General features: G+C 28.4%; 1 protein-coding gene across 1 annotated transcript; it reads left to right on the top strand.

The window, feature by feature from the left end:
• The first annotated feature begins 15,270 nt into the window (after positions 1–15,270).
• Positions 15,271–35,830, top strand: LOC136086912 (uncharacterized). The gene is made up of 8 exons (XM_065809411.1): positions 15,271–15,628; positions 15,710–15,967; positions 31,881–32,190; positions 33,485–33,747; positions 34,270–34,342; positions 34,397–34,975; positions 35,257–35,472; positions 35,547–35,830. The coding sequence occupies exons 1-8, from the start codon at positions 15,401–15,403 to the stop codon at positions 35,696–35,698; spliced, it is 2,079 nt and encodes a 692-aa protein (XP_065665483.1). The 5' UTR covers positions 15,271–15,400; the 3' UTR covers positions 35,699–35,830.
• The last annotated feature ends 34,640 nt before the right edge of the window (positions 35,831–70,470 follow it).

Raw genomic sequence — 70,470 nt, 5'->3', positions numbered from 1 at the left:
TTATTTTTAGTATGAAACTATCAAAGAAACTAGTTAATTTAAATAAAAGCTTCTGCAAAGTAAAGCAAATGATGTCAGAAATTTACTGTTTTTGCCCGATATTATAGTGACCGATTAAAATAGTAAACATAAAAATCGGCTTCACTTGCAGTTTAGAAAGACCTGGAGGCATATTTTGAAACCCTATACAGGCTCAGAATGGGCAGAAATATCAGCAATCTGATTCGCTGATTTTAAAAGAGAGGCTAGTGCGCTTTTGATGAAAAATCAAATCAAAATCAAAACAAGCAAATAATTTTTAAAGTAAGCAACTAAGTTTATCAATACAATTCTTGTGTTATTAATTTCATTTTAGTTCTCTTCAGAGCATTTAAAAGGTATCAAAATCTATTTGTACAAGATAATTTTCATTTCATATGTTTCTTGTAAAATATAATGTCTTTGAGCTTAAAGCATAATCGAATACAAAGTTTATATGTAGTTAATATGCAGTTGTTTTACTTGACTACTTCTGAAGTACTTTTGCATACAAAGATTAAATGCAGTTTTACCAGACTACTGGTAAAGAACTTTATTTATAAACTGATTTATATGTTAATTATAAAGAGTTGAAGATTTTTTAAAAAAGACTTTTTAAAAGTTGTAAATTTGTACTGATTGCAAAACTAGCTTATATGCTCCATGTTAATATATGAACTCTAAGAAGATTTTGTTTTCATGTTTTGTTTCAACCTTGGTTTTGAGGAGACTAATATGTTTTTTTTATTACATAACTCTAATAAAACTTCGTTTTTAAACCATTTAACACTTTTTGAAGATTTAGAAAAACTTTGGCAGGCTACATTAACTTATATGTAAAAAATGACAATTGGATATGAATACTCTATTTGAAAATTTAACTAAAGAAGTAAAATTAAAATGTTTTTTCTACTGAACAGTAATTTTTTGTACAGTTACATATAAACACTGACATTAAAAGCAAGAATAAGTATTTAAGTCAAATAAGTTAACCAAATAAAAGTGGATTATGGCATCAAAAAAATGCAAGTGATTGTGGCATTTTTTGTTGTTGTTGTTGTAATAGTTGAAAAAAAAATGGTTTAAAAAAATCAAATTAAGTGGTAAAAATTCAACGTTTTAATGGAAAAAAAGTTATGAAGAAAAGACAATAAAATTTTTAGAAAAAACGAGCAAAGTCATTTGTCATGCTATGTGTTTTTACCAACTTGTTAATTACAAAGAGCTACCATGTAAGTTTTTGTAAAAAGAAAATTTTTACAGCTGTTTTGCAGAACTAGCTTACACCTTCTGTGTAATACTATGAACTCTGAAGATGTTACTTTTTAACCTAAATTTTAAGGCTGATTAAGAGTTCATCAAAATTTTTGACTTTAACTCTCATCATCCTTTAAACAATTTGTGAAAATTTAAAAAAAGTTTAGCAAGATATTTTAACTTATATTAAGTTTTATAATTGCACGACAATTAAATTTATTAAACTATTTGAAAATAGGACAACATTATTTTATAACAGGACGACAATTGGATATTAATAATCTATTTGAATTTTTAACAAAATAAGTAATATTTATTTGTTTTTCTACTGAAACAGTTCTTTTGTACAATTACATATAAGCTTTGATATTACAAGCTAGCAAAGAGTATCAAAATATTTTTATATATTTATACAAGAAGTATTCACAAAAATTCAAAAAATGCACACTTGATTTGTACCAAACTTATATATATATATATATATATATATATATATATATATATATATATATATATATATATATATATATATATATATATATATATATATATATATATATATATATATATATATATATATATATATATATATATATATATATATATATATATATATATATATATATATATATATATATATATATATATATATATATATATATATATATATATATATATATATATATATATATTCTCTTTGGCTTTGATAAGTAATTTTTGAATTTTCATTACATTTTTAAGTCAGATTTTCTGATTTTGCTTGTGAAGTTTTTTTTTCAAGATATAATGTATATTTATTTAGATTTAAATTATACATTAGGCTAGTTAAGTTATAGTTTTATATATATTAAGTTGTATAATAATATGTCAATAGATGAGATTATTAAAAATATCAACAATTTTTTTTTTTTTATACTACATTATAAAATTACCTTTTCTAATAAGCAGTAAGATAAAGCAAGAAGATAAATCATTTATACAAAGCTTAATCATGGAGTATTAAAACATAAAAAAGAGACACAAAGATATGTGTATATATTTGTGTATATATTTATATATATATATATATATATATATATATATATATATATATATATATATATATATATATATATATATATATACAGTGCTTCCAGAAAGTATTAGCGCACTCATATTTTTTTTACCTAAGGGAACTTCAAATGAGTGTTATTCGAAAACAATAAAAGAATCGTTTATCGTTACTAATGTTTTTATAATTTCATATTATGCTAAACCTTTTTTAAATAAAGTAACAACTTACAACAGACAATTGTTTAATAAACGCGTACATTTAAAAGTTTAAAAAAAGATTCTTAACAATTCTTCGCACAAAAAGTAAAAAAAGTAAAAATAATTAAAAAGTTTATTTAAAAAATTGTTATAATTTTTTTTTATTTAAAAACATTTATAATAAAAAATAAATACTTATGTAAATATAAAAAATGTGATTTGTTACTTTATTTAAATGCGATTCAATAATTTAAATACCTAAGTAAAGATCAAAGTTATTTAATTCAAACGGCTTTCAAAAAAGTTTGTCTTTTTTTTTTTCTTCTCAGTAAAAACTTAAATGATTCTAATATAAAGTTATTATAATATAAAGTTAAATTCTAATATAAATTCTAATATAAAGAGACCTTCGCTGTTTAAAGTCGTCGCTTATAAAATCATTTTTTTTTTTTTTAATTTTTACGTTTGTTTTACTTATAAAAAAAACCTTATATAATTAAATAATATAAATAAAAAATTATACAACTTTCAATGATACTTTAATTAAAATCATTAGCTACTTTATTTAAAAGCGTTTTGCTAATAAAAAACGTTAGTAAAGATAAACGTATCGAAATTATTTATTTTCGACGTAATTAAAAACTAATTATTTCAGCGCATTTGTTAAAAACCGTGGTTAAATCATCAAACAAAATATTATTTGCGTGGTCATATAAAGATTTGAAATCGCACGCCTTCCTGACCAAGCCTGATATATATATATATATATATATATATATATATATATATATATATATATATATATATATATATATATATATATATATATATATATATATATATATATAGTTTGTTGCATTTGGGAGTACGGAAGGAAAAAAATGATTCTTATGCCAACAAATACGTCACTTTTAATTACTTTTGACCTTCGTCCAACATTTGCGTGTTGTCAGAAAGTAAAAACCATTAATTTAATTACAAATAAATCGTTTTTTAAAAAATCCGCAAAAACGCAAATATAATTGAAACGCAAATTTAATTATTGTTAAAAACATTCTGAATATTTTTAACAATATAAACAATGTTTTTATTTTTATTTTTTTTAATAAAATAATTTTATTTTTATTTTTTTTACTGTAAATCATGCGCTGAGTGTTGCTACATCGACTATCTTATAGCCTGACTCGCAACAAAGTGCTGCTACATTGACTGACAAATAACCTGACTCGCAACGGAATGCTGCTATATTGACTGACAAATAGCTTGACTCGCAACCGAGTGCTGCTGCATCTACTATCTTTTAGCCTGACTCGCAAGGGAGTGCTGCTACATTGACTGAGGGTTTGGTTGGGGCAGGCAGTCAATCAATTAATAAAAAAAAAATATGGGAAAAAACTTTCTGACAACATATAAGAGTTCTATTTATATATATATATATATATATATATATATATATATATATATATATATATATATATATATATATATATATATATATATATATATATATGTATATATATATATATATATGTATATATATATATATATGTATATATATATGTATATATATACATATATATATATATATATATATATATATATATATATATATATATATACATATATATATATATATATATATATATATATATATATATATATATATATATATATATATATATATATATATATATATGTATATATATATATGTATAGTAAGCCACTACCAAAATATACTTTTTTTCTCAGATCATATTGGCTCACTTTGGGATTTGTTGTACATATTATTCTAAGACAATCCTGAAAATTTCAGACCAATTGGGTTAAGGGCAATTTTGGGAAATAGTTTTAAAGTATTTTCTTGTTTTCAATGAATTATTCATTTTTATAGCATTCTTAATATTATTATACTTTAGTACAAACTTTGATACAAATATTCTTTCCATTAGAATATTTGAATATTATGGATGAATATTTACCACTTAATCTTAAACACTGGGATAAAAACAGGGGGCTGAGGGGCAAGAGTCCCCCCCCCCCCCTTAAACTTTATATTTTTATTTAAATTTTGTTTCTGGCTGCCTTAGCCACCTTTTATTTCTGAAATTACCGCGTTCAACATGTTTTTTTGCACAAGGGTGATTTCAAAGTTAAAGGTTGAGAGAGATTTGTCATTTAAAAAAATTATTCTTGACAGTAGTCAAGTCAAGGATGCCTTTGGACTTAGGTATGTGAACCAAATTAAATTGAAAAAAAAACAACATTTTCTCAAGAAAAAGGTATAAAGTAATCAGTTTTAGATTAACTACATATATTTTCTGCTCTGCTTTGGTTTTTAGTTAGAATAAAAATGTCTCTTTACTTGACCATAAACTATCTTTGATGCCTCTGATACAAGCTTCACGGACCTTTCCACTGACTGTGAATTGTTGGGTAAATCTGTAAGAATAGGTTTTTTAGAAGTTTGCAAAGCATTCTCTAATTCAAATGATGAAATTAGGATAGAAGTTGGAGGTTCAACCTCAATTAAAGAAACATCAACTAAACTACTCCATGTATAAGCGTTAAAGTTAATAGGCATAATTAATTTTGCTTTGATTTTTGGTTTGACTTCAGGATTTACTTCTCTTGATTGCCTTATGTGCAAAACTTGCTTAATAGCTTGAGCCCTTATATGTTTTTCATCATCTTGCAGCATAGAATATAAAAAGTTTTCTTGAAGACAGCAATAAGAGTTTGCTTGAAGATTTTGAAAAACAATTTGTTGTATATTGTCTGCCTGATTTTTAACAAGCTCAATTGTCTTATGAAGAAGTCTAGGAGCATCTTTATAAAGACCAGACCTTTTATGGGCAAACCACATGGGGCAATATACTTGGACTATATACTTTGTAATTGTACACAACTCATCTGTAGGATTCTTTACAGTAATTAAAGCCATAAAGTTAAATACATTTAACTATTTTGGATTTATTGAAAGTAAAGGTTATTCTTTTAACTCCTAATTTGATATTTTCTTCATTGTGGCGTCCCATCATATTTCTTTTTCATTAATATTGCACTGATCGCAATAAAATCCAACATTACGGAGGATGACTAAATAAAGTGACCACGGGGCATCGTCCAATTTTTTATTATGTTTGATAATTCTTAATTATTAAATGCATCTATCAATTAATGTGATTTAATGAAGAATTTTATAGTGTCAAATATGACTATTATATGACTATTTTATATTGTCAAATATGTCCTATTATCAAATGTTCAACAAATATGAGCTGTGAACTTTTGATCACACAATATGCATAAAAACATGACATCATTTTGTGATTTTTTTATTTGATTATCAAATGTAATGAAATGAAGATATGATGTATATTCCTAAAATAAATAATGTAGTTGTTAGTATTTTAAATCGAAGAAAAAGTAATTTAAATACTCGTTCAATTCAGTTCACAACTTTTTTAACAGAGTTTCAGTTTCTTTAGTCAAAATCGTGCATTTTGTTTATTAAATTACACGAGTCCTTGGATAAATTTGCCAAAAGACTATTAGCCAAAAACTTTGATATTGGGTCTTTCTGGTTTGGAGGGATAGAATTATTGGAGTCTGAAGTATTATTTGAAGACCTTATGGCTGAAGATGTCAATGGCCTTGTTGCACTTATTGTTTGCATATTTTATTTTCACATTGTTTGCATAATAGATTTTATTGTTTTGGCAAAAGAAGAGAACAAAAACAATTTAAAAAATAAAATTACTCTGAGACATGATAAAAGAGGGGGAGGAGTTTTTTTCGCAATACTTTGTGACCAAGGGGATCTTAAATTTTTTTGTATGGCATAATATGTGAATATTCCCTTATCCTGTTCTACTTTCTATTTTTTATTATTTATAAATACAAGTAGTATATTATAGTCATAGTAAACATTTCTGTCTCGAAACCAGTTTCAACACTGAAATAACGAAGCACTTGGATCTTCCAGGGTTTATACATGTAAACACTGAGAGATCAAAGTGTTTTTTTTTTTTTATTCATAATGGGTTCATAATGTGTAAGTTATTGGACGAAACAAAAATGTCAAAATCTTATTTATAAATTTAAAATTAAAAAAAAAAGCTATTATTACATATGTTCTTAAATAAAGTGTTTGTCTTTTATTTAATATCACTTAATTGTTATATTAACTGATATTAAATAAAAGTCATTATCTCCATCATCTGCAATAGATCTTAAGCTTGTGTAAATTTCGTTTACGTTTACAAAAGTAAACGCATTGAGTTTGATCAAATGCGTTTGTTTGCGTATGAGTTTTTATTTTGAAACGCAAAACGCGTTTTTTTTTTGCGGTCCAATTATGTCTAAAATTAGGCAGGATAGACTAGTTATTTAATTTGATAAAGTTTATTATTAATAAACCTTTAAGAGTTTTAAAACTTTTAAAAAATAACATGATCTATTTAAAGACACTTATGTAGAGTAAACAATCAATGCTTGATCTTGCTTTAATAATGAAATTCTATAAATTTGTTTAGAAACATTAAAGGAATATAAATCAATATTTAAAACCAACCGGACGATTATGGACGGAGAAGGTTCGTTGCGTCAAGAGGTGTGCCAGTTTGCATGTACTTTTCCAATGACGGGATTAGATGATTTATAAAATATATTTTAAATACTAATTTTTATAAAATATAAAATCTTTCTTTATTAACATTCTATATGTCCGATGCGTGCACAGAATATCACAAATAAAATTAAAATGAATATGATTAACCTTTTAAAAAAAAGTGAATTCTAAGTTCTAATGTTGTCCTCTCATAACCTTTCTAATTTAGTGAGTTGGATACTATGTCTTTACATGTAATTCTGTGACCTGTGTTTGTTTAATATCCCAAGGAGTATTAAAAATTGGTTTATATGATTTAAAACCTATTACTTAAATTTCATATTATAAAATTTTTCTAATAGTTTTTCAATATTTAAAATATGAGATTTGCAAAATGAACATAACGCCAAATTTAAAGTGTGTCTTGGTATAACTTGCTTAACACGTAATGTTGAAAGTTGCACACTATGTTGAAGCTTTAAAAATTTTAAACTTGTTATTAAAAAATTATTACTCTTAGCGAGGTCATAGGTCTAACAAAAAAAAGTTCGTGTTTTTTGTTCCACCTATTGTTGCTAGATATCCGGCTTTTACGGAGGAGAACACATTAAAAATCTTTATCTTTATGGTTTCGGCTATATTCTCCAATGTAATAGCCGGACATCTGGCAAACCTAATTGCACCAAAGTCATACCAACAGCATTTGTTATTAAATTTGTTATTAATATTTAATGGAATATAATAAGAATTTTAAAAATATTAAATTTGTTATTAATATTTAATGGAATATAATAAGAATTGTAAAATATTAAATTTGTTATTAATATTTAATGGTATTTGTTAAAATTTCATTTCATTCAAGGAGAAATTATTTCAATATTCAAGGAGAAATTATTTGTTAAAATTTCATTTCATTCAAGGAGAAATCATTCAAGGAGAAATTAACGTCGGTTATTTTTAAGAGGTGGCTGCAATGTAAAATATAAATTTCGTATAATAACCCAATCATAACTTCACAAAATCTCTTTGTTTATAGTCAGCAGGTCGTTGAATTAATAGTCAGCATATAGCTAACTTAGTAGTCAGCAGGTAGTTAACTTGACCAATACTTGAAAAAAAAAGGTAGTTAACTTGACCAAAAAAATAATGAGCAATTTTTGGAAGAAAAAAAAATCTACTTGAAGATATACATGTTTTCGCACATTAAACTGGAGTCTTACCTCTCTTTTATTGTTCCCAATAAAATAAGTTAGCTATCCAGTATGATATAGTCGTTATTTATAAACAAAATAATATTAAATTATTAACGACATAAATTAATAAACAAAAAAAGTTAACAACGAAACATTAAATGATTTAGGAGAAAAAAAATTAAATAGGATTTGCTTTGTTTTGTAAAAACAGAAATTAATTGCAGCAGGCTCAAACAGGCACATTTTAGAAGTTCACCCTTATCTGAAGCAGCATTTACTACCCGTGGATTTTTCATGAAAATAGCCTTTAATTATTCAACCAAAAAAATCTGTTTTTGCAATTTATAAATCATTTTTTGTAATGTGTATATATTATATACACACATTGCAATGTGTGCACATATATACATATATATATGTATATATATATATATATATATATATATATATATATATATATATATATATATATATATATATATATATATATCATATATATCATATATATTAAAAAAAGGTAATAAAAATTGCTAATAAAAAAATAGACTCAAAAAATGTAATCATTTCTTAGTGTTAAAAAATTGACACAACACCAAAGATTTTCAATAATACAAATTTTTTCAACAAGATCGAATTCTTTTTGCTGTTGCTTTATTTTTAAAGTTGCTGTTTAAATAAATAAGTTTTGATTTGATTTTTATTTTACTTTCTTTAAAACAGAATCATAAAACAGCCAACTTTTCAAAACTTGGACTGGTCAATTAAATCAAGTTTAAACTAAAAAAAAATGATAAAAAGTAAATGTAACAAGGTACTTGAATCTATCGTTCTGCAACTGTGTATTTTGATGTATCATGTTTTTATGTATCATTTTGATGTATCATGAGGTAAACAAAGTGGAAAAGCTCAAAGATCGTTTATTTTTTGTATTGACTTGTTGAATTCGTTCAACACGTTGTTGACCAAAAATCTTTCACTATAAGAATGATTGGTTAAGCTATTGATGAAGTAGTACGATGGATAGTACGATGATAGATTTCTAAATTCCTTTGAATGTATTGAATAGTCAAAGAAATAAACAAATTTCTAATTACAATAATTCATAATATTAATTCATAGTTGTAATATTAATTCATAAAGCACATTTCATGATTTATGTTTTAGAGTTATTTTGTCTTGGAAGTGTTGCACGCGAGTGGTGCACTTAAAGTTTACAAGCATTTATCTCGGATTAGACTCAGGTGCATTAAGATATCCGTGCGTGAAACCTCCAAGAACAATTTTGGAAACCAACAAATGTCAAAAATTTTATAGACACTTGAGGTGATTAAATCCAACTCCAAAAGTTTTTTGAAATCTTTTAGTTTTTATTTAAAAAAATCTGCAACAAGTTCGGTTACAAAAGTTATGTAATTCTTCTTTTGCTAAATCTTCCTTATAAAACAAGTTCTATGTATTTTACCAATCATGAAGTTGCACTTGGTTCTAATTTCGGCAGGGAGATAATTTCGGCACCTGTATTTTAAAATTAAAATTCGGCATAACAACTTTACTCCAAAGGTGTGGCGCTCATTAGGTAATACAAAATTGATTTAAGTTTGTTTGACAAAAAGGTTCATTCAGTTAATATTTCTCAAAGTATATTTGCTGATTGGTTTAAAAGGTTATTGCCTAATTTTTAATTTTCGTTTAATATAAACTCAGAATTCTGTAATGAGAAGCTAATATTTTTCGGAGCGCCAGTAGATTGACTTAGTGAGTGCGAGGGGGCAGCTTGCCCCCTACACCCTATACTAAACCACCACAACTTATAAAAATTTATTATATCTAATTTTTTTTGCTTTCATTAAACTAAATTTAATGACCGCCTTAACTCTACCAAAAAACTAATAAGCTCGATATTAGTAACTTCATTTTGAAAGAAACGAATCTTGTCTTTGAATATTGTGTAATTATAGAACAAATATAGAAACAAAACTTGAGACGTTTTCCTGTTTTAAAATTTTTCTCAGATATTTTAAATTAAATTAAATTATATTTAGTGTGATTCTTGCTTATTATTAAAAATTCGATGTTTTTAAAATTTTTTGTAGTAATAGAATTATAGATAAAATTAAAGAAGTTTTAAAACACATTTTAAAGGGTTTGGAAATTTATTTTAATTGTTAAACTTTTGATGTATGTAACACTACTTTAAATACTCTACAAAACTTTTTAAATACATTTCATTTTTATTACAGCTTTTTACACTTACATATATACAAATGTGTCTGTAGAATTATAGTTATATGACAAACCTGTCTTTTTCCTGTCCTTGCCATTTTTTTTATGCATTAAAACATAAATTTTGTAAGTATATATGTACAAATAAAAAGTTTATTTGTAAAAATGATCTAATCCTATAAATAAAAATTTAAAAAATTTCAATATTGTTTAAAAAAAAAAAAACTTTATTTCAAATAGATTTCCACAAGATAGTTTTAACATTAAAAATACTTTAAATCATTACACTTAACTTTATAGACATTATACTATATATACTATATTAACATTGCACTTAAATTTATAAACAGTATACACGCACACACGCATAAATGTCATAAAAAAATTACAATTGTTTCAATAAAAAACAAATGTCATGAAATTTTACTATTGTATTAATAAAAAAAAAATTGTAATAATACTGTATAATGCTATAAATTGTAATCCTTGCTAAAGATATGCCAGTATAAAATAAAACAAATTTTTAAAAACAACAAGTTTTCCAAACGCAATTATTACCATATCAATTCTTGATATGTTTTTTGAACATCTTAAGACTTTTTGCGGATATGGTCTCGTTATCTAGATTGTTCCGCAGCGAGGTGGTTTTATATAACGTACAGCATGTATTATATACGGAGCCTTAAGGAGGTAGAATCAGATTTTTTCTAAAATGAAGTTTATACGTAAGATTTTTTATAGTGAAAAGATTCATCATAAATTCTGGATTTAGTCAATTAATGGATTTAAAAGTTTTATTCATAGGAAATTGCAAATTTCTTAGACGGAACATTGGACTGATTAAAATTTAATAATTCATCTAAAGAAAAATCAAATCTTTTATAAGCTCTGCTTAGAGCTTTTTTATGAACTCGATTAATGAGTTTGTGACTTTTTTTGAATAAAACATCCAAACTAGAGGACAATAGGAAAAGTTAGACAAAATCAGGGCCGACGACACGGGTTTCGAAGTTAAGGAGGGTGGGGGGGGTGGGGGGGGTGGGGGGGTGGGGGATGGGTAGATCACAGTTGTCAATTTCTATAACAAGTCCTCTATATCTGAAAATTTCTAAAAAAAAAGTTTAGAAAAAAGGTGTGTATGTGAGGGGGTTGGGGGGGGGGAATAGAGCTTGAGTGCCCCCTGGCCCCATCCTCCCTCCGATAAAAAATTTTTATACGTGAAAGAGCAAAACATTTACCATTAACTTTATTGCTTAACTGTTTAATGTGTTCCCCAAACTTTAAATCTTTATCATTTGTTATAACAAGTAGTACCTTATCGGAGGCAAAAAAAAAAGAAAGAAATTGGAACTTATCTTATTGGAAATTATCGTATAAATTTATCTTATCTGGATTAACAACCATAGAATGTAATTAAAACTAATTGATGGTATTGGTTGCTTCTTTTTGCAAACTAAAAATAATCCTCTCAATGTGATAATCACATTTACAAAAATTACAAAATTCCGTATCTTTAATGTATAAATCATTAATAAAGATATTAAACAAAATGGATTCAAAGGTTGACCCTTCAGGCACTCCAGATAACTTATCTACCCAGCTTGAGGCAGAAGACCCTAATCTTACCCTTTGTTTACAACCACAAATATAAGATAGCGAGAGATTTAGACTTTCTTTAGTAAAACTCTATGCATCTAATTTAGCAATTAATAAATCATGCGGGATAAAGTCGTACGCTGTTGAGAGCTCTATTATTATTAATCCAACAATATCTCCATTATTAATACATTCATATCACTTTAAGTAAACAAAAGAGTGCAAGCTAAGTACTATAACCGCTTCGAAAACCACACAAAATTTTATCAAATCTAGGCTCAATAAACATCATAGTTTGCGCATATAAAATAGTTTCAAAAACTTTAGAGAAGGGCTGGTAGTATACTCATTGGACGGTAATTCGACTTATCTGTTAGGTCGTTTTTCTTAAAACACGGTATAACATCAGCCAATATTAGAAATGACGTGAAATTGTTATCATTAATAGTGTTATTTATGGAATCTGTAAGGTTGTCCTAAAATTAAACAATATAAGATTTTAAAATTGAAGTTGGTACATCACCACTTGTATTTTTATTATTACTCATAGACCTTATAAATTTTGTAATATCAAGAGGTGTGATTTGATGGAGTTTGAAACTATGTGTACACATTCTAAACTCTTTCTTTACGTTTATTATACTGGGATGATCAATATAATTTTCGATAGGTGCATTAACTGGGTCTATAGACCAAGAAATGAAGACGAATTTATGAGGTCTGTATTACCAGATGGCATTGCAACGTTCATGAAATAGTTATTTAAAATATTAGCCAATAAAAAGTTATCAGGGACGATGTTACCGTTTTCAACTAAAGTGATACGTTAGAATTACCTGATATATCTGATAGGCAAGGTTTAGTTAACTTCCAGATAGATGTATCTGAAATAGAGAGTTTTAATTTTCCCAAAGTAAATTTTCTGTAGTTTACAGTTCAAATTTACCACCCTATTTCTTTGTTTTTTGTACGTTAACGCCGAAATATCAGATTTATTACGGAGCATTTTTTTACATAATGTAGAGCGGAGCATAATTGCTTTTCGTAAGTCTTTAATGTGCAATATAGATTCAGATCGAAAAATGTTATAGACATTTCAAGTGTCCAAAGAAGGTGAATTTAGAAATGTCATTGGAATTTTATAGAGCATTATGTATACAAGTTTAAAGTAAAATAAGATTGTTAAAAATATTAAAATTAGTTTCAAAATTAATGTAAATATTAAATTTAAATTAAGTAATGAAAATGTTGAACTTCATTATAATATAATGTTTTGAATTTTTAAAAGTAAAAAAAAACTGTCAAATAATTATCTATTATATACTTTTACTAGCCGTCAGAAAGTTTTCCTGTAAAATATTATTTTATTTTTGTTTTAAATCGAAGATAAAAGCAAGACGGTAATAAAGTTAAAACTTGAGAAAGAGTTTTAATTAAAACACTCCCTTCCCAAATGAACACCCTCATTCGATATGTGTACACTTACTGCACTTACTTTACAAAGGACGTTTTGTTGAGACATTTTATTTGTTTGCATATGTTTTTATTGGCACTTGACAAACTTCTAAATTTATAATACGTATTGTTTACAAATTGTTTACAAATAAAAAAACATTGTTTACAAATAAAACAAGGGAGTACGCTGCTACGCTGTTGAGTACACTCATAAAACAAGGGAGTATTTATACCGTAACATACAAATATTTAATCAATTCTTTTTGATATCCAAATACCATGTCGCATATATCAATTTTATTTGACCCACAGTATTTTAGGAAACAAATATGAAAATTATTTTGAAATTTTTAACTTCATTTGTTATTTTAATGATAAAAATATTAAACGAAAAAAAGAATTACATTGTTATAACAATGTAATTCATTTTATCGTTCAAAATATCTTTTGCAAATATTCGTGGTCTTCAAAGTAACTTTTAGTCGATTCTCACCCCTTGTTCAGTTGAATCTATAAACTATAAATAAAGTATAGAATATATTAATTAGATAGGCATCATATTGAATCAAAAAAAAAAAATTACTTTTTATATCGTTCTTGTTAGAGTACACATTATTATAACAAATCTATGCACAAACTTGTACTTGCTGTTTGTGTTATAAGAAAATAATATGATAAATAAACTGATGATATAGCTATTGCTATTTCAAATTTATCGGTTATTCAAATTTATCGGTTATTCATATTTATCGGTTATTTCACAATGCTTTCTATTTATTTATATATCTATTTAGTGGAATCGTTAAAAATAACGTTGCCCAACGAGAAAGTTTGATGCGAGTCTCTTACGTCATTTAATGATAGCCAGACTTGATTTATAGGATAGCGTTAGTGTAGGTCGTTTCTAGCTATAGTATAAACAGTACTTAGGTAGTAACCACATATGATCTGCATGTAGCTTTATTACTTTTATAACCTAAGTATTAGAATTACCCTACCATAACCAATGCAACAAATAATACCATACCCAAAGATGGTCCACATCTAAGCCATTCTATAAATCAATTGTGGCCATCACACTCGATTTATGGGATGACAAGTGAATAATGAATACACCTCACTTTTCTTGTAAACAATTACAATTTTTTCTAACTCGATCTTAAGTAAACAGTTGAATGTAACATTATAAAAAATTTGTTTAAGAAATTCTTTTATAGAATACTTTATGTTCTTAAAGTTTTACTTTGCACCCTACCATGCAAAGTAAAATTTCCTAACCACACGGTGCAAGATGAGAAACATAACTGTTTAAGTCATTTCATTTTATTTAAAAATAAATTTGTTTGCTTTTGTATATCTGAGAATTAAAGTTGTTCAGAATTAAATCTTCAATAATATTAAAAAAAACTGTTTATTAAATAATACTCTTGATTAGTAAACATATGTGTGTAATGACTCAAAAATTTATAAACAGTATATATATATATATAAAAAAAAACAGTATTAACAGTATTTGATTTTCTTTGCTATACGAACTGTCGCAGAACAAACAAAATTTTACATTTTGACATCCTGTCATTACAGATTTAAATAGCATGAAATAGCAAAAAATTATTTTATAAAACGTAAACAGCACAATAAATGATAATTTACAATACGTGTTAAAATAGTTATTTTTGCTTTTTTTATTTTGTTAAGGATTTCATATTTTGGTTTTGTCGCCCACATCTCAATATTATTTTCTACAAGCAGTCTCCGAATCTTTATTATTAAATTTGACTCTAAAACTTTATCGGAGATGTTGCTTAAAGGAACAGTTTTAGTTTTGCTTATCCACGAACTTGTTATTGCAATCGAAATACCGCTTGATTATAAATACAACGAATGTAGTCCCAAAAAGAATGAATGCGAGTTCTGGTTACAGATAAAAGAGAAACTAACAATGATATATAAGAAAGATTTAATTTATTCTTCTGGTGGTTCTTTATTTCTATATAACGAATCTCCTGGCCCGAACGCAACAAAAGTCTATAGTTATAGTTATAAATATATTATAAAGACATATTTATCAAAACCAAAGTCTAATGTTTTGATTTTTGTCATGTAGATACCCCTAGATGATGTGATTTCAGCAGATGGAGAAAACCGAATGGTAATTGTAATTAATGGTACACTACCGGGCCCACCAATTGTTGTTTATGAGCATCAAAATTTAATCATTCACGTTAAAAATATGCTACTAAGTGATGTTACCACCTTGCATTGGCACGGATTGCATCAAAAAGGAACCCCTTTTATGGATGGCGTAGGATGGATATCTCAATGTCCTATTTCTGCTGGCCAAACATTCACCTACAAATTCAAGGTAATAAGTAATAAATTTAATTGGTTTACTCGATCCTTTTTGTTTTTATTTTTTTTAAATATTTTGTTGTTATTACATTTTAAAAAAGCAAGCCGTTATACAATATAAAATACCAAAATATAACAAAAATTTATGAGACTGTTATTAAGAAATAAACGAACGCGACTCCTTAAAATTGCATATAATAAAATTTTTGTCGTAAAGCTTTTTTTAAATATCTTCAAGTTATTAACAAAAATATTTTAACAGAATTAAACATGATCATTAAAACACTACGAAAACACCAATAAAATTTTTTTTTTGTAAAGAAAACTTTGACTTGTTTACACAAGAGAAAAAAAAAATTACATTTTTTCAAAAAGAATTTCAACGTTTCAATAAATACCGTTTATTTTTAAGGAAAGAAGTTGAACTCCTTTATTAAAGATTTTAAAACGAAGTTTTAGGATAATTAAAAAGATTGAATACGATACGTTATATTAAAAACTTGAGAAAGACTTTTAACTGAAAGACTGCTTACCTAAAAAGTGTTCATAAAATAGCGTTTGTTATATACTAACACAAAAGCGTGCATTATTTATTGTAAAATCAAAGGAGCAATTTTTATTCTAAGCTCGTTGGGAATTGCTTTAATTGCGCTTAAATAATAAAAATTATTATTAAATATTTTTATTTAAGAGCCATCCATAAATGATGTCAGTAAAAAGTGAGGGAGAGGGGAAGGGTCCTGAAAATTGACAATCGAGAGGAGAGTATTCAGACCAAAATTATGTCAAGTTTTTATTTACTCTCTGTAAGCAGATTTAAAAAAAAAACAATAAAAAAATTAAATGTTATACCATAAAAACACTGATAGTAAACACGCATTTTTAATTATTTTTTGTGGGGGTTGGGGTGACATAAACTGACATAATTTTTTAGAGGGAATTTTAAAAAAGAGTTAAGAATGGGGAGATGGGGATCAAAAAACCAAGAAAAATTATTGACTATATTTATGAACGGCCCCATATGATTTGCTGTCAAAGAACTGAACAAGATTTTTTTGCTGAAAAGGGAATTTTTTAAAAATAGAATTAAATATAAAAAATTCGTTGGAAGTTTATTTTTTATGCTACTCTTAGTATGTGCAGTGCCGATTTAAGGAGAAGGCTGATAGGGTTGCAGCCCCAGTCCCTTTGGGGCTGCAACCCCATGCAAAACAGGCCCTCTGGCCTGGAAAAGCCAGAGGGCCTTCCAGAGGGCCTTATATTTTTTATATTAAGGAAACAGAGAGTTTTTTTTTTGCATGTTTCTCAGTTTTTTTTAAAACCAGTTTTTTTTAAAAAAGGCATTAGTATTGCATTTAACATAGAAAAATGTAAAAATACAAAATAACTGCTATAGGTATAGGATAAGGATCAATACAGTGTCATATTTGAAAATATGACAATGATGATCAATTTTTCAAACCAAAAATTGATATCACGTGTAAACAATACATTTTTTTGAGCACTAATTAAAATGAAGAAGAAAATGCTGTAAGTTTTGTCACTCGATTACGAAAACAAAGGGGTCATCCATAAATGATTTCAGAAAATATAGGGGGGGGGGGGGGGAGAGGGAGTGCTGGAAAGTTTGACACTAATTAACAATGGGGAGGGGGCGTTGAGACCAAAATGATGTCAATTTAAATTATTTTTTTAGTTTTAATGAGCAGATTTTAATGGTATTTACATCTACTAAATGGTATAGAAATTGTGTTTTGTTTGTGGGGAAATTATTATTAAATGCGGGGAATTTGATATTATATTTTATTAAATTATTTATAATATAATATTATAGATTAATATAATAAGTTTCCCAGAGACATTAAATAAATAACAACTACTAACGTAAAATAAAAATTACTATCGTTTTATTAGTATATTACCATTTGACTGCGAATCAAATTATGTTAGAAATATTAACTCTTAGTATATAAAACTCACAATCGTTATTCGCTCCCTAGCGGATTATAAAATGTGGTTCAAAGGAAACTCATAAAAGTAAACTCATAAGTTTGTCATTTTTTGAAATTAAATTGTCGTTATTTCAAATACGAAACTCTAATTGCTCTCTAGTTGATTGTAAAACGTGATGCAATCCAAACACATAAAGCCAATTGAAAATTCGAAACGCTAATTACTCCCTAGCGGGTTGAAGAAACTCTTTTAAAAAGTTTGCGCTAACGATGAGCAAAATTATTATTCTGATTGTGATGTGAACAATACTAATAAATCAATCTTAAAATATGAATAAAACTGCATTACTTAACTTATTGATGGTCTTGTATGGAAATGCTCATCCCGATAAAAAAGGCTAATATCCAGAAAGAAGTCCATAGTATATGGAATTCATTAAAAGAAGAGAAACTGGTGCATAAAGATATTGAATCAAGAGTAATGTATTTAATCAAATTATTTAATGAAAAGGCAATGAAGTTCAAGAGCAAGCAATTATCATTTTGGACCAATACTCCAAAACAGTCTGCCCCCACTCCACTTGAGTTTGACTAGAATTCCTCACAGTTTGTTGAGCCCATCAATGAGTGATCTGTCATTGATGATCAACAAAGTCCATTAACTTTGAGTTTGTTGACCACGAAAAATCAAAAAAATGCAAGGACAGTGGCTCAAGATCGACTCAATTCTTTGATTGCAGCTTTAAATTGTAAAGTTGCTGGACTGAAGACTAGAAAGAGAAGTGGATTCATTGCTGAACCTAAAGAAAAAGATTTAAAAAAGAAAAAGAAGGAACCAGCTCATCTATGAAAAGAACTGGCCAAAAAAAAGTATGATCTAGCTTAACAGAAGAAAACTTGAGAACTGAAAAAAGCTAGAATGGAGGAAATCTGCTTGGAGCATCCAGAAGTCAAAGAAAAACTAAAAATCAGAAAGAAACCTGGTCCAACGTCATTAGAAGTAGATCAATCTCTTCTTTTGAAGGCGATTATGGATATTGCTCTCCATGGTTCGTCCGCTGATGAAAGACGTCGGTCAAAGGTTTTTCGGATAATGATAGCTTATCTATGTTTGTTAATATTGTATTTGTTAGAATTTTACTTTTAATTAGTACTTGCACTATTGTAAATATCCTTGAAATGTTAATAAGTAATTTCAAGATTTGATTTGAATATAATTTACGAAATAAATCCCGTTTTCTATAAAAAAGTTAATTATATCCAAATATATTTCTTTATTATTTAGAGCATTAAAACTTTCGACAAATTGACATCCGAAATAAACAAAATTGGATTTGCAATCAGCAAGAGCGCCCTCTATACTCGTCTACTTCTGTGAAGTTACGGAACATTAGAAGGCAAATTGCACGTCAAAACAGTCCCTGTTAGATTGATTAGTCTTCAGAATGAATCTTATTTAAAACATGTTGACGGACACTTGCAGTTCAACTATAAAATATGTGGAAGAAGTTTGTTCTATTTTAGGGCCAGATGAAGTGTGTTTCATTAGCCAAGACAACAAGGCTAGAGTGCCAATTGGAATCACAGCAGCCAAAAAACAGGCGCCGTTGTTGATGCATTTGGAGTACCGGGTAACTCTCCCGGACCACGACTGGGTCGTGGCTGCTAAACACAAGCTTATACCATCTGTATACGCTGAAATTACGATCAAAAAAGATGGTCTCGGACCAAAGACAACTTCAATCTTCTTTATTCCAAAAAAGATATAAAAGTTTTCTTAAACATATTTAGTGAAGACTTATTTTAAATAAATAAATGCTTAAGAATTATTCCAAATTACTGTAATATTTTATGAGATATTGACAAATTAAGAAAAACTAACAAAAAAACTGTAGTAAGCAAAAAATTTTCGCGCACAAAGTACTATTTACTGTGAACTTTTCAAAAGGAAAGTTAAAGTCTTTAATGTATATAAACTTAATATACATGTTTAAAGCAAAGCATGAACTTTCACTTAATATACTTTTTAATTAATAACTTTGATGTTCCGAAAACTAGTTTAAGAAAAGTTCTTACAAAATCCAATATTGTCGACCGTTTTATGGAAACCTTTTTCATATATTATTGCTAAAATGAATTTTTACTCCCCACTAAAAATTGCACATGAAATTTTTACTCCCCAGCCGTGGCGGGTTAAGACCTTTCTGAGCCCGGGGCTATGTTGTTTTGGAGGCTTTTTTTGTGTGCCACAACGTAAAAAATGACTTGAAAAAAAAAATAGTTCCTAAAAACTATTTTGGATTCCCAAAATCTTTTGGGCCCGAGGCTATAGACCCTTAAGTTCTCCCTCCTTTAATTCAACACTTTTTTTGCTTCCCAGTAAAAATCTCATATTAAATTTTTACTTCCATTATGAGATTTTTATTACCATAAAATAATTTGAGGCAAAATGTATTTTTGCAACCAATCCATATGTGAATACTTTTAAACGTTGGAATTACTGCGGTTTTACTGGATATTTGAATATGCCAATTCAAACGCATATTTGTAAAACTAAAATACTTGAAGATGCGACATGGGCAGCTGATGCGGAGATAGTTAGCGAAAAAAAAAAGGATGACCTACCCATGCAGTTTACGGCTTAATAGGTTAAGTGATTATTGTTTAGTTTCAATTATTGTTTTTTTTTTCGCTCCTTATTTACTGTATATATATATATATATATATATATATATATATATATATATATATATATATATATATATATATATATATATATATATATATATATATATATTATCAAAAACTATATATATATATATGTTATCATGCATCTTAATAAATAAATCTTTATGAAATTTTTGAATACCTAATAATTTTCTAAATAAAACTGACTTGAGTTTATCTTCATTGCAAGTTTAATAAAATAAACTGGTTTGTACAAGCATTTTATATAGTTTTTTTATATATGCATGGACGCCCGCAAGAGGAGGAAAGAGTGGACTTGACCCTAATCCCCCCCCCATCCTCTCTTCTGCATACTTTAAGTTTAGAAAAAAAGTTTCGTGTCTCTTATCGATCTGAGTGCCATCAAAGTTGTCACTATTGTACGGTTTTGGTAAAAATAAACTTTTTGATTCTTTAGCAGTACAGTTTCAATACAAACTTATTTTTTAATGATATTTCGTTACGGTTTCAGAAAAAAAAATCTACTTGTTTTGTACGATTTAGGAAAAAAATTGTAATATGTCAGTACAATTTAGGTGACAAAAAAATTGCTTATGGGTTCAAAACTGTTTCAAGACAATCGAAGTGAAAATATTGTGAAAAATGTTAATCTATTTCAGCTAAAATAATTGCCCTTAATAAAATTAATTTTGACAACAAATTATGCACCAAAATTTGTTGATAAAATAATGAAATGAGTTGATGATAAAATATAAAAAGATCATCAACAAAAGAAATTTTTCGTTCGCTAAAATCTTTTTGCTTTTTTTATACTTTTCTCTAACTAAAACATTTGTTCTTTTACTTTATTTATCATAAAGATAACGCGTTAGGTGGTAGTAAACTGAACTTTAAAAGTGAATAAAAAGTAGTTTTCAAAAAATTAAATGGTATTATATTATATTAAATGAAAAAAAAATTTATTAAAAATACTTTTACGGTACTCATACCTCCAACTTTCATTTAATAAAAAAATGCAAAAAGTTGAAAACAGAAGATGTTGCTTATCAGAAGATGATTGTTTATCTCAAGAATCAAACAATCGACCAAGAATCCGACAAACTTAAAGTTTGTCAAATACTAGGTCAAATAATGAGATTTATAAAAAATACTAGGTTAAATAATGAGATTGGACTCTTTGTAAAATGTACTATAAAATGTCAAAAACCATATCAGCTCAGCATGGTATCATGGGGCTCAGCGAGATACTAAACATTTGGCATTAACAATAAGAGATAAAGATATTCTTTGTCAGATAGAAAGTTCAGTAAAACAAACCTTTAAAAATAACTGAAAAAAGCTGTATTCTATAATTTTTATGGAAGCTTTTTATGATCGCTGATCTTCACTGGCTGGAAATGAAAATGGTATTCAGGCAAGTATTCGAAAGATTTACCCCAAATCCGTTTTTGTTCACTACGCTTCACACACACTTAATTTTGTAGGTAGTGATCTAAATGATGTTTCGGTGGTATAAAATACTATTGGCATTATTAAACCAATTATTACATTTTTTAGTGAATGCTCAGAACAGAGATCTTCTGTGACAAATATTCCTCTTCTATGTGAGACAAGATGGACAAGCAAGTATAAAAGTATTTGAGCTTTTTTTAGTTAAATATTTAAAGATATTTATTACATTCTGAAAAAATAATCATTGCATGAAAATAGAATTACACAAGAATTGCACATCAGCTTTAAACAGGGCCGCCCAAAAAGATTTTAAAGTAGGAGGAGGGGGTGGTGACCTATTCGTTTTTTGCCAACTAAGGCCCAAAAAATCTTATTTACCCCTAGGCCCCCCCCCCCTCCATGGAAACGGCTCTGACTTAAATGTTTATCAAATTCCAGCACATGTTATTTCGCAGTCAGCTATACTTATCTAGACTTTTTAAATTAAAAAACTTTAAAAAAATGTTAAATAAAATGTTAGATAAAATTGTTGGTATGTTTGATATTGATATGATATTGATATACCAGACGACTTTAATTCTTGTTTAAAAAATAAATTTAATTTTAAATGTTATACGTTTTTTGTGAGTGCTACGTTTGCTATACACATTCATTGTGCCATTAAAAAAATTGCTTCTATAATACGTACTAAAGCAGCGATTTTTTTAATGGCACATTGAATGTATATAGTAAACGTAGTACTCACAAAAAGTTTATTTTTTAAACAAAAATTAATTTTTAAATTAACTTTTAAACAAAATAAAAATGAAGCGTCTGTTGTCAAAATAAAAAAATAAAAAAAATTACATAACGGCGTTATTTACTACACTCGTTTACTGGGTTAAAGCGTCCAACGGCGACACTTTGTTTATTAATATTGCGTAGCATTTGATTTAATCGCTACAAAAATTTTAAATAATGTTTATATTAAACGGGATCGCTTTTTTACTGCTTTTCAAAAAGCCACAATCTTTAAAAATTTAAAAAATATTTTCAAAGTAGGGGAGAGTGAACTAAAACGGGCTCCTTTTCAAAAAATGATAGAATCAGCTATCTATAACCAACCGAAAATTACAAACAAAGTATTTTTCAGGAAATTCAATCTATGCTCTACAATTTAACATCAAAAAAATAAAGGTGTGGCTATGCCTTTACTTAGGAAATAACCGTTGAACAAAGAGATGTTAGGGGCCCGTTTCACCCTTGAGGTAGCCTAAAATGGGCTCCTTATTTAATTTCTGTATAAAACCTAATTATTAAACAAAAATTGACTGTAATTTATTGATGGTACATAATCTTCTGTTCATTGTTCACATTAAAATTTGAGACTCTGAGTAAACTCAACTGAGGCAGAATGTACAATGTGCCTAAATTGAAGTGACAACTCTAGAACTAATCTTGTGCAAATTAAAAGATAATATGTTTAATTTTAAAAAATATCAAAAAACATAATAAACATAAGTGCTTTTTATAAATGCAATAAAATTAAATACAATATTTAGCTCAACAAAATTTAAAAGTGGTCTTTCCAAATATATTTAAAAAAATGAAACCTCAGTTTTATTACTTATAGCGGTAAAGATTAGTTATCTTTATTGTTCAATTCTTCAGCACATAACAATGCTTTTTTAATTGGGTTTTTTATTTTTATCAGTTTCTTTGATGAAGTGTGGTCTTTTTTTGGCTTTCGTAATTTTTTTTTTCCTTTTGCTCTTTTGATTTCTGTTAATAACTTTCGGTTTTCTTTTAATAACATTTTTATTGTCTTTATATTTTGCTTTTCTTCCAAACCATATTTGTATGGACTGCTTGTCAAAACAGGAGTAAACCCTTGTGCTGATGATTTTTTTTTCGAGGAGTAATAATCTTTGAAATAGGAGAAACTTTTGTCAAGGGAAAATATTGGTTTTTATTTGATACTGTTGGTGGAACAACTGGCTCTGAAAAGTTGAGACTTTGTGTCAGAACTTGATTAACGACTGGCGTTACAACCTTTGAGACCTGAAGCTCAATGAGCAGGTCCTCATTTTGAGCAATGTCTAGAATCTGCTGTGGCGAGATTAATGTTTGACCAGGAACATCTTCTAATGTTATTTTTTTATTGAGCAACTGCAGAGGAATATCAGTTGAAAGTGCTGAGGCAAAATCATTGTCTGTAAAAACATTTCGATTTATCGGGAAAATGCCAGTCTTAACGAAACCATTAACAGCAGTGATAGCAGATGCTGCTAAAAATAGCTATTTTTAAACAGTTCGGCTATTTGATAAGTTGTTACAACTCGTCCAGGATGATTTCTCAGCCAATTTTCAACCTCTTGTGCATAATAAGTCATTAAAGGCTTCATAAAAGCTACATCTAAAGGTTGAAGTCTATGGCTACTATGTAATGGAAGACACAATAAAATAACATTATTTTGACAAACTAGATTAATTACTTTTAGATTTGAAGTATGAGTTTTATGCCCATCTAATATTAGCAAAACATGTTCATGCTCTGTTGGGTTAGCATGCTTTACAAAGCGCGTGAACCAAGTAACAAATATATCACTTTGCATCCAACCTGATGGGTGACAAACAGCAATTGAACTGGGCGGTGCAGCATCCATTAGTTCAGATTTCATGTGAATTCTTGGAAAAACAAAAAGAGGTGGCACAAAATTGCCTGAAGCACTCATGCAGATTTCCACTGTAACCAACTGCCCATGCTCAGCAGAAGTTAGGCATCCAACCTGTTTCTTTCCACGAATAGCAACCACTTTTGACGGCTTATTTGGAACAGCAGTAATGCCTGTTTCATCAAAATTTTAAACACGATCTGGAAAAAAGTGATGCTTTTTCTACAATGCTTGCAATAAATCAAAAAATTTTCCGACACTGGCTTGATTAAAGCCCTGTGCTCTTGCTGCAAAAGTTGGCTCTGGTGTTCTTACAGATAATTGAGGGTGTTGAGTCAAAAATCCATGAAACCAATTAGCACCAGCTTGTTCACTTTTTGAACTGAACCTTTTATGAAGATTGTTAAATTTAGCAAACTGGTAGGCAACTTTATGCAAAACTTGAGGTGTTAAACCAAAAAGCATAGCTTCCATTTGCTTGATATGAGTCACCAGTTCATTTTCCATTTCAATAGAAAACACACATTTTACTGATCCAAGTGATTTCAACGAGGCTTGTACAAAGTTCAAATTAAGTCTACACCTTCTTTGCAAAGTACTCCGTGGTACATTGAACTGCTTGCATGCTTTTTTTAATCCCATTTCTTTCTTTCTTACAGCCTCAATAGCTGATGACATAGACCTCTCACTCCAACACTGCCTTTTTGTTTTTCTTACATATTTCCCCATATCTAAAACAAGAGGAATTGATAGAAAAAAAGCTTATAAAATCAGTCCAATTCAATCAAACTATAAAAAAACGTCCTTGGATGTACGTTTTACACTAAAACTTTTTTGTAACCATATATAACTCTATATATTGTAATTATATTTAATATAATTACAATATATAGAGAGCTATATATAATCTTGTAACTATATATTGCAAACTCTTTAAAAATATAATTAAAAACACACAAAGTATAAAATAACATTTAGATTCAGTTCAATATTATATATTTAAATAATATGTATACATTGTATTTAATAAGGATTGATAAAAAATATAGCCAAATCTATAATTAAGTAAGATTTACATATTTTTACAAAAATTACAAATTATAATCAATATTCAAATATAAATGACATGAATGATAAAAAGTAAATAAATGACATGAATGAAAATTTTTTGAAAATACAAATACATAGCAGTTGCTTTAAATTACAATAAAAAATAGCAAAGGAAGTCGTTGCAAATACCTTTTTCAAATAAAAACACGGTTTGTAGATTTGGGGTCCTAATATCAATGAAATACCCTAAGGAAACCCTTTTAAAGGGTGATAGTACATGTCATATGGAACACAAAATGAGTGATTTAAAAATCCTAGATTAAAATCCAACAGACTTATTTAGCTTTAAATGTTTTACTACGAAATACCCATACATTTAGGCTATGAGTAGCCCAAAAAGTTTGTTTTACAAAACACAACATATTAGCCTGTAAAATTCAAATCAATATTATTTAACTAATTTATTTTTTAAGTGAGCTTGTTTTTAAGTTCTGTTACAACCTTGCATTTACATTAATGGATTACAGAGAAAAGGCATGTTCTGAAGAAAATTTTCTTTTCTAAAAAAAATTAAATTCTCTGGCTTTTGTAGTCAATAACACATTTTAAAAGGTGACTGGCATAATCTGGGTGCAATGGATCTCTCTTAAATCTCTCCCAGTGAGATTTGAAGTTGGAATGTAGAGCTTCTGTTGCCTGCTCACTAAAGAGACCGAGTCCAATTTGTTTCATCTTGATAAACTGTGGCACGTGGTAAAACACTGCATGCACTTTGGGAGTCACAGAAATAGGAAGGTTGGTGTAGCTAAGTTTGAACTGTTCAATCTTGGATTCATAGTCAGGGTCCAGGCTTTTTCCAAAGCACGAAGTGACCACTGGCTTGAATAGTGTGAGTGTTTGAATGAAGCCAAGAGCTGGACTGAAACCTTCTTTTTTTGAAAGTTGTTGAAGCTTATCCAGACCTCTTAGAAGCTTCATGCAATCGTTCCCATTGAAATGCCCCCCATGGTAAGGCTGGATAGGGATATGGAGTGATGTAGGCCATTCCTTGGCCCTTGGCCACAGGTCGCAAAAATTTTTAAAGATGTAGTTCACAACTCCAAGTAATAAGTGGAGCTCCATTGGTGGAATAGCCTCAAGGACAAACTTGTCATCTTGAAATTCAATCAAAGGTACATGAATGACATTTTTAAATTCCTTCGACTTTCTTGAATATCCTCCTGCCTGAATGTATTCAGAATGCTGTCTTCTGATCTGGCCAAAAGTCCGAAGTTGTCCACAATTTTCAAGACCTGGAGATGCAGCATCACACCAACAACAAGGGTGTTTGATACTGTGAGACTGAATGCTACAAAGAATGTTGGCCAGCTTTAGGTCACAAGAGACAACCAAAGAACCTAATTGGCATTTTTCTTTGACTTGAATGAGGTTGAAAATGGCCTTCACATTCTGGTAACTCTCAAGAGTGTTTTGTGACAGTGCTATCAGCATCTGCTGCTTAACATTCGTTTTTTTGGTTGATGCTGGTGCCATCAGCTTGATTGTCTTCTGTACTGAGCTGTGTGGAGGAGTTTCATCTTCTTCCAACACAATGTGAGTGAAGCTCACTTTCAGAAATGATCCACCACCATCAATCCCGAGTTTTAAAATGGAAGATTCTGATAGTTTTCATGATGCTCTGAAAACATCACTGAGATTGCTGAGGCTCTGGCAGTGCACAACTTGACAAGTTTGACCATTCTCTGCCAATCTGATGTTGCTGACCATGAACTGATCATTAAGTTTCTGGTCGGCTAGAGCAAACTTCAAAGAAAAACTTGGCTCCACCAATCTATTTGGGCTGATTTGATTTAGTGCTGAACCTAGTTTTCGCATGCCATTGTTTAAAAGTCCTGTATTTTGCTAAATTTGAACCATATTTTCTGTTGTGAGTGGTTCTTTGAATAGCTGCTGAGCCGATGACGGACCTTTAAAAACAATAAAATAACATCCATTAGGAAAAAAAAAATTTATTCTTGAAATGAGAATGATTTAAAGTAAAATTAGGTTGATGAAATAAAATTGAAGCAGGGTAATTAATTAAGAGATGAATTTTCAATAAAAGCAGTTGCAATTAGCATTTTAATTAATATAAATGCATTCTTATTTCTTTTTCTCATAATTAATTATTACAGATCATAAATTAAATGTTTGTGAATCAACATTTTGAGTGCCTTTAATTTAGCATAATGATACTATGATAGTTAACTAGACAATAGAAGTAATTACCTCTCCTCAATGGCAAAAGTTTTCCACAAGACTGACTGAGTCTAATAGTGCCATTTGGAGATGCGCTTTTGGATGCTAAGACTGCTGCAGCCACTTGCTCTGCACCTACGGGATCATCTGTGGCCATTCTTCTCAGGTTTTCATGGCGAGTTCCAATTGTGCAGTTGTGAAGAAGTCCTCGGCCAATAATTGACAAGCACTTTGTGCAGCGCTTTTCAGAACTCTGAGAAGTTTGCTTTAGAATTTTTTCCTTGGATTCTCTGACTTTGTCAAACGGATGCTTCTCCTTTCCTTTGATCTTGGCAATTTGGCATAAAAGGCACTCACAAACTGACGAAACTCTGGTTGTAGGTTTGATAGAAATTGACTTGAAGTCAAAAAGTTTAGGCACATGATTGATTTTTACAGCACAAAGTTTTCCAATTTGAGATCTGCAAGAAACACAAGTAGCCATAGGCACTCTTTCATCACTGAAATCTATGTCTGTTTGAATCAGTTGAAGAATTTTCAACCTATAGTTTTCAGTCAACTCTTGATCACCCTTTTTCATGCATATAACACAAACAGATTTTCTGCAATCTTCATGAGTTTTTGCAAATGTGGGCATCTTTAAATTTATTTAAAAAGCGCTCACTGTGTTTACATTTTGCTTTTTTCTTTGAATAATTACTGCCATTTCCCGAAAAAATTATTGGCCGGTAATTTTTTAACCGAGGGGCAAAGTTCGAACTTGAGAATTTATCTTGATACATCGGAACAGCAATAAGATGCATATTTTGATAAAAGCTTTTAAAATAAAAAAGTTTTGTTTTTATGGATTACATTTTATATTATATATATTGATTAAACAAAGCATGTCTTGTAGCATTTTAGGCACTTAAATAGATCGCATTATGGCATGCAAAAGCTTATAAACTTCTTGACCAAAATTATGCTTTGGATGTTAATAAGGGATTTCAAAACCCTTTATTTTGGGCTCCCATAGGCATGCACTATCACCCCTTAAAAGGATTTTCATAGGGTATTTCATTGATATTAGGACCCCAAATCTACAAACCGTGAAAATATTTATGAAACCCGTTACTACTTTTATAAATTGCCAATTTATTCTTTTTTTAATTGACACAAAGCTAAAATATTTTGCCGTAAAATCTTGCTAATTGCGCGGGTGAAATGGGCCCCGGGGCCCATTTCAACCGGTTTGGAGTGTGTTATTGATATTTAGTGAAAAACATAAATTTTTAGATTATTCTCATAAAATTCTTGTGCCAATAAAAAGATAACATGTTAAAGCTTTAAAAAGTATCAATATAACACAATCAACATAAGTGTTTTTTACGATTATAGTAAAAAATATTTAGCTCAAAAAATTTTCAAAAGTACTACTTTCAAATATTCCTTTTGCCAAAAGATAACAATGAAAAAAAGTATTTTACGGATGGTTTTCTTAAATGTTTATAGTCTGCTGCACAATATTCTATAGTTAAATTTATAACAATTATTGTCCAAGCAAGAGATTTGATAGGGGCCCATCTCACCTTAAGGGCCCGTTTTAGACCACTTTCCCCTACAACTAAGTCGTAAAATACATTTTGCCGCAAAATATTCTATGGGAGTAAAAATCTCATAATGGGAGTAAAAATCTAACATGAGATTTTTTAGTGTAAAAAAAAATGCGAGAGTAAAAATCTCATATACGCCGGGTAAGGTTGGCCCTCGTTATTAATCTCGTTAGCCTCGTCAATTTTATTCAAAGACTATGCACTTTAACTGGGAATCTGAAAGTTGGAATTAATTCATCCTTTTTTTAAAAATAAAAATTATATTTATTGGATGATAGTTAGAAGTGTGGAGCCGTTTTAGCATGTTTTAATTCATCAAAGTAAATTTTGAATAGTTTGCTTGACGTTAATATGCCCACTGGTGTTCAACAGTGATGCATTATTCAAGTTTTAAATTTAAAGCTTAAAATTTAAAGATTATTTTAGCATATAATGTTTGTTAACAATTTAAAAATAAAAGTGTTTATTCTTTAAACATTACGACGGGGCAGGTTGGCCCAATGCCAATGGGCACGTTGGCCATATGTTAAAATCAATCCTTACCTATTTTTTTGTTTGTTTTTAAATAGCTTGTTTTCATTTCTGATAATAACATTATGTGTTTTAAAATGGTTTGAAAATAAAAAACTTGGGGTAAATAATAAAAATTAAACAAATAAGAGTTTTATATTTTTTCAATATTTAAACAGTTTCCTGCCAAGGCCCAACCAGAGGCGTTCCGACGGAGGGGAAGGAAGGGGGAAGGGGGAGGAGGAACGTAAATAGCTTACCAATGTTGTTTATTGGGTTAGAGCCGGCTTCGAACACCCTGGATCCCGAACCTCTTGTTGTCAAACTAGTGGTTCTGACTAAATAATTCAGTTTCTATTTAACAATTTCTATTTAACAACTCATCATTAAATATCATTAAGATAATTTAGTTTTAACAATTCTTTTACCCATAATGATAAAAGTTTAAAAAAATGAAAACTGAAAAGTTAAATTAAAACCATTTTATTATTATTTATAAAATTAGGTTTGTTTTTAATTTAACATAAAATTAGTTGTACATTACTCATACAGCTAAAAACTAATCAATGAACTGCAACCTTAACAGAAGAAACAAATAAAACAAAGAGCCATTTAACTATATATTACATTTGTTTCTTCTATTTACATTTATTTTAGAATTCCTTTGTGCGGAATTAATCTCCAAGGAATTTTAAGTTTTGCAATCGTTAATGATCGTGTAAACAAAACTTTATAAAACCTAAATAAATGTCCAAATATTTGGAATTGTTATGCAGCAATCTTTACAATCGTGAAAGTAACACTTTTTAAACAAACTTTTATAAAACGCTAGTAAATTAAAAACAAATCCATTTTAGGTCCCCGAAAATTGTGACCTCAGGGCCGTCGCCTAGACGTCCTACAAATAAACCCAGGCCTGAAAGCAATATATATAAAGTGCAACAACTTTTAGCAAATTTGACTTAAATTTACATACATGTATGTTTAAATTGTGTCACTATTTTAGATTTTCACTGAATAATTTCTTACATTTTTTTTTATATAATATAATTATGAAGTAATTTCTCCTTGGCCACTATCACTTACAATCACTATCAGCTTTCAAGCTGGTTAAACTGGCTCGATCACTTTCAGCTTTAGCTTTACTGAAGCTGAAACTGATTTACTTAAAACTGAAGCTGAAATATGAGCATAAAACAAATGCTGAAATCCCTACTGTATAGGTAACATAGTGGTTTTGATGTAAATATTTTATTATAATACATGCTTGTTTTTTTAATACTTTAATAGATAAGAAAATATCTCCATGCCTTTAGCCCAATATTCTTTAGTCAAAAAATATATTTTCTTACAATACTCAAATCGTGGTAATAAGTAAAGGAAATATTTACGCCAATAATTATATGTAAAATCCCCAGCCCCAAAGCTCATGCAATTCAACTATACATTAGTCTCGCACTAATTCTAATGAATGAAATTAGTCATCATAAGTTTTATTATATTTGAAAAATCCCTGTAGTACCCAGGGGATTTTAAGTGCATTCACAACCTTTTAAAAAAATTACAATAAATAAAATTCATGGTTTATTTATTTTAAAATAAAATAACGGCACATAATTTTTAAACTTTTTTGTTCATTTATAATATATACTATGCTTAATAAGTCTTAGATAGTTGTTAAATAATAATATAAACGATGCCAAGACTTGGAAATCAGATGTTTAGTAAAAAAATAATTTTTTAAATATTTTTCATGGTTTTTATTATATAAATGTTTTTTTCTGTGTTAGGCTGAGCCAAAAGGAACATTTTGGTATCATAGTCATGTAGGATCTCAACGCACAAACGGAGCATATGGCACATTTATAATTAGGGAACGTGAAAAGGTCAACACTAAAAAAATAACAAATGTTGTAATGACAGTTGGTAATTGGCATCATAAAACTTCAGAGGAAGTTTATTTAAAAATGGTGTATGGTAATTTTATTGGAATGAAACCATTCAATCCATCCAAAACTGTTGATGGTGGTTTGTTTTCTGGTGTAACATGGGTTTCAGCTTTAAAAGAAGGAAAAGAAAGATACATAGATCCAAATACAGGTTTGGTTTTATAAAAGAAATAAAAAAAGGCCCAGCATGAGGAGAAAGAACAGAAAAATTGTTTTTCTTCCGAATTTCTCCTTTCACACCATCATCGAGAAGATAATTTTTAAAAATATATTTTTGCAACAAACAAGGAATAGTGTCGCAAATGAATTTAATTAATAGCGTCAAAAATAGAAAAAGGAACAATGCCGCAAAGAAGTTTAATAAACAGCGCCGAAAACAAAACGAAAAATAAGGAATAGCGTCGCAAATAGTATAATCGGAATAATGACGAAAACAAAAAAAAAAAGAGTAGTTTCGCAAATGAATTTAATGATTAGTGTCAAATAATAATAATAACTGAAAATGCAAGTTTAGGTGACATGTCTGGTGTCATATTGAAATAGCCTGCTGCCGGGGGCTTCAGTGCACACGTTAACTATCTTATAACCTGCTGCTGCAAAAGAGTGCCGCAACATCGACTAAGGGTTTGGGTTTGGGTAGCAATATTTTTTTGTATATATTTTTCTTTTTTCTTTTTTGTCTGTAAAAGTCTTATGCTATAAAGATAATCAAAACAAGTAAGCAATTGCTGATCTAAATACGCTCTAATAGATAATATATATTAAATATTTGCGACACTGTTCCGTTTTTACTACTTGCGACACAAATCCTTTTGCTATTTGCGACACTATTCGTTTTACTATTTACGACACTATTCTTTTCTTATTGCTTTCGACACTATGCATTAAATTCATTTGCAACACTATTCCTTTTTTTTTTGCAACACTAGGCCTCTTTGATATATTCTACACTATTCCAAAATTCATTTTTCAACACTATTCCTGTCATCCAATTCCAAAGCAACAATATGAGAAGAAAAAACTGATTAAAATGTTTTTTGAGCCTGTTGAGTAAAAAGGATGCATGTTTGCTTGACGATTCAAGCAAGATTGAGTTTTGGTTAATGGAACAAATGGTGAACAATATTCTCTACTCAAGCAAGCATTCATTCCTTCATTGATCTACTCAAGCAAGCTATTGTTTGTTTGAGCAGAGCAAGTATAAAACATTGATAAGAAAGTATAAAAAAAGAACAGTAAAAGTTAAAAATTTTGCAAAACATCATAAAATCTTTTTCAAAAACTTTTGATACTTTTGCTTTTATTTAATTTTTCTATTTTTCATTTTCGTATTTTCTCCTTTTCAAACAGTTATGTGTTAATAACTTTTTACATTATTTTGTAATTTATGGTTTTAAACAAAAAAAAATATAAAGCTTTAATCTTGTATTAACATAACATTCTAGGGAAAGATAATGGTGCTCCGCTAACTTGGTACACAGTAAAACATGGATTAAAGTATCGTTTTCGATCAATCAATGTTGGAACTATTTACCCAATGCGCATTTCAGTTGATGGGCATGAGATTAGCGTTGTTGCATCAGATGGTTATGATATCAAGCCATACTCAGCTGAATCTGTTATCGTTCACCCTGGAGAGCGTTTTGATTTTATACTTAATGCTAATAAAACAATAGATAATTATTGGATTAGAGCGGAAAGTATAGAGGTAAAATTATAAACTTTTACTACTACTACTACTACTACTACTACTACTACTACTACTACTACTACTACTACTACTACTACTACTACTACTACTACTACTACTACTACTACTACTACTACTACTACTACTACTACTATTACTACTACTACTACTACTACCATACTGGACACTCTTAGTCATTTACATTTAAAGTCACACGATTTCCTCACACCAAATAAACACCAGCCTTATAAGGACAGAAAGATTTTAAGAGTACTCGTGTTGTAAGATCTGATTAAAATTAATCAGGGGACTGATTTAGGTGTAAATTTATTCTCAGTGCTGCAATTTATTCACTAATGTTTTAAAAAAGACTAATAAAAAGTGGCTTGCATCACTTGTCAGGGGTTCATATTTTCTACCATCATCGTTGAGTTTTACATAATATCAGTCATAATTGGAAAGTTATATTAATGTTTATTTTAATAAATTCTTTATAATAGCTAAATAAACACATACTAATATGCCATTGTTTTAAAACAGGACGGCGTCCAAAATCACTCAGTAGAAGCTATTCTACACTACGAGGGAGCATCTAACAAAGAACCTACTACCAGTAGGCAAGTTTGTTTAAAAGAAAGTTCTTGTAAAGTTGTAAACTGACCTTTCAAATACTTTCCTGAACATCTCAATCTTGATTGCGTACTGATGTCTGACCTTCACAATGCTGATGATGAAGATCTGTCTCCTATATTTACGGCTGACAGCAAAGAATATTTTTTGAACTTTGCATTTCCAAATAGCAAAGTAACCCCTGGTGCTGTAAATGGAAGAAAGTTTGAGTTTCCAGGAGTAAACTCTCTTACTCAAGGAGATAAAATTGATGGTTATGATTGTAATAAGCACGATTGTGGGCTTGATAAAGTGTGTTATTGCCATTATGAGCTAAAAATTCCACGTGATAAAACAATACAAATGACTTTTAAAAACATTGGAAGTGGGGCAGGTTTGGGGCATCCAATTCATATGCATGGTCATAATTTTTATGTTTTAAAGATGGATAATGCACCTCAAAACATCACTACAGCTAAACTAATAAACGCTACCGAGAATAAAGATATTGATTGTGGATTCGGACAAAAATTTTGCAATGAACCAAAATGGAAAAACAAGCAGTGGGATAATGGAAATATTCCTGGTTTAAATTTGATTAATCTTCCTCGAAAAGATACTCTGATAATACCAACAGGTAAATATTTTATGTATATAGCATACAATTTTAATTATACCCAGTGGTGTATATACATATATACATATATATATATATATATATATATATATATATATATATATATATATATATATACGCAAACTAAAATAAATTCTAATACAAGTAATGTATAATTGTTTTGTATTATATTTTTAATGGTCTTAAAAATAATATTGCAATAAGAATAGGAAAAAAAGAGAATAAAAAAAAAAACAAAAAGCTCTTGAAACACAATCAACTATATTTTATACTTTTACCAGGTGGTTATGCAGTTTTACGTTTCAAATTAGACAACCCTGGGAAATTGTTTTTGCATTGTCACATTGAAGTGCACGCTTTAGATGGCATGGCTATGATTATTTCAGAAGCTGTTAACGAAGCGCCAAAGCCTCCAAAAGGTTTTCCAGTATGCAACAATTTTTATCACGACTTATCAAGAGATTTCTTTTACATAAGGGATGATTCAACTAATATTGGTAAAGAAGTTGTCATATATGTTTTATAACTTTTGTTCATATTTAGTAAATATATTTTTTTTGTTTTTGTTTAGATTGCACTAATACTAAAAAGTACTTAGCTATTGCTGTTGCATTGTTTATACTTTTATTTGTAAATTTTGTTACTTCGATTGTAATTTGGAGAAAATATCGTCAGGAAAAAAAAAAGTCGAATGACTGCAAAGATGGGGACACAGTTCTTTAATGAAAATAGAAAACGTAATCTTTTTATTATTCTTTCCTGATGATCATATATAATCTTTTTGATGAAACCGACAATCTTCATTAGCTTTGTCTAAAAGTTGTTTAAAGATGTCTTAAAATTGTCTAAAACGTAAAATTACAAATATATTACGTTACGAAAGGTGAACGAGGTTTTTACGGAAGGTGAACAAGACATTTTTAATGTTACTTTTATCTATTGATAAATATTGATTGTGGATAATTATATTCTAATATTTTAATAAATATTTTATTTAATATGTTAAATTTTCAAATCAGACCTAAAGTATGTGAAAAAAAAAAAAAAAAACCTGGTAAGTTAAGTTTTAAAGTTTGGTTCGCAAATAATTTCAAAATAATTAAAAAAGCTTTACAGTTTTTGTATTGTCCCTATATATAATAAAACATTTGATTGCCTTTTTACGTACACAGTCAATAAATTAGTTACCCTAAAGTTATGGTTACTCGAACTTCAGTGTTCGCGACTCATTATTTCTGAATATAACGGAAGTTTTTAAAAGACAAAAAATTCTTACTAAAGTACTTTAATAGTTTATAAACTATTACTGAACAATGTTTGTAAAAAAACTTCAAAAGTTTATATACATAAATCTTAGACTCCGTGCAAAAACTTTTGACAGTATTTTTTGATCCTAATTGGAACTTCACGGTTATGTGACGTAAAAATTCCTGTATTATTTTTCTGTTTGTAAAATATCTGCTAAATTCACTTTTCATTATAGCTAAAAACTGAAGCAAACATAGAAAAAAATCATTTTTTTTTTCTAAGTTTGTTTCAGTATTCAGCTACAATGAAAAGTTTTTGCATTTATTTTGTAACAAATGATTTGTTTCGAGTACATCATACTTTAAAAATTTTTAAATTTGGCGGATTATTTTTAATATGTTAATATTCCTTTTTAATACCATACAATTGAAAATAATATGGTAATTGATATTTTTTAAATAATAAAAATAAAGTCAGTTTAATTATTTAAAGTTTTTTTGTCTTAAACAATTTTTTTGTTTAACAAATTTGTTAAAAAAGGTAGTTATTTTTTTTTTTTGCGTTAAGCTTGGGTCGAGCTTTTTTATTAGTTATCTTTACAAACTTTTCTTTCTCTTTAAATCATCAAACTAAAACAATTAGTATGCCAAAATTAGGCATTAATTAAATTAAACAATGGCTCTTCATAAATTACCATCTTTGAGAGATAACAGCTGTTTTGAAACTGGAGGCTTTTCCATATATCTTTGTATATAGAAATGAAAATTTCTCTAGATTTTTTATTTAAAATTGATTTAAGAGTTAAAATTAGATACTCTGATTAGGTAAATTGTATCTGATACCAATTGTGAGGTCTTCAGAGCTGAAATAATTAACAATGTTACACAAAACCTTGTTATAGAAATCCAGTTGTTATAGACAATTTGATGAAGGTGTGGCAAAATTTTCCAATTTATTAAAACAGCTAATTATATGAAACAGATATATACAATAGAATGTACAATTATTTCAATAACAATAATCTATTACACAAAAATCACGTTTAAAAAAAAATAACTCAAAGGATCTATTTTTCTATTTTTAATATCTTCGCTTTTTACATTGTTTACAATGCGTTTCTGCACCTTGTCTAAAAGAGAAAGAACATCATTTGAAGATCCGCTCCAGATATGGCAGCAGTATTCCATACAAGGACAAATTTGAGATTTTTGAGATAAAGAATAGAATTTGTAGTAAGAAAATGGCTAGCATGATAAAGAGATGCAGCATTAGCAGATGTTATTTTGCAATGGATTTGATATATGGTTTCCAAGAAAGATCGGAAGTAAGAGTTAACACTAGAAGACAAAGTGGAGATGACTCATTGAGTACATTATCGTTCATTATAATAGGAAGATCTATATTATTGGGATAACGATTAGCTGAGTTTTATCTTAGTTAAAATCCAACAACCACTGAGAGTCCTATGCTGTAGTAGTAGTGAGATCCTTTTCAAGCTCAAATACTTCCTCCAAGCAACCAGAGAGTGTTGGCTTCTTATCAAGACAAGAAAAAATGTGATCTCGCATGGATATAACAACCGAAGATGTTTAACAAAAAAATAACAGTTCATTTATCACACATCCACATCTAATGCACGATACAACCTATCGGGTATTACCGTTAGCAAATCATTACCGTTATTACAGTTATTTAGTTGTTAAATCGAAATATTTTGCTCCATAAACATTACGGAATAAATAGCAGAGTTTTATGGTTTCGAAGCTGTTTATCAAATCGAAAACAGTTTGTCTATTTTGATGATATATATCAAAAAAATTTGTTTGAAATACCCTGTGGTGTTCCGCAAGATTCTATTCTAGGGTCACTTTTTTCTTGATTTGCGTAAAAGACTTTTATAAAGCCTCAAATTTTTTTAAGTATCATATTTGCAGATGATATCAAAATAATAATATTTACCAACTCTTTTCAACTGTGTTTGAAAACATCTCTATTCGAATATGAATGAGGAATTGCAAAAAGTATCAAATGGGTTCAAATGTTACAAATTTAAAACCCTAAACATAACCAAAACAAAATGGATTCTTTTTTGTCCCCTTTCCAAAAAACATTTCTTTGGCATAAGTATGCTGCAATTTTTAATTGATCGACTTTAAATAAACAGAGATTTTGTAGGAAAATATTTTGGTGTTTTTTTTTGTGACTAGAACATCCCACGGAAACAACATACTAATTACATTTGCACTAAAGTGTCTGAAAGTATTTTAATCTTATACAAGGCCAGAATATATTTAAATGAAATTGTTTAACATAACTTTATTTATCATTTGTTCACAGTTATATAAATTATGCAATTACTGCCTGGCGTACCACAGGCAAAAGTTAAAACGTCTTTACCGCCGTCAAAAACATGCTATGCGTTTATTTAATTTGCAGATCGATTCTCACATAACTGAATATTGTTTATGGAAACGAGAATACTTAATGTATTCGAATTAAATGTATTTAATTTTTTAATTTCTATTTATATGTGGAAAAACAACTTAACCTCTTTAGCTTTCAAAGATTTATTTATTTTGAAACCCAAAAACAATTACACCATAAAAAATAATAACTTTGTAAATGAATCATTTTGTAAAACGAGAATCAATCAATTGTGTATTTCATATCGTGCACCATATCTCTGGGTTGTTTTACCAAATTTTTATTTATTATTAAATATTTGGTAAAAATATTTATTAATAAATAAAAACTATCTATCATAATCACTTAGATTACTTTTCCAGTCAAAATATTTTTGAATCTTTTGATAACCTAACTATACAATTTAAAACGAAATTTTATGATACAATATGTATATTTATAATTTGAGTATTATTTCTTCCTGTATGGTAATCAGGGCCGGCGCGAGGATCTTACGTGGAAGCGGGGACGCTGCTATTACAATTTTTGCCTACTACAAAAAAAAAGTCCTCGTTTTTTAAAATTTGCCTACTGACTGGTTTACAATTGCCGACTGTCTGTCTACTAAGCATCAGTGTTACGTTCGTTCAACTACGTTTAACTACGGTCAACGAAGTTGAACGTAGTTGAACGTAAATAAACGTAACGTAGTTTTGTTTCAATTACGTTACGTTTATTTACGGTATTTTTGTATTAATCATCTTAGTTAAACGTAGTTGAACAAAGTTGAACGTAGTTGAACCAAATACATTTTTGAACAACCTAGTTAACTTTTAAAAACCACTGATTTGTATTGCTACTATAAATAACCAAAATTAAATTTAAGAAGATGTTAAAGCCAGAGTTTAGTGTGATTTTAGAAAGTCGAGCCTAAGCCTGCGAAAATGTGGTCTCAAGCCTGTACTTTTTGAACTAAAATTAGACTTGGCAAAGTTTCCAAAAATATTGTGTAATTTGTTAGCAATAATAGTGTAAAGGAAAAACATTTGCTAAAAAGCCAATTTATCATTAATTTTATTGAATTATTAAATTACAACCCTTAAACAACCAATTAAGCACAATTTTTTTGTCTTGAACTATTTGTAACAATTCAAGACAAAATAGAGAAATGAAACTTTATTGCAATAAAAAAGGATACATTAAAATTTGTGAATATTACAAAATATTGGAACACAATTTTGAAATTAAATTCCAAAAGCCCAATTGTTTAAAGCAGTGGTGTAGCCCCCACTTTGCTCATTAACATTCTTACAAGATTAGGCCTTTATATCAGAGAGTTTATTTTAATTCCTCTATTTAGAACAAAATTGTTTGACTGAAGTAATGGGAGAAGAAAACTTTTTTTTTCATTTAAGCTTTGGGCAAAAAATAATCAGCAAAATTTTTTATTCGTTGCAGGGTGAAAATTTGAAAAAGCATCTTTTCTGTTCTTTGCACTTGTTTTTTACAAAAACTATTAGGTACTGATAGTATTTAATCAAAAGAATTGTTTAACTGCAATAAGACTAACTGTTATAATAAATTTGTTCCAAAACAAGGTATGGACTAAATTCGGACTGAAATGCGAATTTAATTTCTGCATGTGGGATAAGGGTAATTCAAGAAAAACACAAAAGAAAACATTTAGACGTGCTGTTTTAGGCACATGGATAAAATCTTGAATGAAAAGTACAAAAATCTTGGATTTTACAAAAAAAACTTATAAAATATAATCTCCAATTTTAATGTTTTGCTAATTGCATGATACTCCGATTAGTTTTTTAATTAATATTCTTCAATATCTTACCAAAATTGCACCCCAAAGTTCTGCTGGATATCCCATAACACTGGGCATTGCCCCCCCCCCTACTTCTGCTAGATAGTCTTTAAAAAATAAAACTTGGAAAAAATTGAGAAATTTGAGATATTTGTTACTCGAGATTCTTTCTGCCTCTAATTTTTTATTATTTTTAGCTGTTCACTAAATGCACTATACAAAAAATTCTGGTCAGTTTTTACTGTAAGTGTTTCTCCATCCCACGTTGTTTCTTTTCCTCTTCAGTTTCAATGCTTTCTACCAGATTTCTCTTTATTTTTGCCATATTTGAATGACAGAAAACAAGCATGTGCACATTTTCTGGATCAAGGTTGTGTCTTTGATTTGTAACAATGCCCACAGCAACAGAAAAAACTCGCTCAGATGAAGCAGAAGTGACTGGAATGCAAAGAAGTTTTCGTGCCTGCTTTGAGAGTAATGGCAAAGAGGTTGAACTATTTCTTCACCACATCAGAATATCCAGTTCTTTGGGATCTGACCTTGGCATTGCCAAATATTTATCAAGTTCTTCCTACATGTTTGATTTTGTTTTGTTTGATGAACTGTCTGAAATTAATCACATTGTTATATTACTATGGCTCCTTTTTAAGAAAATTTTTAACATTGCATGAAAAATTAAAAGCAGCTGGAATTAATTATACGTTTATAAATTAAACATGAATCTAAAAATGGAGAATTAGTAAGTTAGAGTTAATTAAAATGTTTAAATTGCTTTAACAAGTTAAAGAAAAGTATTGGCAAATTGCCACATTTTTGTCTTTGAACATTTAGGACGGCAATAGCCCAAAAAGATTTATATGAGCAATCACTGATAAAAGATAGGTGTAGATTAGCTATAGGCATTTTGTTCATACCCAATTGTTTGGACCCTATAGTGACCCAATAATAAATGACACAAAAGTTATTTTAGTTGAATCAGCAATGTCTGAAACTTAGTAGGACCTTTCATGTAATTTACTGGGGATATTACATAAAGAAATAAGATAATTTGAATTAAATAAATTATCAAATTTGTTTTGGAAGCCACTAAGGAACAATAAGTATTTAAAAATTTTTATGATAAGAACTTCATAAACAAGTTTTTGAAACTCACCCTGCTAAACTTTACTGTAAATTTCCAGCCATGTGCGCAAAATCTTTTACCTAGAACCACCCTTCATGAAAAATATTTAGCTAACTCAAAATCAACCCTCACCTTGAGCGGTCTTCAATTTTTTCATAGAAAAAAAAAAAACTTCTTTTTTCTAGTTTTGAATTCACAAAAACTTATTGAAAAAGTTCTTTCAAACAAATTTCAAAAGTAAGTTAAACACAGTTATTGTACTAAGATTATTTTAACCAAAATCTTCTGTCAAAACTATTTTAACTTGAAACAATAAATATTATAGTTAACCAAGACTTTTATTAGAATACCAACTATTCTACTGTATGTGTTAAAGTTTAGACTGTATCTAAATGCAGGCTAGGTTAAAGTTGGGAATTTAACTATTTCTTGTATTATAAGATCAAAGTCTTTACAGCGATCATTAGAACTTCTTACATACTTAAAAAGATTATTATTTTACAAAGTTTCTAAGATCTACATACATATAAGGCCCTGATAATATAAGACACATTAAATTTTTTTTGATATAAAGTTTTTTAAGTAGTCAAATCACCAATTAACTAATGTCAAAATAAAGCAAAAAAGAGGTATTTAAATTTGATATCTGGGTCCACAGGCAAATCAGGAATTAATTTAAGTTAAAATAAAGCAGAACAGGAAACAATATCTACTCAATCACTATTAAAATTTGAAAGATGAAAATAAAGAAATATTATAGACCTGATTTTTTTGCACTGACCCTTAAATATTTAACAAAACAGATGGCAATACCTTTCCAATTGGTTTCAAACACCAGTTGTTCTAAAGGGTCTGTTTGATCAATGATGTTTGGCTCGTCTGGAATGCTTTGACGGTTTGCATTGTTTCCAGATGAATGACTATCTATAAGTTTTGTCTTGATGTTGTTAAATCGATTCATTTTGTGCAAAACAGCTCCTTTGTAGGACGGATGAAGTAAATGAGACAAAGCATACAGATCTTGCTTTGTTCCGCAAAGTTCAAATCTTTGTTCAAGCTGTTCCAAAAGTTTAGTTGCAAAGTTCTGAATATTCAAGTCATCCGATGTATTGACTCTATCTGTTAGTAAGTGTTGAATTCGAAACAGTTCACCACAAATAGGATGAATAGTTGGAACTGAGTCTGCAGAAAGCTTTTCAGAAAGTTCTTTGAAGAGCTCAAGGATTGGAAAAATCATTGCTAGAATTTGTAACTTAGCTTGTGTAGGGATGAAGTCATATTTCTGATTTTGAAGGTGTTCTAATGCTGATTGAATTTTGAGAATGGATTTAATCATCATTGCATTTGAATTCCATCTGGTCGAAACAGGAGCGATGACTTTAATTGGTGCCACTGAAAAAAAGAAATATTTAAAAAATCATTTAAAGTATTTAAGTTTAAGGATCACACTACCAATGGTGTTCAATTAAACTATTATTATTTATTTTGAAGTATTATACAGGCTAGCAAGATAGACTTGCTTCTACTAGAATTAGTCACTATTTTTATAGTTATGTTGTCTATTTAGAAGTACATTGTTTACTTTTATTTTCAAATGCAGGAGTTCAAATGAATGACTTGATGAGCCCTATTTTACTGACTCGGGTATCTAGTAAATCCACCTGGGTTAGTAGATTATGATATTTCAACAATAAAATATTACTTCTTTTGGTTATTGGACAATCAAGGAGTTTGGCGAAGTCTTGTGAGGAAAAAATACCCCACTAACATGGAAAATCAGAATATGGGTAAACATTTATCTTCAAAATGAGGTTATCTCAGAACCTGCAGATTACAAAGGGAATTTACACTGTTTAAGGTACCATTAATGGGTACCTAGACAAGAAATACCTAGACAAAGAAAGTACTATAGTCTTATAGGCTCAATGAGCCTGTCTAATTTCACTTTTATTTTGATGAGTAGTAACTTCAGTGGAATGAGACCATGAGTGTGGTATTGGAAGCAAGTAAAACATGAAGTTTGAAGTTAACAGCAACTTTGAATATGAAATCATAAAAAAATGTTCAGTTATTAGGAGAATATAAAAAATAAATTAATATCGTAATTCTCCTCAATCAAAAACTGAGGACAGATTAAAATATGAATTCATGAATGACATTTCATATTATGAGCTGTACTCTAAAATAGTGTTCATTAATTTATTTTGGAATACTAAGTTCATATTTAATATCACTCAATGGAATATTTTTGTTAAATCATGATTATTTGGCATTGTTTCAAATAAATATCAAAAAGATATTTGTGGCAATATATTTTTGGGGTGACAATTTTTAAATGAGATTAACTAACAGTAAGGTTGCCCATCTGATGTGGTAAAAATTCCTTTTTTTTAAAGGAACTCTTTAACCTTCAACTGTTTTATTAAAAATTCTTTTGACTCTTGTACAGACAGAGTTAGCGCTATTTAGTTTTTTACAATGGAGTCATGTATATATATGCTAGGATATGAAAAATTCATCAATTTTCTTCTTTCCAAAAATAAAATCTATAAAAATGTTTATATAATCTGTGTATAATGCAACACAACTACAATTTGCTATTTTTAAATATGGCATTGTGAATGGTTGGTTACTTTAAATTTTAATTCTTAATTTTTTGCAATAGCAGAAGACAATTGAAAAAAATTTCAAAATAGTGATTTAGTATAAACTAACTATACCTCCTACATCCTTGCAAGCTTTCTTGATCAGCTCATTAGCTAAAGTTGATCGATGGGTTTTGCTGGAGAGCAGGGTTGCTTTCGTTATTGCCTTTTGAATTGGTTCACATCCTTCAACAGCTTTCTAAAAGACAAGATTGATTGCATGATCAGCACATAGTAATGAGTGAGAAAGTTGAGAGCTGTTTGGAATGGATGCCCTCATATTTGCAGCTGCATCATGAACCACTACCTTCTCACATTCTGACTTGACATTTGGCAAAGATTCAATTTGTTTGTCTATTTCCACAGCTATTGCCACTGCAGTGTGAGATCCAGGAAAATGCTTGCAACTGATGACTTTTTTAATGAGGTTGAAATTTCTATTGACAAAATGCAAGGTAAGACTCATGTAAGCTTCATTAGCTCTTGATGTCCACATATCTGAAGTAAGAGCAAAACCATCAACTTCAGGTAGCTCTTGTTCTAACTCTGTAAAGATTTGTTTATGAATCTGTTCATATAGTAAGGGAAGCTTGAACTTTGCAAAAGTTGTAGAGTTCTTAACTGTGAACCTTGGCAGCTGCTTCTTAAAAAATTCTTTTGTTTCTTCATGGTCAGCAACACTGAAAGGCATCGAGAATGCAACAATCCACCTCATGAAATCCAGGTCAAACTGAAGCTGGCGCTTATCGTAAGTAAAATACTTTGGCTGGAAGAATGATGCAATTGACACAGCACTTTCTTCACGAAATTTTTTTGAGTTTGAAGGACTTTGTAGACTGTCTGATCCTGAAAAAATATTATTGTTTTCAGTCATCAGAAACATTTTATACATCTCAAATCTAAATAATTTATTTACATTTTTCATTATTTTATTTATCTCCTTATTAAGCATTCATTATTCGGTTGAGTAGGACAGTGGTACAATTGCAAAAATGGAATGTATTCCTGATTTTTCACTGTATATTAGGCATGAGTATTCTGCTCTTTTATGGTGGACCTGAAGGAACTTTATTGGAGAATTCAAATTATTGAACCTAGCCTAAACTATCTGTGTGTCTGTGGAACAGAAGAATTCTTTTAAAACAAATAGAAATTCATACTTAAAAAGTTCACTAATGAGGTACCTTTTAACTCAGTTCCAATGTTTACTCAAGAGGGGCTTTCTAGTTTAAAAGGTACCTTAGGCCCATTAGGGCCAAATTTAGAGAATTGATGTGACTGAGCCCGGTTTTTTCAACATCTTTAAAGATAAATAGTTGGGAGTTAGCAAAGTTCACTCCTTCAAAATGTGTCTAAAAACTGATTTCATTATGAACTCAATATTCTGTTTCATAAACCAATGTTTATTTAGTTCAGAGTTTTACTGTGGAACTTATTTTTAAGGCCTAAACTTGAATTAAGCTATCTCACCTCATGCGTGTTCAGGTGTTAAAATTGTTTATTTTGTTAATTTAAGAAGCAGCCAAAGTTTGCAATAAAAATGCTATGAACCCCATTACAAAACTAAATATGTAACAACTTGATGGGCATTTTTAGATGCTGAATTAAAAAAAACTCAATTAAATATCCCTCTTTCATTTAGAACTTACTTAAATTTTGTAAAAATGAATCAATTCGAGTTGAGTTTTTAGAGTTTATTGATTGAATCATTTTTACTTGTATTAACTTTCTTCTTGTCCTTTCTCTAATGTGTACATTATCTTTTTGATAGGTATGCTGTAAAATCTTTCCTTTCACAGAAACAAATGCACAAAAATATTCTTATCAAAATTTTTTGGGATTTAAGACTTAAAATCAGCTTAAAAATAGTTTTCTTTCAAACAATATCTTTAAGCCAGAGGCTTATAAAAACCATGTTGAATTTTTTTACTTGAAATAAGTACCTTACTAAATAGGAATAAAATTTCTATAAACCCACACTGTAGCAAAAAAATATTAGTATCTTACCTTTGTCACACTGATTTAACTTTTGTCCTGCTTCTAAAATATCAGCAGATTCAATTGCTGCTTGTCTTTTTCGAGAGGCTTTCTTTTCAAGTACTTCTGCTGCAATTTTCTTGTGTTTTGATCTGAGATGACCCCACAATGCAGCTGTTGAAAGATTTTTACGGCGTAGTGTCACATTAGTGCACAGTCTACATTTAGCTTTTAGGACACCATCAGCATCTGGCTCACAGTCTTCAAAATACTCCCATAACTCTGATGCTCTAACATTAGTCTCTGTCATTTCTAAAGTTTTTGTTTTGATGTTTAATATCAAACTAATGACAAGCACTCCTAAATCACTAGTAAAATATTTCATTTTAATCACATTTTGAAAACAAAAACAAAATGGAACAAAAAAAGGTCCTATCTAAAATTTAATCATTCATAGCAATATGTTTATATATATATATATATATATATATATATATATATATATATATATATATATATATATATATATATATATTTTTAATATTAAATTTGAAAATGTTCTAAATAATGCTTTTCTCTTAAATAATCATTATAGGTTAAAAACTACCAACATAAGTTTTCTTTATGAGTAAAAATATTAATTATTTTTAATGTTATGCCTAAAACTTTATGGCACAGATCACTGAATGCAAGATTGCCAACAAATGTTGATGATTTTTTTTCATTTAACAACATTTCTCATTTAGCAACAAAAATTAGCATGCTTCTGTTAGTAAATTGGCAACATGATGTGAAGATTTATCAAGATTTATTAAATTACTCAATGTATGGGAAATAAAAGATAGCATACTAATAAAGAATTACTATCTTTGTCAAATTTTTATTTCAATTTTGTTTATTAAATAGCTTACACGATTGGAAATAACTCTACAATAGTAATACTAAACTTTTTGTTTTTTACTAAAATTTAGTCAAAATAAATAAAATGTAGGTCCCCAAATGTGGCAATAGCCAGTATTAAGTCCTGATTATCTTTTTTCAGTTTTGATTTAGTACATTTGATATCCTAGTTTTTCATGCATTAAGGTAATTAATTTACATCTTGAATTGACCTAATACCAATGCTAATCTTAGGTTGAAACTATTAGTTGAGGCAACATTCATGTATATTTACTAATTGCAAATTGGTGATGAAGTTTTCAATATTTTAAGTCATCCTGCTCAACTTTGTTCAACTTCGTTCAACTTCGTTCAACTTCGTTCAACTTCGTTCAACTTTGTTCAACTTCGTTCAACTTTGTTCAACTTCGTTCAACTTTGTTCAACTTCGTTGAATTATTATTTCGTTACGTTCAATTTTGGTTTTTGGGAAGATGAAGTCTGACTACGTTACGTTTCGTTACGGTCACAAAAATGAAGCTAACACTGGTGCTTACTGTCTACATTTGCCGACCGACCCAACCCCCCGTCCTCCTCCTCCTCCACACACACCCAAATCCTTCGCGCCGGCCTTGATGGTTATACACGTTGTTATTGAAAGAAAACTAGCGATAAGATCTCCTATCAGACACCTTTGTTTGTGTTTTAATTTTTTTATCTTGAATTTGAAATTATAGGTCTTCGGTTTTTACATGTTGTAAAGGATTTTATGACCAAAAGAAACAAAACAAAAAAAAAAAAGATAAATAATACAAAATAACATTGAAAAGAAAAAACTATTTTGATTACATATTGATGACATAAACATAAATTATTTGAATTATAATAAACATGCAAGTAACTTATGCAAATAACTTTTTTTGATGATATGGTACGGAATTACATTTTTCCATTACTATAAACAAACACACCGACGTTACTTCTGCCTACTTCCATTCTGCCACTATTGAGTCTTTAAATTTTTGTGAGGAGGGTTTATTTAGCAGCAACTGCCATAATATTAACTAAATCAAATCAAACATTATATTGACAAACTAAATTCATTTTTAAAATCAGGAACAATAAAAACGGGCATATCTGACCACTTCCAAAGAAAGGCTGAAAAGATCAACAACCTGAAAATGAAAAATCTTCAAAAGAAGTAGAAATAAACCATCTTCAAAAAAATTTTAAAAATCAATAGCGCCAGAAAATCGGTCATAAATACATCACTGTGTTCCCCTGTGACACTCAGGATAAATTTTGGTTTAGTTCAATTTTTTTTGGCTGGCTGTTATTATTGGGTTTAAAAAGAGTATTTAAATTATTTTTAAAATCTAACTGCTAAGCATAAAAAATATTAATTTACTTTATTAAAATCTGTAAAAAACAATGACCAGGTCCCTTTAATTTAGTCTCCAAATTTTTACTAATGTAATAATATAATATAATTGCTACATTTATTTTAAAATTAAAGATAACAAAAAAAAATTTATTTTAAATTATTTTTTCCAAATTCTACAACACTATTCTTCAGCTGCGTTGCATAGTCATCATGTTCTAACCACCGTTTATACCTCTTCCATACTTGGTGGTAGTGGTGGTGTGCACTCTCTCCTGCTTGTTCAGCATAAACACCTAAACCATATTTATTATGTTGGAGGAAAGGGTATAGATGACAAATAAGTATATGAACTTTCCAGCTTACGTTTAATTGATATTCAAAGCTATCATTCAGATGAACTTGAAGTTTTTGAAATGAATCTTTGAAATCTAAAATTGATTCAGACAACTCTCCAACTTTCATCCCAAATCCTTTTGTTTTTACAATTGAAAACTTTCTAGTACAACTAATAACTGGAAGAAGCAATCTTATTTTTGGATCAATTGAGGCTGCACTTATTAGGTTAATCTCTAGATTATCCAAATTGTCTAAAATCTTTGTGCATTTTTACCATCTAATCCAATCCCATGGTAGCCTCGAAACATGATATAATAAGTCTTTAGCCATGACTCAAACCCAGGCCACAGAGAAAGTAAAATCTTTACAAACATTGAAATGATCCCAATAAAAAGGTGAAGCTCTGGAGGTGGGATGATATGTTCAACCAATGTTTCTGGTGGATCATCAAGGTAAAGAATTCTCGGAGAGATACAGTTTTTGAACTCCTTCATTTGCTTATATCTGCAACCATCAGCAACAAATTTTTTGTAGTTAGAGTCTATGGATCCAAACGTTCTTTTTTCACCACTTTTAAGTAAACACTCACCCTCACACCAAAGACATGCAAACTTACCACTGTGGCTACTAAGACCAAATAAAGAATTTAAGATCAAATGCCACTGAGTATTTAACATCCTCTAACCTCAGTGGAGCTAGGAGTAAGTTAAGGTTTCCATTGCTTTCAGAAACATCTTCCACCAAAGACAAAATTATAGATCTTTTTACACCAGCGTCATCAAGCTTTATTGAGCTTGAATATTTGTCCAAAGGATCAAAAACATTTAAAATACATTTAAAAAATCTCTGTCCTGAATCTACTGAAATTCTAGCTATACGTAAGGATCTAAACCTCTCTCTTTTATCATGTGAAGAATAAGATCTGATGTATTCGTAACAAACACTAGACAACGAGTTAACTTTTCATCTCCTGACATAAATGTTTCAGTTTTGAAATCATAGACTTTCGACAAAGAATCATGTAACCCTTCCATTTGAATCGTTTTATTGGTATCAACCATATTTTTACCAAGGTTTTCACGCAAGTTACTGCAAAGAATCTTTGTTTTTCTTTTGGATAAGTTTAGGGAGTTTGAGAGTTCCATTATAACATCAAAGGATAACTTTTTAAGCGATATTCTTTTAGATTTTGTATCTGGTCTTCCAACAACGACATTTAATGTATTTCCGAAGGTCTCAAGTGGAAAATTTTCACCACGTTTAATGTTTTCTCTTTTTATTTTATTTTTGAGGAGGCCTGAAAAAGTAAAAAAATTATTAAATTGTTTTCTAGAAAAATATTTTTATTAGAAAGTTTGACATTAAATTTTAAAGAACTTCAAATTTAAAGGACAAATTTAAGCACCTGAAGCTATTTGTTTACTACTTACATGTCCAAGTGCTTCTGAATGGCTAATAAGATTGTCAACAGCTTGGCTTTTGCAGCATAAATGAGTTATTCCCTTTCCTTAAATTAAAATATATGCATAATAGGTACCATTATTTATTAGCTAGTTAAAGTTCATAGTAAAAACTCTTTTAATATTTGTTGGATTTAATAGTTTTATACTCTTTTATCTTTAATAAATAGTTCAATAGTTATCAGTAATTCAAGAAATAAACCTATCGACTTAAATTAAATTGTTTATGTTCAAATTTATATATATATATATATATATATATATATATATATATATATATATATATATATATATATATATATATATATATATATATATATATATATTTATATATATATATATATATACATATATATATATATATATATGTATATATATATATATATATATATATATATGTATATATATACATATATATATATATATATATATATATATATATATATATATATATATATATATATATATATATATATATATATATATATATATATATGTATATATATACAAACACACGTATATATATATATATATATATGCACATAGGTATATATATATATACACACGTATATATATATACACACACGTATATATATATATATATATATATATATATATATATATACATATATATACACATATATATAAATATATACATATATATATATATATATATATATATATATATATATATATATAATATATATATGTATTTAAATTATTAATGTACAAATATACTTACCAATAACTGAAAAACACTGACAACATATTTTTTGCAGTTTGATATCACTTTCTGTGTTTCTATCATTGATTGGAACAAGCTCAGCTGCCTTTTGTTCAATATTTGCTGTTCTTTTTAATTTTGTCAATCGATCTTAATAAAAACACAAAAATGGTAAATTTAGATTATTCTGTAATAAAAGTATAAAATTTATTACAAAATTAAAATATACTTCATACATTCAGAATGTAAAACTATAAAATTTTAATTTTTGGAAAATAAATACTTTTCTACTTTTACATCTTCTTAATATAAATAGTAAAAACATAGCTACGATGCATTACTTATGTTTTACACTATTTTAAAACATTCCTTAAATCTGTATTTAATACCTGTGATATTTTAGTTATCCACTTCCCAATTTTTTGTGTTTCTGCCCTGTTTAAAGCATAAAGGTTTGTTGCACATGATGAGCATATAACCTTTTGACAACATTCCTTCTCCACATCATACTCTCTCCATATTAGGTTTTGAATATGTTTTTCAATACTAGGAATGATTTTTAAAACTTTGTCAGTCCGTTTACCATATATCTCCAAGTAGCATGCACATATTGTGTTTAAACTTTCTGCCATTTTCAACAGAACTACCTGAATTTTCTAAATACTATTTATTGTAGGAAAAAATAAAAAAATTTAAAAACTAATTTACAACAAGTAAAATGTAAATATAGAGATGTTGCAGTTGGTTAGAATAAAGTAGCTTTACTTGATTCAATTTGTGATATAATTTCATTTCAACATTAAAAATTCAAAACGAAACAAAAATTTACCATATGGGTTATTAATAAATAATTTAATTAAAACATGATAAGTTGTTCTAAAAATTCTATGTTGCTTTTACATAATTTTATATTTTTATATATACTGTTAAAACTTTATTTACTCTCCTTAGATATCATTATTTTCATATGATTGAGTGTGATGTGACAATAACCAATTAAAAATATTTAGTTAATGTAATCATTTATTTGTACATTTTTTCACTTAATGCAAAGCGTACCAATGCATATAATATAAATATTTTGAAAGAACTAGAACAAAAAATCTTTCTCTATATCATATTTTCTCTAAATCATGTTTTGAATGTAATATAGATAATTTAAATTGACTGTTTTCCAAAAATAAAAAAAACCTCCAGCGCTAAATAAAAATTTTTATTTCAGCCATTTCTGTAAAAATAACACATTTAATGGTCGTTTTCGGTAAATTATACCGTGGAAATAATACTTTTTATTTTATATTTCAATTGTTTGACGAAAAACTTGCATAAATGATGTCATTTTAAAAATGGATATTTTAATAAAGTAAATCAATATTTTTTTATGCTTTGCAGTTAGTTTAGATTTTAAAAACAATTTAAATGTTTTTTTTTAAACCCAATAATATTAACCAGCAAAAAAAAATTGGACTAAACAAAAATTTACTCTGAGGGTCACAGGGGAGCACAGTGATATCACGAATATAACCTCGGACATATTAACCCTGCCTACAATAAATTTTTAGAAATATTCCTAATGCAGTAATTACTTTCCAAAAAAAAGAAAAGAAGTAAAAGCAAAGCACTTTAGCTGTCTATTAAAAACTTCTTAAAAAGTTTTAAGAAAAAAAAATTGTTATAAAATTATTTATAAAAAATATTTATAAAAGTATACCCAAATATAGCGTATGTGTACAAATTATAATAGTATAAGTGTTTGAAAACCTTTATAATACTGATGTCAGCAGTTCATGTGCAATATTTTTGATTTGGGAAAATTTTAACCCATTTACTCACAAAATTAATAAACAAATAGTTCTAATAAAGCCTAAAATGAAACTAACTTGTTTATGAGTTATCGATAAGAAAACCAAACAATTTTATCTTTGGTGGAAGATGTTTCTGAAAGCAATGGAAACCTTAACTTACTCCTAGCTCCACTGAGGTTAGAGGATGTTAAATACTCAGTGGCATTTGATCTTAAATTCTTTATTTGGTCTTAGTAGCCACAGTGGTAAGTTTGCATGTCTTTGGTGTGAGGGTGAGTGTTTACTTAAAAGTGGTGAAAAAAGAACGTTTGGATCCATAGACTCTAACTACAAAAAATTTGTTGCTGATGGTTGCAGATATAAGCAAATGAAGGAGTTCAAAAACTGTATCTCTCCGAGAATTCTTTACCTTGATGATCCACCAGAAAAATTGGTTGAACATATCATCCCACCTCCAGAGCTTCACCTTTTTATTGGGATCATTTCAATGTTTGTAAAGATTTTACTTTCTCTGTGGCCTGGGTTTGAGTCATGGCTAAAGACTTATTATATCATGTTTCGAGGCTACCATGGGATTGGATTAGATGGTAAAAATGCACAAAGATTTTAGACAATTTGGATAATCTAGAGATTAACCTAATAAGTGCAGCCTCAATTGATCCAAAAATAAGATTGCTTCTTCCAGTTATTAGTTGTACTAGAAAGTTTTCAATTGTAAAAACAAAAGGATTTGGGATGAAAGTTGGAGAGTTGTCTGAATCAATTTTAGATTTCAAAGATTCATTTCAAAAACTTCAAGTTCATCTGAATGATAGCTTTGAATATCAATTAAACGTAAGCTGGAAAGTTCATATACTTATTTGTCATCTATACCCTTTCCTCCAACATAATAAATATGGTTTAGGTGTTTATGCTGAACAAGCAGGAGAGAGTGCACACCACCACTACCACCAAGTATGGAAGAGGTATAAACGGTGGTTAGAACATGATGACTATGCAACGCAGCTGAAGAATAGTGTTGTAGAATTTGGAAAAAATAATTTAAAATAAATTTTTTTTTGTTATCTTTAATTTTAAAATAAATGTAGCAATTATATTATATTATTACATTAGTAAAAATTTGGAGACTAAATTAAAGGGACCTGGTCATTGTTTTTTACAGATTTTAATAAAGTAAATTAATATTTTTTATGCTTAGCAGTTAGATTTTAAAAATAATTTAAATACTCTTTTTAAACCCAATAATAACAGCCAGCCAAAAAAAATTGAACTAAACCAAAATTTATCCTGAGGGTCACAGGGGAGCACAGTGTAACAGCTTACATAAAGTAATTTGAAAAAAATTGTTATTTGTTTTTACAAATAAAAGTGAATTTTTTCTTTGAAATTTTATACTTTACTTTGTAAGTAAATAAAATGTAAGTTATATTATTTACTTTCTCAAAGAGCAGTCATTTCATGTTGATTTAACATAAATTTTGAGAAAGGTAGCGTATTCAAATCCATTGCCTGTTTAAGGGCAGTTCTGGGTAATACTTCAGGTTATACTTTGATGTATGTAGACAGTCTTTGTGGTGGGGCATTGGGAAAGAATTTTTTCACGTATATCATAAAGGGTAGTTTTATTATAATTAGGGGCAAATATAGTCAACATGTGGATAGTGTAGAGCTCCTTGCCGCATATGTGCTAATAGGGGCTGCTAAATAATCATTGATTTTTTATTTTATTTTTTTGTTGAGCAGAAATAGGTTAGTGGCTATAATGAAATTTTGTCGGGGAGGGGCAGAAGAAGGGGGAAGGAAGCATAATTTGTAAGTTATGAGTAATTCATGCATGTGTAAACCTTGACAAAGTCACTGTTCGTTATAGCGCGCTTTTTCTACAGTTTTTTTTTGCATTTACCTTTTCAATTAGATATTTTGTTATGGTAATATGACGCAATATAACATTTTGGGTATCCGCAAGGACATCGACTCCTAAAACAGTTTTCAAAAATTTATAAGTATTTAAACTATCTGATAAAGCTTATATGATTAAAAGAGTGTTTATCAGATATAATATTTTTATGCATTTTATCATATATAATCTATTTGCAAAAAGATGGTAAGGAAAGCTATTCAATCTTCTACTATAGGTTGTGGGCACCCTTATAACCTCCTTTTTGTTGCGTTGGTGTCCAAGCCGCACAAGGATGATAAGAAAAATAAGATCTGATTCAATCAAAATAGTACTTTAGAATAAACTTGTAATTTTTTTTCAAACTTTAGTTTGACTTCACAAGATGTTTAAAAGTACATATTAAAAATGTTTTCAGAGCCAACTGGAGAACTCCACTTTTGTGAATCTCTTTCTTTTTTTTTTTAACTTTATTTTATCTTTAAGACTTAACTTTGATTTTACTTTATCTTTATATTCATGACAGCATTTGTGTAATCCCAATGAACCTACATGCTAAATTTGTTTCCTGGGCAAGGTGGGTCGTACCCTTATTTTTTTACTCTAATATTTTTTTTTTAAAGTTGGGGCTTATAATATTTTTGAAAGAAAGATTTTTGCAATAAAGCTTTGAAAATGCATTTTTTAGATTTATTTGCTAAAGTATTAATTTTTTGTCGGGAGGAAATAGCTTAGTGGCCCTGATAAAAATTTACCGTAATGGAGCTGGATATATTTTTTGCTATGCTGCTGCTTTTTACTTCTCTTACTTAGCGTGGTTGTTGTCAGGGCCGTCCCAAAGAGCTTTCTCATCAGGTGGGGGGGGGGGGGAGGGTCGTATATGTTTTTTACCAATTATAGTCACACACACACTAAAAAAGGTCCTCGATACTTGACATTTGCCAACTATACTTCAAAACTTGCCAATTGAAATGCTAAATGTATAAATGGGCTAACTCAAATGCATATAACAGCTTGGGGTCGTAACAACCACTCTAACAGAAATGAAAAATTATTATTTTTTTTTTTGTTTATTTATTAATAGCTATTCATATAGCTGTTGTCTGGAATGACCTAATTTTAATTAGTCTATTCCAGAAAACAATTATTCCTATATTATTCTATTATCTAACAATTATTCTAATTAGTCATTATCAGAAATAACTTTCATTTTGGTTAGATTGATTTTTAACAACAACCACGCTGAATTTAAAAAGCCAAAAAACAAAATTTAGAAAAAAAATTGCAAAATACAGAGCCATTTCCAAAGCAAGAACAATAAAACCAGACAGTCTTTTAAAAAAAACTTTTAAATAACTAATGTTAATAACATCAAGATTAATTAAAAAAAAAAATTAAAGTTAGAAAAGTAAAAGTAACTTACTTAAATTTATTTAACATGATGAATTTAGTTGGCTGGTTCAAAAAAGCACACTTTAAAATTATATGGTCGATTGTGAAGAAAAGTGTCTTGATGTTATTTTATCATACAGATGAAATAACATCAAGTTCTTTTTTTTTCAGTAAATTTATGTTACATTTTTTTACTTGAAATTTTCAAAAATTAAAAGTAAAAAAATTAACAAAAATGCAATTCACAATATTTAAATAACCAGATTCCAATTACATATTTAAAACCAGGCCCGTAACAAGCTTTTTGTTTTTGTTTGAAAATTTAACTTCATTTAACGACATGGAACAAACTCCATGTTTATTAAATTGAGTTTAATAAGTTTATTTTAGTTAACAATTATAGTTTTGTATTTTTTGGGAATAAATCTAAAAAATTAATGTATGTAGCTGAAATACCAAATTCTCCTGTTTTAGTATGCTATTAAAAAAAAAAGAGAAATCTTTATCTAAAAAAACATACCAAAACAGAAGAAATTTGCATAAATAACAGAAACTTTGAACAATTTTATTATTTTAACATATAAATAAAAAAGTTAAAAAAAAATATTATCCATGAAAATATAAATTAAAAAAAATACAAGATTTAATTTTAAATTGATTTAAATACAAGTATTGCGTGGTATTATACCATGTCAAAAGCAATGTAAAAAGGTTTTATAATTTAAAAATGCGGCGATTCCATTCATCACCAAACCGATTAGAATTACTTAATCTTTAACTAATAGTATTCTTAATAGTTACGCACAAATGAGATCTTTAAATGTGTTGTTAAAAACCATATTAAACTTTTTTAAAGACTCTATGGTAACCAATAATATAATGATATCTACTTGTGTAAATTTTGAGATGTAATAGGCCGGGTGAATAAAAAAAAAAAGCAATTGGTTTTACTCAGTAATTGGTCAAGAAATTTCAGCAATTTTGCTAAAGTTTTTATTGACGTAAAGCTAAGCAATTACTGAGTAAAAGCAATTGCTTTTTTCCATTTACCCGACCTATTATTAATTTAGTTATGAAAAAACAATGATTTTGGTTAATAAATATGCTTTTGGTAAATAAAACATACTTAAGTGCCAAACTTATGTACGTTTTTGTTTATAACACGTTAGAATGTTTAGAAAAATGTTGAAACAACCATTTTACGAGTTTATGATTATATAAAGTTTAAACCGGTTTGGGTTTAAACTTTATATAATCATAAACTTTGAGTTTTTAATTTTAAAACCAGTTGACTTAAACTTAATGTAAGAAAATAAAAAATAAATGTTACTAATTTGTAGCCCTCACATTTGGGATAGGGTAAACATTTAAGGGTATTTTTTTTTTCCAGGCTCCAATCACCACAAGCTTTATTCGATAATCTACGTATAAATCATTCCTTAGCTACAGCTCGGGTAATACGTATATTACACAGTGATGTAGCAAAGTATTTTTGGTCAGTAGACATACGTGGCCAAGGTGCCCAATTTCTGTTTCTCTGGAATAATAATTTTTTTAAAAAAAAAAAAAAAACTCTTTAATTTTTTTTAGGGGTTCTAAACCTTGCGGCTCTAGGTTCAGTTATTTGTGGGACCGTAAGTTTTGCTTATACTGGCCTTGTGGTAGCTAGGCCACTGAAACTACACGCAGTAAAGATATTTACGTAAAAAGTTCTACATTTTCACGCCTATATAAAAGTACCGTAGTTGTTTAAAGCAAGACTTTTGGAGTCAAAGGATATTTTTGAGCAGGTAGACATTTTTCGTATCAAAGTGGCAAAAAATCTTTACAAAAATAAAGCGCCCTCTTAAAAAGTTTGGGGTTCCTTAATCTTAAGGACATGGTATTATAGCCCCCATAGTTCAGGACAGGTTTAAAATTACTCTCCTTAATTTTTAAATAATAAATACATTTACGCAAAAAACTTGTAAAAAAGAAGTAACAATTATGCAAATTGTTTTCCTTTTAAATAAACAACCTTTCTGAGTCACCCATGGGTATATGCGCCTTCTGCCAACTGCCTTGTTTCAGCTTTGTCTAAATTCCAGACCTTTCAAATGATTCGCCTGAGAGTCAATATTTTTGAGACGGTTTGATTCAGAGAATGATTTCTATAGCTAAAACTATCATGGAACGGAAATGGAGAGGGTTTTAATCATGGGCAGAAACCTATTGTTGATATTTTCAAACTTTACAGAAAAGAAATACATAAAACCGCACAAATCAAATGTTACAGCAAACTAAATGTTAGTGACTTAAAATTTACTTTTTTGCATTACTTTTGTACAAGATGCTGTCAAAGTTATTGTAAAATATATGTAAATTTACTTAGTTACTCTATATAAATTACCTTAAATTTACTCAACAAATTATATAAAATGTAAGCTTATGTAATTTAAATTTTATTTTATATCATTTACTTTTAATAAAGATTTGCATTTACTTTTAAACTAAAAAATTTCACTTAAAAAGTAATATTTTATTTGTAAATTTAATTTACATTTGGTAGCATATTACTTTAATGTAATTTACTTGTATAAGCAAGTTATTTTTAAATATAATTTTTTTTTAATTAGTTTCTTTTATAGGTAAATTATTTTATTATTTTATTATTACCTTTTATTTCGCTAATTAAACAATATTACAAATTTTCATGTATACATTATACAATGTATATATATACATGAAAAATATATATATATTATACAATGTATAAATATATATATATATATATATATATATTTATATATATATATATATATATATATATATATATATATATATATATATATATATATATATATATATATATATATATATTTATATATATAAATACTATTATAATCAGTTAGGGACTCAAAGAAATTAAGAATGATGCGTTTGTCATCATAACTTTTTCATTGAGCCCCTTTAGTCGCTCATTAAAAAAAAAAAAAAACTTTAATATATAAAGTAAAATAAAAATTCAATAAAGCCAAACTCATTTTTTTTTTAGTGTAAAAAAGTGAAAACAAAAAAATATTAAAACAAATAAGTAGAAAAAAAAGAGAAGAAGAATTAGATAAAAAATTTAAATATCTGAAAACAAATACTGTAAACTATAATTAAGGAGATGCATTTTAGTTTATCGTTTAAACGATCAAATGCTTTTTAGGTCTTTAATATTTTTATTTTGGAAATGATTCCATAATGATGGACAACGGTTTGTAACAAAAAAACTTGACTGCTGTGATTTAAATTTCCGTAGGTGATAGTCGTACCTGGTATTTGAAAGCAGATTATACTTTTCAGAAAATGATACCCAGAAATTATCTGAAAAAACACTTGATAAAATTTGATCTAGATTTTTTTTATACTTATTCATAAAAATTATTATCTGTTATGACACCTTTGTTTCAAGAAGACTAATATGGTTTCCCCATGACAAAGCTTTTTGCAAAAAGAAATTTGGGTTAATTTATATTTAAAGCAGTCAGTTATATGTTCATCCTGTTAATTAGTATAATTATTGTATGGAACAAAACATAAGAGTCTACGTGAGTTACATCGCCATTGACAGTTAGCAGCAGTTTGGCAAGGGTTTGGGCCTCCTTTGAATGCTTGATAATTGATTGGTTGGATACAATATTATCAAAACTGTTTTGAATCTCCAAACCAAGAATTTCTTCTCGATTACAATTGATTTTTTACTCATTATCAGCAACAGACTAATAATAATAGTAAATATACATCGAAATATTGAGTCTTGAAACTTGAAAAGATTAAGCAGCAGTTCTTTAATGTTTTAAAATCTACAGTATCTCTTTTTTGCTGTGACTCACTAGATGACAATGACAGTGACTTACCAGTTTCACGTGACTCACCAGATTCACGTGGCTCATCAGATTCACAATGTTGCTGACTACTCTCAAAACGATACTTTATCAGTAAATCATGAATTGCTCTGCATTTGTGCAAGATACTAGTGTTAAGCCTCTTTTTAATCCTAGACATACCAACTCCTCTAGTTAAACCTCAAATGCTTTTTATTGATCTCTTTATGCACTTTTAATTACCAAATCAGGCCTCCCAGTTGCGACCAGCGCGTCTGATGGAATAGTAACGGCTCATAAAGTGCATCGATTGATATTTAAAAAATGCATGTATTGAAGATATAAACGAGCGCTTTTGGCATTTATGTATCCCGTTGCAGAAAATAAATTAGGCATAAGCCTTATGGCTTCCAGATGTTCTTACCTATTCCCAGTTCTCTGCTCTGATGAACATTTTAATAACGCAAAAGTATTCAAGATATTGCAACTATAGCAGTGTTTTTCTGGAGGAACTTGAAAGCTGTAATGTCAAATTTTCAACAAAACTTTTAATCTTCTGATTACACAGCTATTTTTTATGTCTTCTTCATCCAAATTTCTTTCGACCAGATCTTGATACATATTTTCTAGGGAAGTGTTTTTAACTTCATCTTTAGGGGCTTTTTTAGAAAATTATTTTATCAAGATGGGCTCAACAAAGAAGTGAATTCTTAGTGCTCTAGCTACTGCTTTAACAGTCATGTATATATATATATATATATATATATATATATATATATATATATATATATATATATATATATATATATATATATATATATATATATATATATATATATGTATATATATATATATATATATATATATTTACATATTTAAACAACTTTAAAAAGTATTCTACACAATAGAGTGCTCAATGTTCTTAACAGAACAGAGCAATTATATTAGTAGTAGAAAATCACTTAACAAAAATTTTTTCCATTTAACACTGTGTTTCATCAACAAAGATTCATCAGAAATGGATGATCAAAATAATAAAACTTCAATTTATACCAAAATTAAATTACAGGAAGTTGCAAATGTCTTAACTACTGTAAATTTTCACACATTTGTGGAATTTGCTGACACTATTATAAAAAGAATTCTTTAGAAATGAACTTGAAATCCTCCTTAAAAACTATAAAAATAAATGAGTTTAAATAATATTTACATTAACTACCCTTTTTAAAAAAACCTTTTAAAATAACAGCATAAGTAATCATTTCTAAAGAATTCTTTTTATAATAGTGTCAGCAAATTCCACAAATGTGTGAAAATTTACAGTAGTTAAACATTTGCAACTTCCTGTAATTTAATTTTGGTATAAATTGAAGTTTTATTAATTTGATCATCCATTTCTGATGAATCTTTGTTGATGAAACACAGTGTTAAATGGAAAAAATTTTTGTTAAGTGATTTTCTACTACTAATATATATATATATATATATATATATATATATATATATATATATATATATATATATATATATATATATATATATATATATATATATATATATATATATTTATTGAAAAAACTGAGATATTGATTAAAAGGATGCGATGGAAGGCGTTTTTCTTCATAAATTACCAGTCTAACGGTATGAATGATATTAATAGTAATAGTAATAATTATACCAAATTTAATTCTTATGGTATTAACACACCGCATTGTCCACAACAAATTAAAGATATGCGTGCGTTTGAATGCGATTTATTCAAATTAATTAAGAACATACAGTTTAGGAAGGTTCAATGCGCCTTCCAAAATAAATTAAAAAAAGACATTTCTTCTGTTCGAAAATCAACGTATACTTACACTTACGCAGATAAAACATCAAATTTGTATAAATTATCAAAAGACGAATACAATAAGTTGTTAATGAACGCTACTACATCTAGCTATAGAAAAACCAACCCTATAATAAAAGATCACATTAATAAAGAAGGAAAAACTATTCTGAAGAATCATGACGTTTTTAAAAAAATCGATATAAACAGTTCTTCAAATTGCTTCATTAAAAGACCATAAACCTAATTTTTTAAATAATCCTACTGTTCGTCTAATTAACCCAGTTAAGAATGAAGTTGGTAGAATAAGTAAGCATATTTTATCAGATATTATCACCAACCTAAGAAATATTTTGCAATTAAATCAGTGGAATAGTACACATAATGTAATAAATTGGTTCAAAAACATCAATGACAAACATTTTTATAAATTCCTTATTTTCGACATCGTTGACTTTTACCCTTCTATAAATGAAAAGCTACTTGTCGACTCCATAAACTTCGCAGAAAAATACGTTTCCATTGATGCTGATCATAAATCTTTAATTCTCCACGTGCGTAAGTCTTTATTATTTACCAATGATCAAGTTTGGATTAAGAAATCAAGTGGTTTGTTTGATGTTACCATGGATGTATTTGATGGAGCGGAAGTGTGTGAGTTAGTTGGTATTTTTCTTCTCTTCCGGATTTCGCAATTTTATAAAAAATCTGATTTTGGATTATATAGAGACGATGGCCTAGCCGTGTTTAAAAACGCAAGCGGTCCAAAAATGGAAAAAATTAAGAAGCATTTTACTCAAATATTTAAACAATACAACCTCTTTATTTCCATTCAATCTAATATGAAAGTTGTTAACTACCTTGATGTTATATTTGATCTTAATAACTGCACTTTTCAACCTTACCATAAACCTGATAGTACGCTAAATTATATCCATGCTAGTTCCAACCATCCACCAAGCATTTTAAAACAATTACCAACCTCAATTGAACATAGATTATCTTCCAATTCTTCAAACGAAAAAATTTTCCAAAAGTCTGCTCCTATTTATAAAGACGCATTAGAAAAGTCTGGATTTCCCACCAATCTCCAATATCATTCAAATCTAAATCCTTGTAATACTAATAAACGAAAAAGAAATATAATATGGTTTAATCCCCCTTTCAGTAAAAATGTGGTAACAAAAATTGGACAACTTTTCTTAAACTAAATTGACTTACATTTTCCATTACATCATAAGTTCCACAAAATTTTCAACAGAAACACAATAAAAGTTAGTTACAGCTGCATGCCAAATATTCGATCTTTTATTAATTCACACAACCAACAAATTTTGCGCAACAAACTCACCGCTAATGACATAAATTGCAACTGCATTAAGAAAACTGCATGCCCCTTAAAAACCAATGTCTATCTAAAAATGTTGTATATAAAGCCACTTTAGCATCACCTAATCCCAGTCTTACGGAAAAATATTACATCGCTTTCAGTGAAAACGCTTTCAAGCTCAGATTTGCAAACCACCTTAAATCATTTAATGCAACCAGATATAGAAATGATAGAGAACTTTCCAAAGAGATCTGGAAACACAAAGACGCAGGTAACATGCCTATAATTAAGTGGAACATAATTAAAAGATGCCAATCTTATAATCCATCTACAAAAAGGTGTAACCTTTGCATCAGTGAAAAATATTTTATTATGAATTTTGATAGCGGTTTACTACTTAATAAAAAAAGTGAATTGATTTCTGCTTGTAGACATAGGAAAAAATTTTTACTTTCTAACTTTGATACCGGCGATTAGCAAATATCGGATCACGTACACTTGACGTCAGATGCCGTTGCAACGCTAAATTTGTATTTTTTACAACAGTTTTTATTTTATATTTGAATAGTATGGCTGATGATTGCCGAATGGCATGAAACTTCAAGTTCCACTATAAAGTTGTATTTTCTCACTTAAAATATTTTAATATTATATATATATATGTATATATATATATATATATATATATATATATATATATATATATATATATATATATATATATATATATATATATATATATATATATATATATATATATATATATATATATATATATATATATATATATATATATATATATATATATATATATATATATATATATGTATATATATATATATATATATGACTGTTAAAGCAGTAGCTAGAGCACCAAGAATTCACTTCTTTGTTGAACCCATCTCGTTAAACAAACTTTCTAAAAAGCCCCTAAAGATGAAGTAATCCAAAATTACAACTAGAGTAGGTAATTTCATTAATTTGCCAAGCTTTTTATAAAAATTAATGTATAATAAATGCATTTTTCAGTTAACTAATATAAATAATGTTAGGCGCAATGAATACCATACTATTTCCTGGATGACTTTTACCATTATGATAAAGTTGCATAAATATGTTCTTCTATGCCCGGTCCTCACAACCAAATCAATTAAAATAAAAGGAAATAAATTTGCCAAAATTAGGTCAATAGTTTGTTGTGATTGAAGCTCAACAATTGGCTTGAAGAGTACCTTTGTCATTGCAGTTGTGTCAGGAATGTTGTACCACAAAATTGAAATAGTTATTTTAGAGACTATATTGGCTGTTTTTAAACCATATCTTATTCTTTTAATTCACTTCTTCAACGTTGCTGTCCATAAAAAGGTGTTTGAAACGTGTTATTTCTGATAGACTTGAATAAAATTCTAGTTTAAATAGTTGTTTTTTGTAAACCATTGTTAACCATTTCAATCAAAACTTGTGGTCTAGTTCTAGTCCTAATCCAAAAATGCAAAAGCTGGACATAACATCGCAATTCAACAACTTTTGATTTTGACCCATAGAAGGTTGTTTTAGTTCATTAGATACTTCATAATGAGGCGAAGTAATTTGTTTCAAGGCAAAGTTATGAACTCAAACTTCTTTATGATGCCTAATATCGTATTTAGTTGGGTGATTCGAAGGGCGTATTAAGGGTACATGGAGTCAGAGGCACAAATAACTTGGGGCCATTTTGACTGAAAAGAAAGTGATAGGCATGTAGCATTTAATATTCTCCTGTACAATATGCCACCATTAGGCTGAGTTAAATTCTAAAAGAAACATTCAGAAAAGTTTCTACCAAACCATTATTGAGCAAAATGCGGTACACCAACAACTCCTCGTTTGTTTTTGCATTATCAGAATTTATTTTTGTTAATGTGTAAGGCCGAAATTAAACCATTTCCGTTTCCAAACAGGCTTCAAAAACATTGGAGTAATGAGCTGCTAAAGTATCACAATATAATATTATTCTATATCCCTTCCATACAAGCCAATGTTTGCAAACTGTTTATAGACCCAAATCTGCTGGCCACATCTGAATATGCGGCAGATCTGTAAGCCATTGCTGCTTTTAACTGATCAATAATAGCAATCAGCACATTAACTAGAAATTCTTTGTTTGCAAAAGGGAAAATTTTTCAGAAGTACCTTCATCGAACAGTTGGGTACTTTTTCCGATTCTTTTGACTTCGTTTTCATATACTTTACATTTGGACAACACTTTTCCATATTTCTCAAATTTATCCAAATCTGTTGCACATCTCAACGATTGAACATAATCAGACAATGAATGCAACAAATCAACAGATTTATTCAAATCTAAAGTGACACCCTTCTATAGATGGAGTTGTTTTGTTTAATATTTGCAGTATCTTATCCCAAAAAACAGTCAAGTTACCGATTTCCAATTTACCAAGACGTTTTGCTAGTCCAAGCGCCTTTTGTCGAGTTTTACCCTTTTTACGTTCATCAGTTGCATTGGTAACTAGAGCAAATTGAATATTCGTGTAACCCTTCCGCAAAGTACTTCCATTACATAGGTTCATTTAAGTTTACTTTCTCCTGTTTGTTATCAACACAACCAATTATACCACTGTGCAAACGCTAAACAAGCCGATATATGACTTTCACAATTTTACGTAGCTGGACATTACGTTGTCCATTTTTCAAATGATTAAACCCTTATGTAAAAGGAGAATTATTTTTCATATCCGATAATAAAAGCTTATACTTGTAACAATAAACATGTCTTTTTGATGGTGAGTAGCAAAACCAGGTATGCTCAGAGTTCCCACCAGTTAATTTATGATACTGAGTGAATAATGAGAGAGTACAATACTGGTTTCGATTTATACCATCGTCCGATAGTTTTGATTGCAAGAGTCCTTCGTCTTTATGTTGGGATTTAATGTCACTTGTGTTGATAAAATGAGATTGCAAGTTTGATGAAATTTTTTTCCATAAAAAAGATCATTTTTTACATAAAATAGATCGGTTTCATATTGGCAGGTCTAACACTGCTTGTTCTTGTACATGTTCAGTGTCAACGTCTGTTTCAGTTGTAGCCGATTCAATATCAACTGGTTCTTGATTTTGAACTTCTCTGATTTCACCTTCACCTTGACTCTCTGGTTTTGGAATTTTACTTTTCTGCTTCTGAATTAATGTACTATGGAGAAATGTTTCCATTTTAGATGAGCGCGCTACATCTCTTTTTTCTCTGACCTCTTTATCATGGGCTTTTCTTTATTTTACAGGGGCTTACAGGGCTTTTTTTTTTGTTTTACAACTCCAGTCTCAAATCTTTCAGATATTGTGCAATCAGATCAACAGATATTGTACAATTAAAATACACAGCCCACAGACACAGACAGTCTACCAGAAAAATTATTGTTCTCAATCAAAATATGTTTCTGAATACAAAAGTTGTTACAATTCAAGGTCATTTATAAATAGTAATAAACTAATCTGAAGTAAACACCTGATGTATATACCTGATATATAATAACGACAATAATATAATAATAGATAAAAATGAAAATAATAATAACAATACTAAGTTTATTATACATAACTAAAGATACTTACTTTATAAGAGTAATTTAACACCAAATAATAATAATTACAATACATACATATGAAACTATTATTAGTTTCATATGTATGTATTGTAAACTATTATTATACAACACATACATATTAGCAGTATTAAATAAAAAGTTAATAGCGAGAATAATAGTAATTACTATATAGTAAGATAAATCATAACAATTATAAAATAAGTCAAAATTAACTTCCATTAACTGACAAAACGCAATGATATATAGAAAGTGCCTAGATATCGAACTTCGCCGTTTTTAGTGAAGCCAATTTAATATTACGTAATCCGTTTGAAGCCATTATTAAATGGGGCAAAAAACTTTCAGCAATTCTTGCCAAGAAAAAGAAGATCAACAATTTTAAAGTCTAAATCAAGGTTGGAGTTAAAAATGATTAGTTCAGAGATGATAAATTTGGTGGCCCACAGCCAATATAAATTTGTTTTGGTCAAAAAGAATTGTATTAGCTGAAAAACTAAAACAAACCGCTGTTTTTATAGCCACAAATTTTAAAAACATATATTTTTAAAAACTTATTTGCTTTTAGAACTTTAAACAAAAGCATTTTAATATATTTTAGTATCTTATGTAAAAAAAAAGTACATTTATAAACCCTTGAATATAGTAACTGATTCGTTTATTGTCTTGAACCTTACTTAGCAATTAACTAAAGTCTTAGGTAGTATATTTCTGGGTATATTTAATCAGAATTCTGAAATAATATTCACTTATCTTTTTATCTAGCTAGCTTCATTTATTTTTAAATTGCATATTTATTTTGTGGCAATGAAATTCGATATGTTTCTTTAAAAGTTTATTTGCAAACTTTAAACCTTTAAACTTCAACAAAGGTTTAAAAATAACTCCATTAAATATACTGCTCTTAAAAAAAATACAAGTCATTAAAAGAATTTCTATTAAATTTAAGCACATGGCATAGATCATATAAAATGTGTAGCAATTAGTTGTCATATGAAGAAGTAATAAACATATCTTTAACACCTTTGAAAACTGACATCGAAAAGGAGCAACAGAATTTTAATTGGTACTTATGCGATAAAATGTAAGACTTTTGATACAAAGTTATTTCAAAGCCAAATTCAAAATGTTTTGATTAAGGATGTTAAACTAATTGTTTTAACTTAATTTAATTAAAGATTAGCAAAAATTATTTTTCAATGAGCTTGCAAAACAACTAACTTTTTTTCAGACAGGACTAAATCCAAAATTTATAAAAATAATGAAACAGTAAAACACATTACTTGTGGTTTGACGCAAGGTTCAAACTTAGGATCACTACTATTTTTATTGCACTAACATGGTTTATACTCAGCATCAAGTTTTTTAATTTTTATATTGTTTACAGACGACTCCAATCTTTTTTATTTCAACAAAAATATAAAAGCTTTCTTTAATATATTTAGCGCAGACTTATTCTAAATAAATAAATGCTTAAGAATTATTCCAAATAAACAAGTCATAGACTATCTTGAAATGTAGAAAAAGCTTTATTTGTTTTATATTTATAACGTAATAAATCTTGGAACCCCAAATATATTAAATATCTCGTGAAATATTTTTATATTATATAAAACTTAACCATATTTCAGTACTTCATTTTTTTTAAAAGAATTTTTTTTAATTTGTAGTTTTATCTCTTACTCTAATATTTTATGTGATATTACAAATTAAGAAAAACTAAAAAAAAAGCTGAAGTAAGCAAAAATGTTCGCGCACAAAGTACTGTTAACAGTGAATCTTTCGAAAGCAAATTTAAAGCCTTAAATGTATATAAACTTAATATACACGTTTAAAGCAAAGCATGAACTTTCTCCAAGTATACTTTTTAATTAACAACTTTAATATTCTGAAAAATAGTTTAAGAAAAGTTCTCACAAAATCCAATATTATGGACCATTTTTAGTAATAAGATGTTAAACCTTTTTCACAATTTATTATTAAAGTGATTAGGGTAGACTGGTGTAGTTTGAGGTTTTTACTGGAATTTTTTTACGATCGCTGATCCTCACTGGCTGGAAATGAAAATTAAATTCAGGCAAAAATTTGAAAGATTTACCCCAAATCCGTTTTTGTTCACTACGCTTCACATAAGCTTAATCTCGTAGGTAATGATCTAAATGATGTTTTGGTGGTACAAAATACTATTGGCACCATTAAACCAATTATTGCATTTTTTCGTGAAAGCTCAAAACGGAGATCTTTTGTCACTAATATTCATCTTCTGGGAAACAAGATGGACAAGCAAGTATGAAAGTATTCAAGTTTTTTTAAATAAATTTAAAGATATTTATTATCATCAGAAAGAATTTTTATTGCATGCAAATGGACTTGCACGAGAAATACACATGGGCTTTAAACAGGGCCGCCCCTCAACCATACTTTAACTAGTTAGACTTTTTAAACTAAAAAGACTTTATAAATGAAATTGTTTGTATGTTTGAAAATAATATGATATTGATATACCTGACGACTTCAATTCTTGTGTAAAAATTAAATTTAATTTCAAATGTTGCACGTTTTTTGTGAGTACTACGTTTACTATATACATTTATTATAATTTTTAAAAATTATCTTTAAAAATTTTGAAAAATATTGTCGTAAAATACATGTTGCCGCAAAATATATTATGGGAGTAAAAATCGCATAATCGAAATAAAAAATTAACATTGAGATTTTGTGGATTAAAAAAAATGCGAGAGTAAAAATCTCATATACGCCGAGTCAGGTTGGCCCTCGTTAGTCATCTCGTTAACCTCGTTGAATTTGTTCAAAGACTATGAACTTTAGCGAGCTGGGAATCTGATGGTTAGAAGTAAATCATACCTTTTTCAGAAAAAAAAATTACATTTATTCGATCATAGTTAGAAGCGTGGAGTCGTTTTAGCAAATTTTGATATAAATATCGTTAATATGCCCACTGGTATTTAACAGTAATGCATTATTCAAGTTCTAAATACAAAGCTTAAAATTTAAAGATTATTTTAGTATAATGTTTGTTAATGGTTTTAAAAAAAAGCGTTTGTTCCTTACACATTAAGACGAGGCGGGTTGGCCAATGCAAATGGGCACGTTGGCCATATGCTAAAACCAATCCTAAACAATTTTTTTTTGTTTTTAAATAGCTTGTTTTTATTTCTGATAATAACATTATGCGTTTTGAAATGGTTTAAAAATAAAAAACCTACTTGGGGTAAAAAATATGAATTAAACAAATAAGAATTTTATGTTTTTTCAATATTAAAAAAGTTTCATGCTTGGGTCCAACTATGGGCGTTCCGACGGAGTTGAGGTAGGGGTGGGGGGGGGGGGAGGAGAAGCGCAAATCTCTTACCAATGTTTTTTATTGTGCTAGAGCCGGCGTCGAACCCCCCGGACCTCTTGTTTAGATAACTTAGTTTTATTAACTTTTTTACACATAATGATAAAAATTTAAAAATACGAAAATTAAAAAAATAAATTGAAACCATTTTATTATTATTTATAAAACTAGGATTGATATTAATTAAACATAAAATTAGTTGAAAATCATACAGCTATAAACTAATCAATTTAGTGAAACCTTAACGAAATAAACAAATAAAACAAATAGCCATGCTATTATAGGGTAGATTAGGGTAATATGAATACTTTAAGCGGAAATTCAAAAATAGTTATGCTGGATCCAAAGTTTTTGCGAACGAACAGTTTAAAGGGGTATCTACTCATAATTCACTTAGATATTTGGGCACCCAAATTTTTTCTTAACAACAC

This window comes from Hydra vulgaris, chromosome 11, assembly GCF_038396675.1.
Source record: "Hydra vulgaris chromosome 11, alternate assembly HydraT2T_AEP".
Classification (NCBI taxonomy): Eukaryota; Metazoa; Cnidaria; class Hydrozoa; order Anthoathecata; family Hydridae; genus Hydra; species Hydra vulgaris.
This window is presented reverse-complemented; position numbering and strand designations above follow the sequence as displayed.

What these genes read in the sequence shown, in the direction of transcription:
- LOC136086912 (XM_065809411.1), top strand. Translation starts at nt 15,401, where the DNA reads ATGTTGCTTAAAGGAACAGTTTTAGTTTTGCTTATCCACGAACTTGTT. An exon ending in CTGGCCCGAACGCAACAAAA is followed by an intron (nt 15,629 to 15,709) that starts GTCTATAGTTAT and finishes TTTGTCATGTAG; the next exon opens with ATACCCCTAGATGATGTGAT. An exon ending in GGATGATTCAACTAATATTG is followed by an intron (nt 35,473 to 35,546) that starts GTAAAGAAGTTG and finishes GTTTTTGTTTAG; the next exon opens with ATTGCACTAATACTAAAAAG.